General features: G+C 32.0%; 6 protein-coding genes across 12 annotated transcripts; 2 read left to right on the forward strand and 4 right to left on the reverse strand.

Annotated features, from left to right (window-relative positions):
- Positions 1-12,424: 12,424 nt before the first annotated feature.
- Positions 12,425-16,457, reverse strand: LOC121127663 (prolyl 4-hydroxylase subunit alpha-2). Of its 5 annotated transcripts, none has more exons than XR_011783130.1 (10): positions 16,410-16,427; positions 15,705-16,345; positions 15,133-15,599; positions 14,883-15,074; positions 14,692-14,816; positions 14,072-14,622; positions 13,174-13,285; positions 12,978-13,116; positions 12,772-12,928; positions 12,425-12,710 (listed from the first exon to the last, which is right to left on the reverse strand). XR_011783130.1 is itself a non-coding variant. In XM_040723089.2 (10 exons), the coding sequence occupies exons 3-10, from the start codon at positions 15,479-15,481 to the stop codon at positions 12,580-12,582; spliced, it is 1,746 nt and encodes a 581-aa protein (XP_040579023.1). In that variant the 5' UTR covers positions 15,482-15,599; positions 15,705-16,345; positions 16,410-16,427; the 3' UTR covers positions 12,425-12,579. The 5 variants fall into 5 exon arrangements, 3 of the variants coding, with proteins under 3 accessions (XP_040579023.1, XP_040579024.1, XP_071748809.1); XM_040723089.2 differs by having other exon boundaries at positions 12,772-12,918; XM_040723090.2 differs by having other exon boundaries at positions 12,772-12,918; positions 15,133-15,605.
- Positions 15,888-16,322, reverse strand: LOC121127664 (small ribosomal subunit protein eS12). The gene has a single exon (XM_071893110.1). The coding sequence runs from the start codon at positions 16,320-16,322 to the stop codon at positions 15,888-15,890; it is 435 nt and encodes a 144-aa protein (XP_071749211.1).
- Positions 16,458-30,814: 14,357 nt separating the features above from the next.
- On the forward strand, positions 30,815-34,719 carry LOC121127848 (uncharacterized). Of its 2 annotated transcripts, none has more exons than XM_071893008.1 (4): positions 30,815-31,231; positions 31,977-32,413; positions 32,474-32,809; positions 34,293-34,719. In XM_071893008.1, the coding sequence occupies exons 1-3, from the start codon at positions 30,922-30,924 to the stop codon at positions 32,762-32,764; spliced, it is 1,038 nt and encodes a 345-aa protein (XP_071749109.1). In that variant the 5' UTR covers positions 30,815-30,921; the 3' UTR covers positions 32,765-32,809; positions 34,293-34,719. The 2 variants fall into 2 exon arrangements, with proteins under 2 accessions (XP_071749109.1, XP_040579324.1); XM_040723390.2 differs by having other exon boundaries at positions 30,820-31,231; positions 32,474-32,659.
- On the reverse strand, positions 34,597-36,215 carry LOC121127847 (elongation factor Tu). Its single transcript, XM_040723389.2, has 3 exons — positions 35,867-36,215; positions 35,632-35,799; positions 34,597-35,500 (listed from the first exon to the last, which is right to left on the reverse strand). The coding sequence occupies exons 1-3, from the start codon at positions 36,078-36,080 to the stop codon at positions 34,680-34,682; spliced, it is 1,203 nt and encodes a 400-aa protein (XP_040579323.1). The 5' UTR covers positions 36,081-36,215; the 3' UTR covers positions 34,597-34,679.
- Positions 36,216-38,166: 1,951 nt separating this feature from the next.
- LOC121128633 (coiled-coil domain-containing protein 77) lies at positions 38,167-42,852 on the reverse strand. 2 transcript variants are annotated; one of them, XM_040724223.2, is made up of 8 exons: positions 41,727-42,852; positions 41,338-41,668; positions 41,127-41,276; positions 40,410-40,609; positions 40,112-40,358; positions 39,924-40,043; positions 39,627-39,798; positions 38,167-38,637 (listed from the first exon to the last, which is right to left on the reverse strand). In XM_040724223.2, the coding sequence occupies exons 1-8, from the start codon at positions 41,762-41,764 to the stop codon at positions 38,549-38,551; spliced, it is 1,347 nt and encodes a 448-aa protein (XP_040580157.1). In that variant the 5' UTR covers positions 41,765-42,852; the 3' UTR covers positions 38,167-38,548. The 2 variants fall into 2 exon arrangements, with proteins under 2 accessions (XP_040580157.1, XP_071749108.1); XM_071893007.1 differs by having other exon boundaries at positions 38,470-38,637; positions 39,627-39,859; positions 41,727-42,198.
- Positions 42,850-49,234, forward strand: Kdm5 (Lysine demethylase 5). The gene is made up of 9 exons (XM_040724222.2): positions 42,850-43,300; positions 43,850-44,236; positions 44,324-44,641; positions 44,787-45,803; positions 45,868-45,945; positions 46,005-46,973; positions 47,056-48,426; positions 48,501-48,623; positions 48,687-49,234. The coding sequence occupies exons 1-9, from the start codon at positions 43,112-43,114 to the stop codon at positions 48,708-48,710; spliced, it is 4,476 nt and encodes a 1,491-aa protein (XP_040580156.1). The 5' UTR covers positions 42,850-43,111; the 3' UTR covers positions 48,711-49,234.
- The last annotated feature ends 16,581 nt before the right edge of the window (positions 49,235-65,815 follow it).

Genomic DNA, 65,815 nt, shown 5'->3' on the forward strand with positions numbered 1-65,815 from the left:
AAAGTGAAAAACGGAAAGAATCTATCCGTCCATCCGTTGTATATCATATGTGATGTATTATAGAAAGTGGGGATCCAAAACTTGCAGCAGCATGACAAAATTATGGAAAACGTAATTTTTATGGAATCAAGAAAAGACTACTCAAAAGCAATTTGTTGGCAGACATTCTTCCCCAGGACACCCCAAACGCTAAAACAAAGATGGTTGAGGTCAGGGCAGAAGGAGGCCGCATGGGCCATAAGTCAGCCATATTGTTACTTTGGAAGTTTAGGTTCTTTTTGGCTGTGTAGGGCTGTAATGGAATTCTTGATATTGTAGGCCGTCAGGATGGAGATGCCAACTGTCCCTGAAGCCTTCTTGGCACTAACATCCACGCGGAGGTTAAAAATATGACTTGTTTACTATAGTATCAGCTATAATATGGTTGCATAATGAAAACCATAGAGTCCTTTTTGAACAATCGTTGTATAATACTAGTGTTGAGACTCGGTCCAGCACCGATTTTTTTTTTCGGTTCGTTCTTAAGTGATTTTTTTACATCGATTTAGACCGATATTTCGGTGTAAACTACGATCTCAGACCATGGACCGATTTTTTTTTCAGTCTCATTTTATAGACCGATTTTTTTCGGTTTTACCCTATGTACCGATTTTTTTCAGTCGCATATATTTTGAGATACTAAATTTCTTCTTTTTTTTTCTTGATCAACTGTCATTGATTTTTTTCAAAAAAATCTCAAAAGTACAGGATTTTTTGCAGAACAAATATTGCATTCAGAAATATAAATTTATTCATTCGATTATAACAGCAAATTAGTTGAGTAATACGTAATAAGTCGTCGTATAAGTAATAAGAATCCGTTTTCTCACACATCAGTTTGTTTTATTAATTTATTAGTAAGTGGACTTGTATTTTCTCCAAGTGTTAGGACCAAAGGAAGATAGAGAGAAATCAATGAACATAATTCTAACTTGATTATCCATCTCAAGAGTTGCTCGAATTCAGAATTCCATATTCCACGAGATACGACGTGATTAAAATTCATCCGAGCAGACTCTTTTCAAAATTCGTATGACATCATTGTTCTTGAAAATACATACGATGTCATGTTATAAATAATTTATTTATAAAATCTGTTTAGACTTAGTTGTTTTTTTAACCGATCTAGACCGAAATTTTCCTTTGGGCTGTTCTAGGCCGAATTTTTCTATAAGACCATTCCAGACCGAGATTTTTTGCTGGACCGAATTAGTTCGTTCAACAAAAAATATAACGGTCTCGGACCGGTCTAGGATTTCCAGACCGAACCCCAACACTAATTATTACCTCGGCTGTAACAAGTTCTAATATTTTTATCCATTTGATAAGGATAAATAGCTAAATAAATGAGGTTGATCCGACAATTATGTGTAACTAGCAATTTAACACAGTCTGGTAAAAATATGTCTGACCTGAATGTCTGTAAGTATTCAAAATAAATAATATTGTGGGCCTCATTGACTAAAAAACAGATTCCTACTTCTTTTTTTAAATATATACAGAGACAATCTCTGTAGATAAAAGTTTCATTTCATTTATTGTATTTAAAAGCTAACTGTGACGGGTTTTTTTTAAAGTAAATAAAGATCATTTTACATATACTTAAAAATATTTTTCCATTGTATAGTGGGCCTTATTTTCCTTGGTGGAGTTGTTTACTCAGATTGGTAAACCAGAATAGAGATCAAATTGTAACTAAGGCTTTATTTAAAAAAAACGAAACATGGTGTAATTCAAAAAAATATATTAAGTACGTACATGTATATGTAATATTAGGTAGGGTGGAGTCTAATTTTTGCGTTTGAAGGTTTTTTCCCAAAAATAAGGCAGGAGCATTTGGAAAAAAAATCAAATATTAAATTTTATGGAGAAACATATTAAAAATCCAAAGTTATTCACAAAAATATTAAATTTTTGGGGGGAAAATTCAATATCACTTAGGCAGCATTAATTTGTAATTATTAAAAAGCTAGACAATTTCAATTAATGAAAATGTCAAGTACAAGATTAAATGGATTTTATAAATGATTTCTAGAGTAGTAACCTCAAAAAGGTGCCCAGAACGTTCAGTGTCACTTGTGCCCATATGGCCACACCAAACATTTTGAAACCACTTATAAACTGTTCTAATTGAAGGTGTAGAGTCTGCATAAACTTTATCAAGCTTCTTTTGAGCCTCCTGAGGCCTTTTTTCTTTTATAAAGTAATATTTAATCAACCCACAAAATTATTTTTCGTTAATTTTTTGAAAATCACTCCACTTCCTCAATGCAAACACATGCCAAACAGACAGAAATAGAGCGATATGGCTGAAAGTTGGTATGTGTTCTTACAAAAGATACTACTAACTAAACATAACCTCTATATCCGCCAATAGTCTTGGACTTTACTCGGACTTATCAAACTACCCTCGTATTCAAATTGAAATCGGCTGTTAATACTCTCAAAACAAGATATGACTGTATGTAGTGTATATGTAAAGTTGAAATAGCGTTAAGATTAAATTGGCAAATCTTATATTTATTATATGTAATATAAGGGGAAAGCCATATAAAGCTAAACTATGTAAACACAATGTACTTTTGTGTATCTCAAAAAATAACTATTTACAATAGTTTGTAAGTATGTTCATGCATAAGTGAAAGCTCAGGCGTTATATCAGAAGATGACGTCAATTTAGGACAATAATCATACCTATACGATGTACAAACATACATCATATTGCAAATTCTTTGAACCCATGAAGAGTTCAGATTTGGAGATAATAATATGATCTGTCTATATACTAAAAAAAGAAAATTGGTCACCCTGGCAATTTGAAGAAGGATCCTCCTCGTAGCTACGAGTAGCAATGAAAAGAAGAAAATAAACATGTTTCGTTTGAAATCAAACAGGAAAAAGGTCAAAAAATATTCAGTTATTAGAGTAAAAAGAGGATTGAGTACGAGTATTGGAGGAAAACGAAGAAGAAAAAATAATTAATTCATTATGGCGCATGAATCATAAAAGGAAAACCAAGGTTAATAGAAATACAAGGTTATACCATCTAACGCGTGTACGACTGATGTTTGACTTCCACCACGCTTTTAAAAATAGACGTCATAGACCATGAGTGGTTACGTATTTTCTTAAAATCTGTCTATCTTGCCCAACAGTCGGTACAATACATCAAATTGAAAATTCTAGCAAGCACGAATGTCTAACCTTGTATTTCTATTAACATTGAGGAAAACTAACTTTTTTGGAAAAAAAATCCATAAGTTAAAAATATATAACAAAAATTCAAATATTAAATTTTTTGAAAAAAAATTTAAATGTAGAATTTGATAATTGAAAGGTTTTTAAAAATCCACAGCTATTCACAAAAAATGAAATTATTTCCTACAAATTTCAAAAATATATAACTGCTCCCAAAAAAATTAATCTTTTGGAAAAAGATAACAAAATTAAATTTTTAATTTAAAACTTTTTAACAACTTAACTTTATATATTAAATTTTTGGAGAAAAATTTCAAAAATTAATTTTTTGGACAAAAATTTCAAATATTAAATTTTCTAATAAAAAGCAAAAATTTCTTCATTTGGGGGATTACTATTATTTTTTTTTTTTTCAGAAAAGTAATAAATATGAATCGGAATAGCAAATTAAACAAAATTTTCCCGATTCCGATTCCTGAGAAAACACCAGATTCTCCGATTCCCAATTCCGATTGAATCTCCCATCAATATTTAACAAATCAACGTTCATAAGCCTTATAAGGGGCAAAACTTGTAGAAAAATCGACAGCTGACATATAAACAACATAAATTTCTTTGTTAGTGAGGTAAGAAGGTATATTTACAACAGATGTGCCTCATAGTGAGAGTTAAGCAAAAATAATAGCATTAAAAAAATCAAAAATATCATGATTCAGTGGTTTCTTTTTTGTTTTTTTCCCCACATCTTTTGACACCCGTCAGCATAAAAACAAGCTGGAATATTTTTTTCTCAAAATTGATTGTGGAATCTTGTAAATTTCTATCAATAGATTATTTATATGTATATTTTGGATGTGTTTTAAGTGCATTTAGAGTAGACAAAATTGATCATGACTATAAAAGAGATATAAATATAAGTCTATCTAAATGCATTCCATCCAACTTGAATACAAAGTCTTTAATCAGGGGCGTCGGAGGGGTTGGGGTTTTACTAAATTGGAAAAATAGGCTTAAAAATTTATTTTATTAAAAAAAGTCATTCGGAGCAAAAAATTTAACATTTGTAATTAATATTTAGTTTTTTCCCGAAAAGTTATTTTTTTATGAATAACTGTAAATTCTTGAATTTTTTTCCCGAAAAAATTTAATAATTGATATTTAATTTTTGAAGTTTTTAGCAAAAAATTTAATTTTTGAATTTTTTGGTTATAACTGTGAATTTTGGAAATTTTAATTGTAGTTTTTGAATTTTTTTTATAATATATGTGGATAACAGCAAATTTTTTTGGAAAAAAATAATATCAAAACTTTTTTTTCAAAATATCTAATATTTGAAATTTCATTTTTGAAATCTTTTTCTTAAAAATTTAATTTTCTTTAAATAGGTATGGATTTTTGAAGTATTTTTCCAAAAAAATTAATATTTGAAATTTAACTTCTTTTTTTTTTATAACTACGGATTTTTGATTTTTTTTTCGGAAACATTCTAAAACCGAAGCCTTTTCCAAAATATAATCTTTTAATAGCCCCTGTCGACTGCTTAGTTTTATTATATATCTGACTCTATAATCGATTAATATTTTTTTTCATAACAAATTTAGCCATTTTTAGGGATTTTTAGTACATATTACGTTTATTATTTTCAAATATCAGCATTGGCAACAAGTAGTATTTAATGCAATTGATAAGTTTATTATAATTTATATTTTATTGCACGAACATCAACTTTGAGCCCCCATATTCCTGTCTCCTACAATTATGATGCAATTTATAACGTCAGTGAGAATACTAAATAGACGCTTTTCACGTGACGCTCCAAACTGGAGGATATGTACTAAGTACTACATATATTGTACTTAGTACAATCAATTTGGTAGCGCAGGTTGACGGCCGTGAAAACGCTCTTTATAATATCAGAGGCCTTTGCAGGGGGTGGGATGGAGTGGCTGTAACCCCTCTCCTCGAATTAAGGATTTTTTTCACCCAGAAAATGTAATATTTGAAAAAATTTCCGAAAAATTTAATCTTTTGTGAATAGCTTTGAATTTCTGAAATTTTTTGTGAACAACTTGGGATTTTTGAAATTTTTTGTGAATAACTGTGGATTTTAGTAATTTTTTGTGAACAACTGTGGATCTTATAAATTTCTTTAAACAAATTAAAATTAAAAATTTTTTCAAAAATTATAATTTTTTGTGAATAACTTTTTATTTTTAAAATTTTTAGGAAAAATTTAATTATGAGTGAGGAGCTGTGGATTTTTTAAATTTTTTGTGAACAACTGTGGATTTTAGAAATTTCTTTTAAAAAAATAAGATTTAAATTTATTTCATAAATTTTAATTTTTTGTGGGTAGCTATGTATTTTTAAAACTTTTCGAAAAAAAATTAATTTTGAGTGAGCAGCTGTGGATTTTTGGAAGAAAAAAATTAATATTTGAAATTTTTAGCAATTGATTTTTTAAATTTTTTTCAAAAATTTTAATTTTTTCTTTTAAATTTAAAAAACCAAGCCCCTCGAAAAAAATTTTTATATATAATCCTGCAGTCGCCCCTGTTTTCACAATAAATAAATATTTTTAAATTGTAAAGCACTCATGGTATATAAGTCAAATTAGACAATACTATTAGAAAAATACTTGAGTTTATGGGTTGGAATCATGAATTGGATCCTGCATCTATGTATGACCTCTCTACGTATAAAGGGTGGGTGTGCAATCTATAATTATATACTATTTCTCAAAACATTTACATACCTTCTATATCAACATCATCAGTATTAATCTATTAAGCAGCTACAGCTATTAACCTTTGTTTCATGAACAAATACTTATTTCTAAAATTCATTTAAATACGAATTACATACTCTCTCAACTGTTAAGTGTATAAAGTAAAATTATATATATATACAGGGGTGGGTTGTAGGGGCCGTAACGTGAAAATAGAGGTTTTTTGTTTTTTTTTCAAAAATTTATTTTCTTAAAAAAGGTCATTCTCGCAAATTGTGCAGCAGAGTAAAAAATTTAGAATTTAGAATATTTTTTCCAAAAACTTTAATTTTATTTCGAATAACTGGATTTCTTATAAAAATTTCCGAAAAATTTAACTTTTTATCAATAGCTATGGATTTGGAAATTTTTTGGTAGAAATTAATACTAAAATTTTTTTTTCCAAGCTATAGATATTTATTTCATAAAAATTTAACTTTTTGTGAATAGCTGTGGATTTTTGATACTTTCTTAGAAAAAAATTGATTTTCTGTGTATGGCTATGTATTTTTTTTTTTTAAATTTAAAAAAATTTAATTTCTAAGAAATTTTTCAACAAAATTTAATTTTTTGTTAATAGCTTTGGATATATGACATTATTTTAGAAAAAATTTAAAATTTGAAATTTATTTTCTAAAATAATTAATCACCACTCAATAGCTATGGATTTTTGAAAAAAAAAATTCCAAAAAATTTAGTATTTGATTTTTTTTTTTTTTTTAAATTCCAAATTTTAATTCCAAAAACGCCCCTGATATATCAAATATATAACTACAGTTGTAGAACTAAGATTAATCAACATGCAAAAAAATACACCTCATAAATCTTTGGCATGATAGACACATACTTTTTTTTGTGATGAAACTACTCAAAATCTGGTTATAACTATTATCAGTTAACACAAAGAATTATATAACGAAACATCCCAATTTTATCAGTACAGAGCATAATATACTTTTAAATATTGTTTTGCTTGAGGAGTAATAAAATTGAAATGTATACAATTTACACACACAAACAAGTATTCTTGCTATCTGCAAAGACTAATTATATATATAAATAATTTACAGCACTTTTTAAAAAACAATGCTCTTAGTGCGTTTATTCCGAAATTCAAATGTATAATTATTAGCGCCATTATTGATGGTAAATTTAAAAATAATGCATACCCACATAAAAATCCAAGTATTTAAGTACATACAAACATCATACCGGGTGTGACTCTGAAATTTGAACGATAGGTTACAGCCAACTTGAGAAATTCTGATGATTTTTTCAGAAACGGAACAAAATAAAGTTAGAACTATAGGGGATCCCAAAAACTTAATTTTTGTTAACAACTTTTTTTTGAAAAGAAATTTCAAAAAATCTTATAGTTGAAATTTCGATCAAAAATTTTTATTTTTTGTGAATTGCTTAGATTTTTGAAATTTTTTTCCAAAAAATTTAGTATTTGAAATTTAATTTTTGAAATTTTTTTCAAAAATATTTTTAGCAGTTGAAATTTAATTTTTAAAATTTTTATCAAAAAATTTAGTATATAAATTTTTATTTTGAAATTTTTTGTGTATAGCTGTGGATTTTGAAAAAAAAAAACATGGAGCATTTCATAACACTGTTTAGAAATTTCATTTTTTTTTTTAAGTTATCAAGAAAATGGCATATGAACATGATCTGCCTGCTTCTTGATGCGGACATAAAATCTGGAGGCTCACATTCCACTTTTTCAGAAATTTCCCGCATGATAATCTGATCTTGCAAAAGGCCAGCACTCCTGCCCACACTGCCAAAGCTGCATAAAGATGATTAAGCAATAACACCAATTTCTAGCCAAAATTTATATGGCCCATTGTTCACCAGGTTTCACCCGTATACCCCTTAACCACAAAACAAAATTGCCATAAAGGCCACCGTTAACCAGCACTGGACCGGTAATTCCAAAGAATACATTACATAAGAAAGACGTACTAAGCCTTCATGAAGCGTTTCATGGCTATGGTGAGCCCCAGAGGAGCTACATCGAAAATTAGTCGATACAATATAGCGTTACAGCTGGTCTCAAAATATTTTTTGTACGTCTAGTAGCTACTGATATATATCTCGTTAAAATTAAAAGTATTAATTGCTCAAATTTTCCTGTGGCACACTGTAAGTAGTTTCAAAATAAATAGACGAGTGTTGAGGTTTGGTGAAATGAATTAAAGATCAATTATGATAAGTTCCGTTATATGTAGTTAAAACGAAAGGATTCTAGAGTCCTTTAGTTGAAACATATTTGATGATCATTTTTGAATATTAAATCAGGGCCATAAAATGTCAACATCCCTACTCAATCCACTTAGAGGGGAGAATTATCTTTTCACATTATACATATAAATGCAGTTTGTCTATGATTTATTTGGCTTGATTACCTCACCCACTCCCAAATTTGCCTAAGCCTTGGGTAAGATTTAAGATTGTGATTTGCGCCCCCTCCACTTTGCAGCAGGAAAGGAGGGGCTCAGAAATCAAGAATTTAATGACCTTCTTTTTTTAAAAAGACAATCATTTTCCTTTTTTGTAGATATATATAAGACATTTTACTTCAATATACACGCCCCTAGATGAAATACAAGTAATACTTAAAAAATATAAACTAACTTATGTTTAAATTACTTTGCTCTCTTTAACTCTAATGTGATCCCTTCCTCCCACAATATATAAACCCCTGCTTCTAAAGGAAAAAAGTAAAAAAAATAATCATAATTTACTGTCCCTTTAATTTACAGATCATTACAATTCTCTCATTTTAAGGTTAGATACCTTGCGATCCTTTGAGGAAATGAATATACAGGCTTGGAGATTGAACGGAGAGAGCACTTTTCATATTTTCTGCTCCTTTGTGAACACATGAACTATTGTTCTCAAATAATATTTTTTATCAAAGTACCAAAGCTAAAACCCAAGTGGCCACGTGATCATTTTTTAACTAAAAGTAATTGACCGCGTGAATACTTTTTTGTTCAATAAGGCGCGCTGAAAGCAGTATGAATTACTATATAACTAAGTACAATTTTCATGATTTAACAAGTTAAATTCTGCAGAGGTAAGGAAAAATGACATAACGTTACGATGGCGTATCTATGCTAACTCAGTCCTAAGTTACGTCTCGCGAGGGGAAACATTTTATCGGTGCCAATTAAATTTGTGGAAAAATTGATTAAATGCTCATCCTCTCATTTATTAAAAGAACATGAACGAATATAAAGTAACACATGAGTGTCTGGTTAGCAATTTTTCAGAAAAGAGCAAATAAACGGGAAAAGTTTGAATTGGTCCAAGCCTGTAAATACGAACCTCTGAGGAGCAAAAAAATCTTTTTCATAGTAGATCGAACAATAATCAGTTTTTATAAGTATTTCATTATTTGCCTCAAATTATTATTGAGGATTCGTGTCCCTTCAATCGCCCTCTGAGATTTTCACATATACACTAACTATTAGCTGATAAGCAAGCTTGTTACTCACTCGCCGGTGCCAAAATGTATTTGCAATAAAGTAGGAGGGGACAAATTACATAATAAGAGTGACGTCTTGAGGGATGTTGGACTTTTTAGGCACTTTCGAAAGAATATATTTTTTCTTTTAATATAAATGACAGAGTTGTTTTTTTAGAAATGTCTTTTCTGGGAGAGATTAAATATATAAGAATAACCAGACTTTCTTGGATTAGTTTCATAATTAAAACTTTTTCGAAGGGATCAAATATTAACGAATTACATTTTTTTTTAAAGTCTAAAGGAATTATAGTTATTTTTTCGAAAATTATGACATTTACAACTTTTAAAGAAATGAAATCTAATTTTTTTTAAAGATTATATTAAGAACAATAGCTAAACTATTATCCTATGTGAAACATACTTGTTTTTCTCATAGTTTTGTGATACTTATTATTTATTTGAACTAATCCAATATTAGGACCGGTCCTACCAGTCCTCAAGACTCAGTACTATAACTGATTAAAAAAGAAGAAATAAAGTTGAGTGACGTCATCAAGGACCGAATTTTATAAGTTATTAGGACTGAACTAGACATAAATGCAGTCGTCAGTCGCATTTAGGATTGACACAACACTAATTTCTCATATACATATAATTCAAAAATTAGAAATACACTCTAAAAATATTAACTTTACTATAATAATTGTAAAAAATTATGTCTTGTAAAGAGCGTTTTAACATTTGATACTTTTTTTTCAAAAACCGATAACAGGGACATACTTATAAAGTGATAGAAGATAAATCTGATTTTGATACATGAGAAAAACATATATCTTTCAAGTAGAATAATAGTTTGCTATTATTTATAATTTAGTCTACAAATTTGGACTTCTTGTCTATTAAAATTATAAATGTAGAAATATTTGGGGGAAAAAAATTCAAATTGTCTTTTAAAAATATTATTATCCTTATTTTGTATAGAGATTTTGAGTCTTTCAATTCAATAGTACGTATTAATTAAGGAATAGAAAGAATCAGGGTTGATATTATTTAATGGTACACATTTTATTATATTCAATCTGGAATAAAATTGATGCAAAGTCACGGAAGAAGACAAAAAACATCTTAATTCTGAACAGAGGAAGCTGAGACGGTACGAAAGAGCAAAGAAGATTGTAAATTTTCTCTGCTGGAAAACAAAAATTCGGGCAAAGTTTAAGTTTAATAATTACCGTTGATATCCCTATGAATAAGCAGAACAGTCGCTACATCAAAACCGAACATCCAAACAATGTCTCAGCTTCTGTGAGATATGTCATCAGAACAAAAAAAACCATGCTGGAACCATTATCTTGGGCGTTGTGGAGTCTGCCCTTCCATTTTTGAGTAGAAGAAATGCTCAATGCAGATACTTAAATCTAACTTCTGGATAAGAAAATGCTACCTGGGACCCTAGAAAAATTCGGGACAACTTTGTTTTCACTCAAGACGTCTCATTGTGCCACTAAGACCCAAGCCTTCTTCCTCTCCAGACGCGAATCCCTCTATCAAGAGTGTCCGGAGGGGAGGATGTGTGCTACTCCTCACAGGAGTGTCCATTCTTTAGAGCAGAGTTCGGCAACCCCTGGGCTATATTGGCCCGCGAATGAATTTTTTACGGTCCACCATCTTATTATGAACAATCATCTAAATATAGACATACTAATCTAAAATTAAAGTTTCTAACATTAAACGGGACTATGAAACTTGACATAACCATTATAAAAGTTTTGCTCCAGTCATTGATAAATATTTCACCTGATATAGAAAAAATATCAGACAATAAGCAGAAACAAGTGGGGGAAAAATAAATATTAAATAATTAGTATTTATCCTACTTACTTTTTTTTTTTTTTTTTTTTGTATAATATAGATTTTTCTTTTAAATTGTGTTTATATTTCTATTCTTTATTATAATCATTGTAATAAAAAATAAGGGTATTGTTTAAATAAAACTATATTTAATTCTTGTTTTCTCTAAACACCCAGAAAATCAATTATTTATTCGATAACATGGTTTTCCACCATAATTCTACAGCGATAGCTGTTTGACCACTACTAAAAGGTTGTCGACCCCTGCTCTAGAGGTTTATATCAAGAAGGAGTGGACCAAGCTCGAGTCTGACTTAATAGTCAAGATCTGCAAGGGATTTAGTGGTCGTATTGAGGCAATTATTAGAGCTGAGGGCTCACATATTTAATCAAAGTTGTGTGGATCACTATTTTCAGATGATTTTTTTTTAATAAATGTCCTCAAAAAACCTCTCGTTTAAATTTTACTCTTGAAAAATTGAAAAAATGATATGTGTACCAATAGATAAAATCAACCCAATATACATGTATAAAATATATACTTTATATCGTCAAGTGTTTTTTATATTTTTGATTCCATGTATTCATATTTTTTTAATTAAGATTGAAGTTGTTGACATGAAATAAATAATATTTAATTAATCAAAATCAGTTTCTATAGCAAAAGTTCCTACACACAATTCAAGAATATATTACGCATTTACTTTTTTTTTTGCTTTGGATACTATTGAATCAAGAATCAAAACATGTTTGGGAAAGGTGATATTAACTACTAGTGCATTTACTAAAAATAATATAACTAGTGGATTTTCACATGACTTTTCCATTTTCTATTTTTTAGATATTCCTTGGAATATCTAAATTTCATATACATAATATTTTATTGCTTTTAAAAATACTTATTTACATTTAAATTACAAATTTACATCGAAACAATAAAATTCATTTTTTTCATGGAATAACCAAAATCAATATTTATGAAGGACATGACTCGATTTAAACTTTTATGCAAAAAGGAATACAATTTTTTTTTCTAAGAAAGTATACATAAACTTAGATAGAACTCCAATTTAACGGAAACCAACAAAGCATTATCAAGGATTATGTATCTCTTTTATTTGAAAGGAAAGAATATCACAAAAAATAAGCAAAAAATAATATGAAATTGCTAATTCATAATTATTACAGTGTATATAATTTGAATCATATAATATACGAATGTAATTAATTGATAATTGAATATAAATCAAATAGAAACACTGTTCTCTACTTTTTTTCTTTTAAACTTTGGTAGAGGTCCGGAAAGTTTTGTTCCCATTTTGAGTGAGCAGGGTTTCTTGTAAATCTGAGGAGTATATCCGATCCATTTATTTCCAACTAAATAAATTTAAAAAATCATTAGCTCAAAGATCATTATTTTAAACAAATATAAAATTACTCCATTTCTGTCCAAATAAAACAGGACATGCTGCGTGTCGAGTGAGTTCATCAGGATAGCCATCGTCTTTCAAATTATACCATCCGATTCCAGTTCCCTTTTCTGGATATGAATAAGCACCAGTATATGGGAAAACAGTGGCTCCTCCTATGGACAACTAAAAATTAGTAATCATTGACGATCATATTCATTAGACATGAACATACCTGCAGAAGGAGATTGCAAAATTGTCATTACAGTACTGATTCGATTCACTTTTGAACCAGGGACTTTAAATTCTTCATGGCTATAAGCAGAAAAGTCTGGATGTGTTCCATAATGACCACCGATTCCATAATTTCCACACTTTAAAAATAAAGAGGCATAATGCAGAAGAAATTATATGAGTAATTATGTATTTACCATGAATTTATCAGATTCATTATTTTTACTATTCGCAAGTAAATCCATGACTGCCTCAACTCTTAAAGTCAACTTTTCCAAAACTTTGTTATCATCCTCAACTGGCCAAGTGCTGAAAATTATTAAGGTAATTATTAGTCATGAACAGAATTTAACAAAAGAGAAGAGGGTAATATCGCATTAGAGTAATATCATGATGGGAATGCTAGTATAAAAAGTAATTAATATTTGATTAAACTTTTGTGGAAAAAATTAATTTTGGGATCGTGCTTATAATAAATTAAACAAGCTTGGGTTCTTGTTTCTACGGCATAATATTCCAAACATATGTATAATATATACTAAAGGTCGACCAATATATCAGCAATCCAATTATAGGCATTTTCAGAATAAAAATAATGATTCTTTGATCAAAGTTACCGATTATATTAACGATATCGTTTCCCCTCAAAGTCAAGATTAAATAATTATTATAAAAAACGAAATCAACTATCGAAATCCATAGTAATTGAATAACTTGGCCCTTGACAACTCAAACGTGTCAGGAGCAGCCATTAAAAATATCCACAACCCAATAACAAAATATTTACAAGGATATGAGTAAATACAGCAATGGACAGTTCCAAGAATTACCAGGAGAAAAATTATACAACTAATTGCTAAAGTAATGACTGATGAGGAAAATTATAGAATAGCACAAGTGGCCATATTCAAAACCTTAACGTAACTGTTATTGTTGCATTTTCAAGGGTAATTTGAAGAGAAAAATCGGTTGGTTAATCGATAATTGGGTTTCTTCTATCACCAAAAAGTCAACATCAGTATCAGCCTTAAAAAATTCTTATCGGTCGAGCCCTTATAGTTTACACAAACAAAATTAATTCCCAATTTTTCTTACTTTTTCATTGTCCAGTCATTTTTAAGAGAGTTTGACTTCATTCTTCCTGGAGGGAAATCAAGTTTTGGACTTAAATATTCAGTAATATTATCACATTCCTCATCAAATAATAGTTCACGAAATGCAGCTACATATGGATCATAATTGAGAATTTCTGTTTTAATGGGTCCCAGTTTTAACCACGGATTGCCTGAATCAGCATAAAAACATCTCAGATCTGCATCCTCTTTCGGAGTCCGAAATTTAACTCCGGAACACAATAAATTTGTTTGAATGGGTGTCTTAACATATGTTTCTTCACTTTTTAAAGCATTTTCATATGTTTCTAGATCTTTGATTAGATTATCCATAATTGCAAAGCGGTTTTTGGAAATTTTCTTTTTAGATTTTTTTTTAGGTTTCTTTAATCCAACTGGATGATCATGAGTTCGATGGCTCGAAGAAATATTCCCCCGCTTTTTCAAAAACACATTATGCATTTCTATGACCTTCTTGAGAGATGAGCGTACGACATCCATCTCCAAGTGGGTTGCAGTGACATTAAAAACAACCTAATTACAGGTATATTGTTAATTATAAAAGAAGATACTTCGAGTTTAATTTGAAAAATATCAATTTACTTGATCGTTTGGAGGATTAATCTTTTCTTCCATTAGCTTCTTAAGTGCCAAATCTAACATGTCATATCCGGCGTTAAATAGTCGATTGGAAAATGCTTCAGCAGCAATAGAGTACACGTCCCAAGCTGTTAATTATATAATAATTAAATAATAGGTATATATATAATATATATTTTAAAATCATTTCTAACCATTGAGGGACACATGACTGGGCTCTGAGTAAATAGTTTGCCAGTCGCCAAGTTCTCCAACAACTCTTCCCTCACGAACAAGAGAAGTCGCATTTAATTCATATAGCGATATAAGACGTGCAATTCCAAAGGATGCGCCTTGAATGTCGTAATAATCAGGCAATTGCTTCTCTCCTCTCTCATGGAATTTATCTAAGTAAAAAAACAATTCCTTGCTGTTCGCAGAATTTGACAAATTCATTCTAATTACCAAATTTTTCTCGTACAATTTTTTCAACGTTAAGTACATTATCTACGATATCCCTCCAACCCATGCTCACATGTTTGATCAGATGATAAGAGTTGATAGGATGACCAAGGAAGCTAATGTTAACTTCTGAGTCGAGTCCATTCTTTTTGTGACTTTTTACATATTGTCTTAAATGCTTCGCCATACTCTCCAGATTCTGAGCGACGTCTTCAAAGTCTTGTACAACTTCTTGATCATTTATCCAAAGATCCTTGAGATTACTGAGAGAAGTGAAGAGATCATGACCACCAATGTTTGAGTATCCGGGTCGCGGAAATAACATAAATAATAACAGTAGTCCACAATGCATCTTCTTTACCACATGAAGTTACAATAAATCCCGTTTGGACCCCTTACTGTTGACTTATGACAAATGCTGAGTAAATCTACCATGGCAAAGAAGTTAAAACAACCATGTACCATAATACCTGTGACTTGGCAAGAAAGAGAAAATGGTACGTCAAGTGTATCAAATCTATTAATTCAGCCATTTGTACACCTTGACCAAGTAGCTTAACTTCAGTTAAGATTACCTATCAATTAATACATAAGCAAACTTGTGCATTAATGGCGCACTTAATGCATTCATTAGCATTTTAGTGGATAATTAATTGGACATGAATCATGATATGACAAAGAAAGAAAAGGAAATTTAAAAAAAGGAGACAACGATTGAAGTGTTAATGTAACGCGTTTTATTTATGAAATGATGGAAATTATTTTTTCATAGATTCGATGTAATCCTTAACGGCGTCAACGGCGGGGGATCCCTTACCCCAGTCCCTCACGACTACACTGGAGCAACGCGTGACCTTTCTTGGGTTTCCGTCGCTATCCAACTTGCAGAGACCAGCCCATTCTCCCAACTTCATGTTGGAGTCCACCTTGATGAGGGGAATTTGATGTTGAGCGCAGAGGGCTTGCACTAATTTAACATACATGGGCTCGTCGCAGTTTTCGGCAAGAACGCAGAAAAGAGCTTGACGTTTGTCAAGTGCCTTTGTGGTCTCGTGAAGTCCTCGAGAGAGTCCATTGTGGATAAGAGCCTCCTTCAACACTTCTTGGATAGCGATTTTCATGTCGGTAACCACGGGTGTAGAGATTGGGGCTACGACTTCGGTTTGCATATCATCTCCTTCTTGATCAGCCATGTTGATGAAATCCTCGATGATGTCTGCAATGGTATAAAGTAATACATGATAATCACAGATTTCTTAATTATATAATTATTTACACACCTTGTACGTACGATGGTTAAAAAAGAAAAGGAAGTTACACAGCTGAAAAAGAAAGAAAAAGGAAGGAAATAAAGGGTCACGGAACTCCTACTTTATTCTGATATCCATCAAATCAATTAATCATCTTGTTTTCAAAAATGGAAAATTAAAATTATAAAATGAATTGTTTATATTTGAATATTATCAATCATATATAAATATCCTGCACTTTTATGCCATAAAACTAAATGACTCAATAATGAGTACGTTCCTAGCCCCTTGTGTATTTAAATTTATTTCCATGTGCTATCTCTTGTCAAGGGAGGGAATTTTAAATGGCCGGTGGTATTTTATTATCAATGTAAATACAGAAACTATACTATAGTCTATAGGGCTCTGTGTAAATAGTTTGAGTTGATACTTTGTAGGATACTTTTATATCAATTTCACTGAATACAATTTGTATCTTGTGTAATTGATATGATAGGGATTTCGTATATGTTGGATAGGAGGCGCTGGAACTATGACGTAGAAATATTAAATTAATAAGATAAAAAAAATCACAAGTTTTTTTTTATAAATAATAATCTACTTATATAAAAATAGTACTCTAGCTCAATGTCCTACTGATCAATTAATAAGTTTACAATTATTTTGTATAAAAATCAAGAAATTTAATCAGTTATCCCTTTAATGAAAACATGAAAATTCAAATGATATCAAATAAATAAATACAATATAACTTGTTATAATAATTATTTATCGAGATTTTTACCATTAAAAAACATTTTAGTTAAAAAAGCCAAAATTCGCATTATTGGTACGGTTCAGACTATAAAGTACCTATTGTATAGCCTAAAAGGGTAGTCAAAGTTCATAAAGACTCGAGCTTAATTCAACGCTATGTATTCTCAGAATCGTAACTTTCTAGGTTTGAAATTAGTTTGCCGTGAGATTTTTAATGGTACAAGGTGACGTCATTACATAGTGTAATGAATGACATATGAGTCTATGACATGACTTGATTCAACTGTGCACTTAATTCTTTCAATACGTTCAAATAAATGAAGAATAGGATATATTTACACTCTTCAGGTTTAACATTAAACATCACCTGTGGTTTGTTTTGAGGTCTTTATGGAGTAAATGGGTAGCTTCGATTTGAAATATTGTAGTTCTAGAGATTAGTTTTTCTTCCAATCCGATGATCGGAATCCCTCTTAATCTTAAAAATGACGTTACATATTGATTATACGATAATAATAACGCAGCTTTTCATTGGTATTGTTTTTCAAATAATGAAAGAGAAGGGCAATTGTCCCATCTGTTCCAGTATATAATTGCATGTTTTTAAATGAATAATTGACACCAAAAATGAATCAACGAATTCCATTTTGTATTTATATTAATAAAGCAAAAGAGTGTCTGCTTTCATGTTCTTCGACGCACCAATTCTTCAAAACTATGGAACTATTGTTCTATGACTTTTTGGGAATTGTTCCCAGCATAAAAATAGATAACTCTAATTCAACCAATTAACATTCAGAGTACTCATTATAAGAAAAGAAGCAAAAACATACACAGCTGACAACAAATGCGCTGCATATTTTTGTGTTTTCGAAGTTAACACCGTTGTCTCCACTACTAGGGCTGGATCGGTCTAAAAAAACTAAAAAGACTGTATTCAGACCCATCAGTCCAAGAAGTAGTCTTTATCGGTCCTTTACAAAAACTACAACAGCTGAAATTACGAATTTACTACTAATTACGTCATCTGAGTCGCTGAATTTTCATCATAATGCATAACCTCTTTAAAAGTGACCAGAGCCCTTTGAAAGGGACAAGATACATGAAGTTACAACTATTATACGTTTCATTAATTATTTTCTTAGTTTTTTATATTGTTCAATCCTATCTAAGAGCGTAGAAAATAAAAACATAGCTAGGACCGTAGGAGTGAAAGACGGATGTTTCGGTCTTTAGGACAGTTGAATAGAAAAAAAAGATCGGACCGATAAAAAAAAAGAATGAAAAAAGGGGGAAATTGATTAGGAAATCAGTCCTAGGACCGATCAAACACACTCACACCTAATCTAATAAAATATCATGACTGGTAAACTGCTCGCTTCCCAAACATTTTTCAAAATTTCTAGATTACTAAATGCATTTTCGGTTTCTTTTATTTTTACATACAGCCACAACATTAATAAAGGTATATATTATTTTTTGTGTAATAGTTGAAGAAAAAGTTAAGAGCAATAAAATTTATTTGGGTGAGGATGAAAAAAAAATAATATTTGAAATATTTAAAAAAAAAAATTAATATATGAATTAATTTTTTTATGGATTGATATGAATTTTAGAATTTTTTTACGAAAAAATTTAATCCTTCAAGGTTATTTTTGAATTTTTTTTGTCAATAGCTGTGAATTTTAGAATTTTTTATAAAAATTTAATATTTAAATTTATTTTTGTGGATTGATATAAATTTGTTAATTTTTTTACCAAAAAATGTAATCCTTTAAATTAAATTTTTTAAATTTTTTTGTCAATAGCTGTGAATTTTAGAATTTTTTTTGTCAATAGCTGTGAATTTTAGAATTTTTTTTGTCAATAGCTGTGAATTTTAGAATTTTTTTATAAAAAATTTAATATTTAAATTTATTTTTTTGTGGATTGATATAAATTTGTTAATTTTTTTACCAAAAAATGTAATCCTTTAAATTAAATTTTTTAAATTTTTTTGTCAATAGCTGTGAATTTTAGAATTTTTTTTGTCAATAGCTGTGAATTTTAGAATTTTTTTTTTAAATTTAATATTTGAAACATTTTTTAAAAAATGTAATATTTCAATTTTTTTTTGGATCGATATGAATTTTTGAATTTTTTTGTCAATAGCTGTGAATTTTTTACAAAACTTTAATATTTGAAATTTTTTCAAAAAATTTAATTTTTATGAATAGCTATGGATTTTTGAGATTTTTTTCAAAAAAATTGCAAAAGGCCAGCGCCCATCCCCAAAAATAATAACAATAATAATCCTGTGGACGCCCTGACTAATATTTAATGAGGATATTCATACATTTGAAAGTCGATAATAAAAACACGTATTTATTATTTTATAAATTTATATTTACTTCCGAACTACTAAATTTAGGATTTCCATGGTTTTATCTCATAAAAAAAATTAATTGACATAAAAACTAAATCTTTAATATGTATTTTTTTAGTATTTAACCCCATCCAAAAAGCTAGAGTCGTTAAATTAATGCTTTTAAACGATACCCTTGGGGAGTAGTTATGTTATTTAAATTTGAAGTCAAATTAAATTTTTTAAACCAAACTTCATTATTTTGAATGAACAAGTTGAGGCTTCAAAGTAATTATCTACAGATTTCTTAGATTATATATGCAACGGCAAGCTTTTTTATTCACTCGCAACCTCGACCGACAAAAGGAAAAAGAAAAATATGATGAAAATAAACCTTTGGTATTTTACTTTTAGCCAACTGTTTATATTTATGTATATTGTTATTTGGATAATATTTATTATTTAAACACATTGAATTGATTATCTGATCAGACTATGAAATGACACAAATTCTAAACGAAGGTCCTTCATTTATACAAATCCACATAATATCATTTTTGAATTCATATTACATAGAGTCAACTACCTTAAATAGGGAAGGCTGCAATGGGGGGGGGGATTTTTTGAACATAATCTTTTTTCATCTCAATACACATTTTATTTTAAAACACAGATTTCTCATGTCCAAATTTTCAGATAATATGGGATGTACTGCACATTTGAAATGCCTACAATATCTACTAGCTCGTGCACTTTCATTCGACGATCCACCAGCACCCATTGCGGATTTTCTTCACAATTTCTGGAGTCGTCACCTCATTTGGTCACTACAGCGATGTTTATCTTGACAGCTCGTACGGAAACATTTAAACTCAGCTAGTCAAACTTTAAGTTTTGTAAACTAAGGAGCAGACTCAGCCAAAGAAAAGCTGAATACCTTCAAATAAAAGTATTGTATCCCATAACGATTTCTCCATTTTCACAAATTCACTAACAACGTTCACTTTTGATGACTGCCAAACAAATATTTAACAACTTGGCGTCTTCAAACTTGATATATATCCCTTAAAGATTGTGTGATTTATAATACAGTGTTTTTTCTAACAAGTACCCCATCTCTTAGCCAGGCCAGGTACTTCCAGGACCGCCCTCGTTATGGCACAGGCAGTTCGTCAGATCTGCCAATTCACTTATATGCTTTTCATGAAAAATATGATGAAGTGTTTAGGCAATTTCGACAGATATTGATCATGAGTTTTCTGGAGTCATCTTTAAATAATAATTATATTTTTGGCATTCAATGTGTATAATACAATTTTTCACTACAATGATCATCAAGGGCCTGGATTTGATTTGTATGTTCAATTAGAAACGCCCTTAGTACGAAGCAGTAAATGTATTTTTAATTCCACAATCTATACTAATAAATACCCTTCTTTGTTTCGGCCTATAAAACATGTTCAAGGCTATTTTTATTAATAAAACATAGCATGCTTAGGTTTTTAAATTCCCTTTAAGTTTTATATTTTATTTTATTCTAATGTTTTGTTTTAATTTGAAGCAATACAAGATGGTTTATAAATATACAATACATAGAACACATACAATGTAAACAGTTTTACCTTACCTTGAAGCCATAATTATTCATTTAACTCATAAAATAGTTTTCTCTAAGGGGAGAATGTAATTTATGAAGAGGTCTAAATGATTTACGATTAAAATTCACGAAACAGTCCTATCCTTGGATATTAAACTATACAATAGATACAGGGCCGACTAAAGAAACCTCGGGTCCCTCCTGGATTATCGAAATAATGATAATCTTCTTCTAATAATTGTGTATACAGTATTAGTATAAATAGACTTATCATTTCCAAAATAAAGAATAAGGCCTCTTGATACAAATGGTCGTCTAAAATGATGATGAAATTTGACAAATGTCATATACAGAAGTCGAATGAGTTTGGCTTCGTGTTGACTATTGTCAACTATGTTTTCCAAATTTGAATAAAAGTTTGAGGGATAAAATGTACCATGAGCAATGATGAAAATCCAGTGCAGATGGGCATGTTAAAAAAAGAAATCGAAAATCAACATGGTAACCCTGACAATTTAAAGAATGTTTAGGAGGAGACAAAAAATAATGGTCATAACGTTTCATTAGATCACCTACAATTAGCTGTGACAAGATAAGAAGGAGAAATGGATATAAAAAAGGACAATTGCTAAAATTTTTTGAAAATGTTGGATAAATAAACGTAATTTGGCATATTTAGAATTTTATACGAGTTTTCCATTTTCATAATGTCTTCAAATATATCCCAACGCATTGTATGATTATATCTTCTTTGATTATAATTGAATTACAAATTGATTACAGGCTGATTATAGATGCAATTTCAATCCCTATAAATACTTTTAGATAATTCGAATTGGTGTTCAATTCGTGATTTTTCCTAAAATGTTTTTGTTTTTTTTTGCTTTATGAATCATCTTTATTTAACCTATATAAAGAGACCAATTTGAGATCTTTACCTCAATATCTTCCAAAGTTATGGTAGATTATGTATATTTACCGTTTTGTGCTACCTTAACCGTTCAAAACTTAATGACTGCTTACTGTGACCGTATATAATCTTCGTACAAAGTTAGATCAAAATCAATCAGTAACTTTTGGTGTAACCCCGGTGACTAACTAACAAATAAAGGTAAAAATATAACTTCCCTTCAACTTCATTGGTGGAGGTAATAATTCAAACTCAGTCTGGGACGTATCTTTATAGTGGCGTACATTCATCAGCGAGGGTCATCTTAGCAACATTCATTTGAGCAAATATTCATGAAATATGAAAATGTCGCTGAAATGAACGACGCTGAATTAAAGCTTGCCCAAATGAATAATTGCTGGGTTGGAGAGGCTGGAGACCCCTGCCCCTACCCATCCAATATCTTTGTATAAAAAAAAGTTAATTTTTCAAATTTTTTAAGCAAAAAATTTATTTTTTCAAATTTTTCATTTTCTGTGTATGGATTTTTGAATTTTTTTTTCAATAAATTTTATATTTGATATCTTTTTCGAAAAAATTAATTATTTGAAGTTTTTATTTTTCATTTTTTTCCCCTAAAAGTATCATTTTTATAATAATTTTGAATTTTTGAAATTTTTTTCCAAAGAATTCCCTCTTTTGTGAGTAGCTATGGATTTTTGAATTTTTTTTTCAATAAATTTTATATTTGATATCTTTTTCGAAAAAATTAATTATTTGAAGTTTTTATTTTTCATTTTTTTCCCTAAAAGTATCATTTTTATGATAATTTTGAATTTTTGAAATTTTTTTCCAAAGAATTCCCTCTTTTGTGAGTAGCTATGGATTTTTGAAATTTTTTGTGAATAGCTATAGATTTTTGAATTTTTTTTCAAAAAATAATAATACTTTTTGGTTTTTTTTTCAAAAAATGATAATACTTTTTGGGTTTTTTTTCAAAAAAGTTCCAAAAACCAAGCCCCCTCTAAATATAATCCTATGGACGCCCTATAGAGTGTTATTTTGCCACTTTGGTTGCAGTAAATCTAGGTATCTGTATTCTAGAATAATTGAGGTATTTCCTCTTTTTAGTCTATTTTAAAGGGGTGTTTTCTTTATGACCTTCACCATTATCACTGACCTCTTAAACATGCATAATTTCATCTGAAGCCAACAATTGTCTGCAAGATCATCGAAGGATTAATTTTTATACGCATAATCTTCATAAATATAATTACCTTCAAATGAAGGATCAATGAATATGTCGCATTCATTAATTAACGTTTTTGTTTCATATATCAAGGATGTCATTCAAACAAAGCCCTTCTCTGTAACAGATTACAGAACATTTCACCATTGTTTACCAAAGCATTATATTTAATTTACCATTTTCTATTGATAATTTAAGGTTTTTAACATTTTAATTAAAACAATTTGGGTCATCCCTCAGAAATGGTATCTTTCGATCGTCTAACCCCTACTATTGGTATCAAGTACATTTATCTAGGGTTAACAAGTCTAATTCGAGTCTAAATTCTATGCTTATAAGTACAAGGGCTTTAATATTTTCATCGGATCCTGTTCAAGTCTTCAAAAATATAATAGTCAATGATGAAAATCCAATGTAGAATGGGTATGTTAAAAAAAAAGAAATTACACATGGTAACCCTGACAATTTGAAGAATGTTTAGGAGGAGAGAAAGAATAATGCTCATGACGTTTCATTAGATCAGCTACAATCAGACAAGATAAGAAGGAGAAAAGGATATAAAAAAGGACATATGCTAGAATTAATCAAAATTTCAATCCCCAATTCTACTCTGAGTCCAACAAGGACTTACATATATATGACTCTCCAACAAAATCATCATGGTTGCACTCTGTCTTTTATGAACACACACAAATTTTCAATTAGGTTTTGAACATCATTGAATCCATTTAGGAAAGGATGTTTACTACTCAGTACTCAGGAATTAAACAATAATGACAACTGCTAAGGAAAATATAATTCCTTCTTTATATTAAAAATTAACAGGCCAGCTAAAGAACACACCGGATTTACATCATTGTCCATTGATAATGATACTTTAAAGTGTATCCAATGAAGAAATTAGAAATAACCATCAAGTCCAAGTCGAGTCGTGAGTCTTAGCTTTCGAGTCTAAGCTAAAACGAGAGTCTTTGATTGTTTGGTCAAGTTGAATTTCAATTCTTCTAAGTATGGGCTCGAGTCCAACTCTCCACTTCAAAAGATAAGTGAATTGTTAATTGTTATTTGGAGTCTTGAGTAAATAACCAATTGGATAAAATTAGTAATGAAACCTAGAATTGACAGTACTTTTACGAAGACGACAATGTACTAATTAAAATACCATGAATGATGAAATTATGTCGATTTTTGATATTATACATTTAATTTTCTGATTACTTTTAGTAAATGTGTAGGTAAGGGATGCCCAACCGGTGGCCCGCGGATCGCATTTGGCCCACTTAATGTTTAAGAGCGGCCCATACTCATTCTCATCAAGTAGTAGTATTTATCAAAATTGTCATAATATCTGGACTATAGACTCTCCAAATAAAGGAATTTTGGAAAAATTATCACTTTGGGGAAAAAAATCATTGAGAAAACTGAGATAATTTTTTTAACAAAAACCAAGCCAAAAAAAAAATGATAATAATAAGGATAATTATATAATCCTTTGAACACCACTGAACAGGGTTGCCAGATTGCCTTTTTTAAGCAGTTTGTGGTAGAAAAATTAGATTTGGCCTAAATTTGAAAAATAAATAAATATATATTTAATAGCTTTGTTTTATGAAGCCATTTTTACTTAATTTAATTTGATAGATGATGTGGCCCATTAAAATATTTCAAGTACATCCCTCGTGTAGGAGATGGAGTGCAAGCCTAGCAATATTCGACTAATTAATTTAATTTAAATATTTTAAAAAGTCATAAATGAAATTAAGGAAATAAAAAAATCATTAAAAATGGTCTTTTCTAAATAAAAAAGCGTCATCATAGACTTTATTAGAAAAAGGTTATCAAAGAAACATCTTTTATAAAACACCAACAAATAAAATAAAAATTCTTATAGAAAAAATGTGTGTACCAAATTTGTATTGAGTTAGTTATTAATATTTGGGAAAAACTGATGCAGCCCTCTAAAAAATTATCATCTCCTATGCCTATCACTATTACAAGGTTGCTTAAAAGCACATATATTATTCCAGGAGTCATAGGAACTGATTCATAAATGTATCAGTTGTACAAAATGATATCACATATCAGGGGCGTCTGCAAGATTATAAATTTATTTTTTGGAGGTGGGGTATTTGGAATTTTTTGAAAAATTTCAAAAATTGATAGGTATTCACAGATAATTAAACTAAAAATTTAAAAAGTTAAATAAAATTTCAAATAATACATTTTTTGAAAAAAAAATAAGAAATTATATTAAGTTTCAAATATTAATTTTCTTTTTTAATTTCAAATATTAAATTTTTGAGTAAAAGAAAAAATTCCTTATTTTTTAAAGCTACAGCCCCTCCAGGTCAATCTATGCGGATGGCCCGTCATATTGGTTTTTTTTTAATTGAGAGGATGGACAATTGTCCGAAATGAAATGATTGTATATATTTATAATTGAGAACTGAAATTAAAGATCATTTAGCGGAATTTATAGTATAGTAATATCCCTAATAATCTAGGGGATTATTTTCACGGATTTACTGGGCTGTTGGAATCTGGAATGTTCTAGATGCAAGATGAATTAGCATATTGTTATTTTTATTGTGACACCTCGTTACTTTTGGTTGTACAACGTAACCTTTTCCTGCGAAAAGAAAGCGAAAACAGGCACAAAACCGTTTGGTAGTTAGACAATAACTCTTCTCAACAAAGGAATTATTATTCAATTATGGTTAAGAATGGTTTGCAGCTTAAAAGAGCTGGTTATAATTCAACCAATCAACTTTCATAACACTGATTAGGAGAAAAGAAGCAGAAACATTGACTACTGACAACAAAATAATATGTATATTTTTGTGTTAGCGAGGTAACACCGTGGTTAAAGATGGATTTTATTACTAAAATGACCTTAAAACGAAAATTGTACTATGGTTAAATTCATACTAAACGGGATATTGCTATAATTGTTTGCAAAAATTTGTAAATTGTTCAAAACCCCAAGTTGTATTAACACAACATATCAGGAGGGTCTCAAACTTTCTTTTGTGTCAGAGGAGGAAGAATAATAATTAGTCTAGAAACATTAGTAAAAAAGACATATTTAACAAATTAAGTTAACTTTTAATACAGAAAAGGGCATATTAATCAAAAGCTAATCTATATTTTGGCAAACCGATTAACTATTGGTCATTTGAGAATAATCACGCCACTTAATTCATTATTACGAATATTTCAATAGAAATTTATGAATAAAAAAGAATAAGAAACTTAATTTATTTGAAAATTATAAAATCAGCTTGCAAGTTGGGCCCTCCCCGAAAAAAAAATAACAATACAGGGTGTCGACAATAAATTGGAACTACTTTAAACTTCATCCAGATCCATAATGTGGATATTCGGGGTTAAATCATACTAATATAAAAGGTTGCGTGAACAATACGCTATAACTTCCACCACAATTGTTTCGACAACAAACAATAGTCATCATGGAACGAGCAAGGAGAAACGCCATCCTCGAATTGGCTCGCGCGGGACACAAGCCCTCTGCTATCTACAAGCTTCTTAACTACTCCAAGACCACGGTGTACCGGGTCTTCAATGGCTGGGAGGTTGAGGGGAAGGTCTGCCGCAAGGCCCACAACATGAGAAGTGACCGAATCCGCACTCCCCGCTTCCTTGAAGGACTCCGGAAGTCCATCAAGGCCTTGCCGGGGACTTCCTTCTCCAGGTTGGCAAAGAACCGTAGAGTGAGCAAGAAGCTGGTCTTCAAGGCTGTGAATGAGGACCTCGGGTACAGGTCATACCGAATGGTCAAACAACACATCTTCACGGCATCCATGAAGGCCACCAGGCTCACCAACGGTAAGCGTCTCCTCAATGACCTGAAGAGCCATAGAGGAAGAATCATCTTTTTCTCAGACGAGAAGAACTGGACTGTCGACAGAAGCTGCAACGTCCAGAATGACAGGTGGCTTGCCAAGGAGAGAGAAGAGGTCCCTGCGGTCTTCACCACAAAGTTTCCGGCCCTGGGTATCATCTGCAGCACCGGTGAGGTGATGCCTCCTTTCTTCTTCAATCCCAAGGAAAGGGTTAACGCGATAAAGTACTGCGAAGTCATGGAGGAGTTCGTCATCCCCTGGATGAAGGATAAGGTCGCTGGGAGGGAGTTCATATTCCAACAAGACTCCGCGCCCGCACAAATCGCCATGAGGATCACTAACCTCTTCAACTCCCACGACATCACTTTCTGGGATCGCAACACCTATTACGAGGGAGTGGAATGCTGTCGATTCTGTGGAAGTCATCAGGGCATGCAAATCCTTTAGGGGCATGATGGAGAAGATGGTGGGCACTGAGGGAGGACATGTTGAATAAATTGATTGTTTAATATCATGTCTAACTTTTTCATATTAACAAATACACTCCAAATTCCATTTTTATCAAGCAGGTTGAATTTTAAGATAGTTCCAATTTATCGTGGACACCCTGTATGTGTTGGTCCTTAAAGTTATGATGGATTTATGAACAAGGTTACCTCCTCACCTAAATTTCCTATCTAGTCCCCAGTTTCGACAGTCCTTACGATCAGCTTTTTGAAATAAACCAGGATCCAGTGTATTCTCCTTTCAGCTGTTTGCAATAGTTGTCTCTTGTATGATTTAAACAAATTACGTATTATAAATTCAAAAAGGGTATTACATAGGATTTGGATTTTTATATTGATATATACCCATCAAAGATTTCAATTCAAAAATAGCAATATCCTTAATAGTGTGGAAAATCAATTCCAAGAATTCACTGGGTCTCTTGGAATCCTGAAATAAAATGTCAATATTTTTACATTTGACATCCCATTACCTTTAGTATATCACGCAGCCTTTCCTTTGAGAAAAACCTTAAAAAAGGCCCGAAATTAGTTAGTTTTTAGCCAATTAATCCCAACTATGGAATAATTGGGATTAATTCTTAGATTTTATATCTATGGACTCGCAGTATTATTTTGAGATAAATATCTTAGAATATACATTTCTTTATATTCTTTCTTTTGAAAAGACGTTTCTTTGGATGACGTTTACTTTATTTTTAAATTTGAATACTTTCACTATGGGTCTGCGATTTGCAGACGTATATCTCCATCTCATTTTTTTTAGAGTTTACAATAGTTATTTAGCAGTAATAACAATGATTTTTTTTAAATTACAATGCTTGGCCAATTGGCTTCCAAAATGGTACTCGCAGCCTCATTCATTTCAACTATTTACCATGTATTTGGCGGATTATATTTTGGTTTATCTAAAATGGAGGGCATTTCTTACGTATACACAAGTGAAGTCCAAATTTTAAGAGGAGGGTGGTCTGCAGGTGGTAGGCTGGAGGTGCTGTAGCCCCCTTCCCCCTCCAATTAAGAAATTTTTGCTTTTAAAAAATTAAATCTTTGAAATTGTTTTCCAAAAAATTAAATTTTCCGTGAATAGCTATGGATTTTTGAATTTTTTTTCAAAATATTTAATCTTTGAAATTTAATTTTTAGAATTTTTTAGCAAGTTATGTATTTTTGAAATACAAATTCTGTGGGCCAGGGTGTATTATAGCATATCAATCGGGTTCCTTGGTGATTAGAAACGCAGCGGCGGTTGAGTTTAAACTACCTTAGTCCCAGCACTTCACCTTTACAACCTGATGGCCGGAGTGTATTTTTGGATTTTCGAAGGATTTGATGATTAGGGAAGCGCGGTGGATAAATTTCACTTGCCTTGGAGCCCAGCGGTTCACCTACAAACCTGTGGGACAGGGTGTATTATAGCATATTATCCTGGTATATTTATTCATCATTCAATAGTTTTATCTTCCGAATATAATATAAATTGCAACGAAATTGCAGACGATAATATTGTCTTGTAATGAAATTACTAACAATCATATTGCTTACAATGATGTTGCTTCAACATGATATTATCCACAACGATTTTCTGTCACATTGATAACTTACACAACGATTTTACCACGCAAAAATATTACCCCAAGTTTTTGTCTGCAACCTTTTTACTACAATCATTTTACCGGACACCTATTTTTTGATTCACTAAGGCAGGGATTATCAACCTTGTTTTAAATTTAAAAAATCCCAGCTATTCACAAAAGAATAATTTTTTTGTAAAAAAATTTCAAAAATCCATAGCTATTCTCAAAAAATTAAATTTTTTGGAAGAAAAAATCAAATATTAAATTTTCTATTAAAAAACAAAGATTCCTTAATTTGGGGGGGGGGGGTACAGCCCATCCAGTCCAACCCCTACGGACGCCCCTGAGTTACACACCACTTTTAAAATATTTTTAATATTCTTTCGAAATCTCAAGTACTCCTTAGAGGGCCTCCAATTACCCCAACCACTACCTTAAGTCACTGATTTAAAAATTTTAATAGACCATTTTCACTGACGTCATAAATTGCACCAAAATTGAAGGACGACATCTTGGGGGCACTTAGGTTGATATTTTTTAATACATAAAACTTACGAATTTCCAATAAATCTTGATTAAACTCCATCAAATGACTTTATGAATAGAAACAGACTCAATCCTTGAATTAAATACAACCTGATACATATGAGAAACACTGATATTTGAATTAAGTCAAAGTTATATGTACCTACTAAAAATAGATAGATTTCCATTATTATTTTTTTATGATTGATTACGGACGAGAAAAGTAGATTAATTAGAGCAAAATATCATATTTTTTCCATGGTAATAGTAAATTCTTTATCTACAACAAGATTTTATAACGATGTTATTACATATGTTAAATACATTTTAGGGTTTGAAATATAATAAGTAAATAAAAAAAGTTATTATTACTAATAACATAAGCCAATATAAGAATATAAGTTATATAAACAGTAATGTCCTTTTATTTGTTGGTTCCATTTTGACATCCGACTATTTCCTTAACGTTAATAAAAAAGGGGTTTAATTATTATAAAATTTGGTAGTTTAACCCCCCAAAATGATCGACATCATCAATCATGACTTCACCTAAAAAATACTCTAAAGGATAATTTCCTTATTTTTTCCAATTTGTGGTTTTATACAATAAATTTACATTTTTGTATCTTATTCTTTGATATATAATTTCCAGCCATCTTTAACTATTGCTGCCCTTAAAATATTAATCCCAAAATGGGCCATGGGCTCCATGACTCTCCCTGCCACTGATAATACATTTATATTTAGGTATGAAAACGGATTCTATATTCATGATTGAATTAAATTGGTGAATTAATTGTACACAATTAATTTGACATTGACTCAACAACGGTTGATCTCATTTGCATTCATTTTGAACAACCTCTATATCTATCACAATACGAAGGCCCGATCAAATCCTATACTAATCAATTAAAGTTCCATTTTCATTTACGCTTTCAAACACGGATAATTATAACATGACGTACTGACTACTAAATAGTGTAGAGCTGTTTTAAGCATCGAAAAAGCGGGGGAATGTCATTATTGCCAATGGTAGTGGATGATATTTTTTTACGCGTACACCATTCCTAGTTTTAAATACATATTGATACTTTTTTTAAAAGCAATTTTATTCCCTGTGAACAAATTCCCGTCAGTTCTAATTTTTGATTCATTCCCTCAACCACAAGGCTGAAAGAAAACCAACATATAGTGGGGACTCCATTTAAATATAAGGAGGGGGAAAGTTAAAATATGCGTAAGGTTCATGGATCTGCTATTTGTAGTGGAGCCAAATCCCCTGAATCTCAAGTAATAAAATATTGTGGTTCTGGATGTACGAGGCTTCGAAGATATTCTTATCCAATGAAGGCTACTGAGCCCGAGGATTATGTATATATTCCACCACTTAAAATGAATCCCTTCGTACAAGAGGATCAATACCAAAGGCATCTACCGCCTCCACCCCCACCCCCACCTCCTCCTCAAAATGTCGTGGTGAAGAAGTCCAGAGAGGTGACCTTTGATGATGAGGAGAATACTGCCCCTGTCTATGACAAACCAAGTAAGTACATCATTAATATTAATAGTAGAACCCTCTCATCTAATCTATACATAAATTGCAAATAATAATTAATTTGTTAAAGAACAAAGAATGTATCAGGAATGCATGTACAAATCCGATTTGTACTTCCGTTTAAAGAGACATCCACACCCCTAAATACATACTGAATCATTTGTTATTCCATTTTTGAATTTTAAATAATATTTGTGTTCGACATAAATTTACAAAGTATTTTTTTTATTTTTTAACAATTACCTACAAGCAGAAAAAGAAATATAAAAAAAAAACATATAATTAACATCCATAATGTCTTTTGTCATAAATCATGTCTTTTCAAAAGGTAGTCCATTGAAAGAAAATAAAGTTATTATTATAATCGTTATGTAATAAGTCATTAGAGTGATTATATACTAGTAGTTACTTTTTTTAAGAGTGAAGGGACTTTAACCATGTACTAACATAGTTGTTATCGAAACCTTGGAGTAGGACTTATCAAGATCACATACTATACACATACCACATTTATACGTATGACAAAATCTCCACTTTTCCTCTCTTGGAGTACATAATATGTAGTATAACTCTTTATTTGAATATTTTAGATCCCTAATGACCTCTTGATATTAAAAAAATAACCTTGCATAATCATTATCCATCTGCTCAAAAATAAAAATAAATGAATAAAAATTGCTAATAAAAAAGTAGATTGGTAGTAATTATAACAACTCTTAATTTCAATACACAGGTCCTCACGTCTATGCAGCAGCCAAGATTCCCTGCACAGAGACGGAGACTTGGAATCGAAGAGAAAGAGTGAGAAGAGAACTGAAGGAAGTGCTCTTTTCACGGAGCCTTTCAGCGGATAGTAACTACAAGAGACCAAATACTCGTCCAAGATCTGTAACACCCAATCCTCAACGGACCCGGTGTCCTAAAAATAACATGACGTATCATGAGGAAGCAGAGAATAAAATCAACTATGCCTGGTATCAAATGACTTCTGCACAAAGGGGTCTCAACTCCGTGAGGGAATGCATTAGAAATGCAAAGGAGAATCTACGAAATGTTCATGAGGGAATCATTGCTCTGAGAAAAGAGAAACGAACAAGATGTTCATCTTTGAATGAAGGAGACTCTTTCATGTCGCGTGAGGAAGAGTTGTTACCTATTCACTATGAGCAGGTAATATGGATATCCGTCTACTTGTGTACTTCAAGTCTCAAGTCATCTCTTATTTTGAAGGTTCATCACTGCCTACGTTGTCATCAACCTGTATATCCTATTGAAAAAGTAGAGCCAGATTTTGGGGATTTATATCATCGTAAATGCTTTCGCTGTAAAGCATGCGATTCACAACTTAATTTGATGAATTTTGTCAAAGATAAGGAGGAAGTGTATTGTAAGACCCATGCTCCTAAGCTGGATAAGGTAATGCTTTGCAAATTTACCACAAAGAGCACCTTTCCAGCTTTTAAACCACCTCACCCATCATGGCATCATAATAGTCCTCAATTCAGCAAGGCACTTTACTAATAAAATTAAACACACAAAATATTTAAAGTTAAAAACTGTTTCCGTGTAAGTAAAAGTAAATATGTATAATATTATATTATTAACATTCTATAATATTTTAAATACCTACATAATAAAATAGGAGTTTTCAGATATTATTATGCTGTAGGACCTAGATAATCAAAAAGGGCGTTGCTATTCATTGATTTCGCATGGTTTATTTATTTAAACATTGACTTTTAAAATCACATTTTCATGAAGAATAAGTATTCGGATTCAATGTAATTAAAGTTTGATTTCATATTACTTTAAGTATATATATATATATATTCGGTATTCATAATTTGAGCCCTTCGGTAGATTAAATAGGGAATAACTTCCTCCAAACGTATCATAAGGTCGTAACATAATTAATTTAATCATCATTCTTCTACGAAGCATAAAATTAGTTAAATGCATTTTCGTTCTTGCATTCATATAATTACTGTATAATAGACACAATTTATTAATTATGAGTTGTATATTTTATATACATGTGTTCTGTACAAGCTGTATATTATATAAACAGATTGTACAAGTTAAAATTATTATGACACAGAAGGCTTCAATTAATTACAAAATTATTATTTTTAATTACTGTCATATCAGTGGATATTTAAACATTTGCCATAGAATACATTCTATCAATGTGTAATTTTGAGACAAAAAGTCAAAAATTACATCACCAATACGGAATGACATGTCATTTTTTTGGTTGCAAATTGTACAATTTGCTCGTACATATTCAAACGCACGTCACCATTAAATGGACATTCAAAGAACATATCATATATTTCTATACAAATTAGCAATATTCATTTTGGATTTTAGTAACTGTAATTTTCATTTTTGAAGAAGTATTATTCCGAAAAATTGATTAGCTACTTTTTTAGCCAAATTATTCGCGATTTGCTGTTTATGACCAATTGAACGATTGTCTCATTGTTATATTTTACTTACAATTAGTTATGATGATTGAATAATGATAAGTACATATATTTCTTGAAACCACAAATTACCTATGTATAACTAAATAATCGTAAGATATCAATCATAAAACAAGGACATCCAGCATTTAAAATATAAAAACCCCGAGTTGGGTATCCGTTAGTAATTATTGTTAATGAAAGTCACGCAATGAGAATCGAATAATTATATATTTATTGTTATAGGCGTCACTCATACCTTATTCCAGTATTCATTCATTACAAAAATAAATAGCTAATTACATATTATATGTTGTATGTATTTTGTATATGGTAACATTGAGCAATAATTTATGAATTCATGCCTAAGTGTACGTACGTAGGTACTTTTTGTAAGCAACAAATGTAAAACGATTTCTAACATACAATATTAATATACACCCTCATCCATCACAATATCCATCTATAATAATATTAACCATGCAACTCTAGCACAGTAACCTAGAAAAATGTCTATGCCGCCACTATTATGCACACGTTACCTCTCTGAAATGTTAATAAAATGTGTTTTCGTTTTGTTTCAGTCTTTTAAGTTTGACATAGAAGCTATCCCTATTGCAAGAGCACTTGTATGTAGCAAAATGAGGGAACTTCCAAGAAGCTTCCCTTCCCCTCCTCCTCCGGAACAATTGGATCAATTTACTGAAAAGGATTTTAAATCACTACCATGAGAAGAATCATCTTTAAATACCAAGAAAATGAATAGACAGAAGAAAACGAAGAACTAGTAATACTTTATGGGGGGAAATAATTTGAATAAGATTTTTTTTTTTAAAACTACTAATACCTGCACAGTTGCTTGTATACTCTTGAATAAAATTAAATATATCAATACTAATATAGATTTATAGATAATAATAATTAATGTGTAATTTAACATATTTCTTGTAACATTAAAAAGAATGAAGTGTTCAATCCAATATATTCATAAATACACCATAGACATAAAAATTCGGTAATTTAATCAAAAAAGGATCGTCCTTCCTTGCGACTATAGGATAACTGAGTACTATTTTCGAACAAACACTTTTCTCTGGGGATAACTGAATTTCGTTTTCATCTATTCTACAGGATCCGTCATAAAGAGTTCTATGAATTAGTACGGTTGACTGTGATCCCTTTAAAACTTTATGCTGATCACAGCTGAGCTTTACTTCCCACCTTGACCCAATGCACATTTCCGAATCTCCTGTCTTATAAAGAACGCCTCCTTTTTTTAATTCAAGTGAGGACTCATGTTTTATCCGTATATATGCACCCCCGCGCTCCTGAGATAGCAAATATCCACAAGGTCTTTTAAATATTTCACAACTTCTAATAGTAACTGGAGATGAATTTCCTCTGTAAAATGCAGTTACTGTTTCTAGATCCTTAACAGAGCCCTGCATTAATCTTCCAGCAATAAATGTTCCTTTGGAAGGAATATTTCCCACGTTTTCTAATGGCCATAGAAGAGAACCACCGGTTTTTCTTTGTTTTGATTCGAAAATGTTGTCCATTAAATCGGGAATCTGATGAGGATCACTCAGAATGCGATTGCATTCATTCTTCGTCAGTATTTCCTTAAGATCCATTTTAATAAGTTCTAAATCTTCCGGATTAGGGTTGTTTGAAATAAAAGGAATTACGTTGAGATAGCTATTGTTTGAAGCCATGTGCTTTATTACTTTATATTGAGTTGTTGCATCCTGAAGAACTCCTTCATTTCCATCAATCACCCAAATTGCAGCGTCTAAAAATAATGAGTTGATAATTAGGAATGGCAAATCATAAAAATAATATACATTGACCCTCAGTAGTATGCAAATAAATAACGCTCAATAAAAAAAATATAAATGTATATATAACACGTTTATAATGAACCTATAATTGAGATGTGTGTTAGGAAATTTTTGACATACAAAGATGCTGTAGGAACATCCGTATGAGCGACCCTTATTTTTGACGTATCCCATTCTAAATGTGTAGCATTCTTCGACCCCCTATCCATGGATTTCTTTTTATCTAAATGAGCCTCCTTACGATCAATGTCTGTAAGTAAATTATTATGGTTATGAATACAAAAAAAAAAAAAAAAAAAGAGTAAAATGTGACCCACCATTTACTGACTTATAAGGTACACGTCCATATTTATCAGAGGATATCTGGGTGAGTTTAGAGTTCAATGTTGATTTTCCAGAGCCAGGAGATCCAAATGACAAGGCATTTACATGAATCATATCCCTACATACAGAGTCAAATGGTATTGAAGCCATTTTTCTAACATTTTGTCTTCGAATCCTTAGCTGCAGAGGAGTAAGTATCCTTGACATCGTGATTGTCGGTACAAGTAGAGTATGACTAATAATATTTAAAAATTAATATTAATAAATTATAGTCACAAAGTTTTTGACAAGTGGTGCATCACGTGTTAACATATTATTGTTTATTTTGATCTTTGCTTTAGTGCATTTCTAGCTATTTACATTGTACAATCAGCTATTAAAATAATAAGCAACGGGGACGGACAATCGGTAGAGCGTAAACTTCTGCCTAAAATCATTTCACTGATTATGTTCGATTATGCGTTTTTGTGACTTTGACCTCGCAAAATTTAACGGCATCTAACTCTTTTTATATTTTATTTAACTACAAGTTTTATCAAAATCGGTCCATAACCTTTACTGTAATCCCGCTTACAAACAAACTGAGGCAAAAAATATAACTTCCGTTCAACTTCTTTGGAGGAGGTAATAATTCATATTGATTAATTGCTAATTAATTAATATAATGTAGCAAAGTTACATAAAATATAAATAACTTAAATCAAGATTAATTTATGTTTACGTATGATATTAATACTAAAAGTAGGACTCGACCGATTTATTGGTGTACCGATTTTTGTCTTTTTAAAAGTAATTGGTAATCGGCAATCTATTGTTGATTTACTCTAAATTTAAGATTTTAAGAAAAGTGTTTAAACATATATGACAATTAATTTTTTGTAATATTCCCTGACAAATTGACTCCTGAGCAGGAACGTTGCTAGTTTTCATCAAATTAGGGGAGGGAGGTAGCCTAAACTTATCAACACCCTTCTTTGATTAATTATGAATATAAGAGATTTTTTTGAGGGGGAGCTTGAGCCCCCCTAAAAAAAGCTACCGACGCCACTGCTCTAGATTATAAATCGAGAGGAAATAAGATTCTTAACTTTGGTACTACGATAATATGTACTTATACTAATTTTATTTATTTTTTAATCTTAGCCTATGAGTACTTTTTATAAATAATTCATAGTTTTTTAAATTGTTCAATGTTAATTACTATAATCGATTTCTTTATAAGTTAGAAATCCTAAGCTAAACTCCCTCCGTTACCAACACTCAATTATATGTTAAATTAAAATTGATTAATGGTTAAACAATCCGTGTCAAGCTTGACACTTTAATTCTATTCTTATTTCGCACTCATCCTTACCATGCCCATACTGTAAACTACAACTTCCTGTCGCAAACATGAATTTATGTCTACTTAATAGACCTTAATATAATAAAGAACTAAATGTATCATATAATAAGAGTATCAAGGTAATTGCTAAATCATTCATCATCATACGAGACTTAAGCATAATTGAAGTTAATGTTTTTATTTTCCGTATGTTCAAATATTAACCTGCATAGCTCATTCCAGTGACGATAGTAATGTGATGACATTAAACATATAAAACAAGAAATATAAAATCACTTATCTATTGATAAAAGATTAAACAAATATCTGGAGTGAAATAATTTCCCCCTAACTGACTGCTATAGCTAGGGCTTATATTAATAGATAGATAAAAGCATGTTATATATTAATATATGTAATTAACCTCGAAATCCTATATTCCCCATTAGGATCCTGGAATTTTCTAATTTTTTGAAATTAGAATTATTGTCAATTTCTGAGAACAAAAGTATGTTTTTTTTTAATAATCAGTTACATCCGAATATTTTTGATTAAAAATTGAGATTTTTTTATTTATTCACAGTAACTGACTAATTGTTCTTGCTAATGTTGATTAAAAAATAAATGAGTTTCTCTATAAACACCTCCAGATGAGTTAGTTAGAAAAAACCATAATGTTATTACCTTTTCGATGGTTTTTTTTTAACAATAGAAAGTTAAAAGTACAAAATTTGCATTTTTTCTGTTTTATGCTCCATTTATTTTATATTTGCAATTGCCTCCATTAAGTTTTTAAGCTAAAAAATTGTCAAGGGATCAAATAAAACATACCTAAACTCAGATATTAAATATAATACATGTGACCTTATAGGAGAAGACTCAAATCCTCACTTTAATCCCCCAAAAAATCTCACCAGGTTTGTGAAAACATTATAACTGAGACATTGTTGGATTTATAAATAATTTTACTTTTATATTTAATTAGCTTAAATATTATATATTTTTCACTAGAATTGAAATCTACTATTATTTTTTATTAGAACTCATATTAATATAAGCTTATACTAGTCCAAAATACGTTCAGAGTAAATTAAAAAAGGTTTTTAAAATATTTCTAAACATAAAATTGCAATAATAATTAACTAATTTATTAATATAATAATTTTCCTGAGTTGATAAATATTTTTAATATTTGGAAGTAAATGTTTTACTTCATTTAAAACAATATAAAAAATTTATAAAAATGAAATGAAAGTTTTGATAGAGACTTCATTTGTAACAATTAATTATTTAATATAAATAAATGCATTATAGGAAAATGATATATGGAGAGAAAAAATCGCTGAAAGCATCATCTCCAGTCTGGATTTTTCTTCAAGAATTTATTCAATTTTTCAATTTCTTCTTCTTGTTGTCGAATGGTTTGAAGATAATTATGCTCTATAAAAAATAGTAAAGAATTATAAAATTAAAAAAAAAAAAAACTAGAGTAGGTTTGCCCAGGCGTTGACCGGGACATTAAGAAATTAAAATTAAATAAGAACTCTTCTGCTTAATATATATATAAATAAATACACCAAATGTTTAAAAATTATTCTAATGTTGGTTTTATGAGTATGAGTATACTTTTATATAGGCACTCTTCTTTCACGTGATGATTAAGTAGTTGCTTTATTCTGGGTCAGACTCCGAACTCGCAGTTGCTTCCCTGAGTATCAAAGAAACTTCATAATATCCTAAAATATACTTGGTGGGCTCCAGCCATGTTAAATTTCTCCGCCTCCTTCCGTGCCCATCAAGGAACCCTTATAATACACCCTAGCCCACAAATTGTGCAGATGAACTGCTGGACCCCAGGCAAGTTAAGTTTATCTGCCACTCCTTCATAAGCATCAAGGAACCCTTCTTATATCCCAAAATACACCACGGTTCTCAAGTTGTGCAGGTGAAGTACTGGGCCTCAAGGCAGTTTAAACTGCACCGCCACCGCATTTCTAAGCACCAAGACCCCCTTCTAATATGCTAGAATACACCCTCGCCCACAGGTTGTGTATATGAGCTGCTGGTCCCTGAGGCAGATTAAATTATTCAACCGCTGCTTCCCTGAGCATAAAAACTCCTTCTAATATCCAAAATACACAGCGGCCATTAGGTTTGTACAGGTGAAGTGCTAACAAATGCTATTTAAAGAACGCCATGGCCTTGAAGGCCAATTTTTTTTTACCAAAACCGTTTCTGGAGTCTTAAGAACCTATATGAAAAATTTCAGGAAAATCCATCTATTGGTTTGCCCGTGATTGAAGGACAAACACACATACATTCACATTTAATTTAAAATATAAAAAAAACATGACGAAGGGGATAGAAAATGATGGTCCAATAACCCGAAAGACTAAGTAGTAAACAGTATTAATCAAATTAATATTCACCTTTACTTTTCCCAACGGTTGCAGCAACTAATTTCCTTTGAACGGCTCGTAATTTTTCAGTGAGTATCCGTACATCAGATTGGTAGCCTTCCATTTCCAATTTCCTTCTGGATTCCAAATCTTCAAAGCGATTCTTATGTACGTCAATTCGTGACTTTAATTTAAGCAACAACTATCAAGAAAACAAACCAACACATTTAAAAACTATGTAAATGAGATATTTTCTGAAAAGACTAATTTCCATCATAATCATATAAGCTACAACACCATAATATACTTATGTAGTGATCATCTTACCTCATTCGCTTCTTCTTTCTGTGAAGCATTTTTATCTCTGAGATGGTCCAACTCAGACTCCATAGTAAGGATTTTACTTCTATATGAATCACATGAAACCTTCAGATCCTTTAATTCTCTCTATACTCAAACATAAAAAGAACTCAAAAATATACAAATTCATATAAAATGGATCATATTGAACTTACATTTACGTCATGAAGAGCTTTGTTATTATTGGACATTTTTCTGTCTACAACACGCTTGGAAGTATAGAAAGCACCGGCATCCACATTCATACCAGGAACATTAGTTCCATATTGTTCCAAAAATTGAACCTTGCGAATCCATTTCTCTTTTTCCTTCTCCCAAGTCGACTCACATTGGTGAAACTTTTCTTTTTCTTGCACAAAGTCTTTGGCCAAGTCTTTGTGCACTCTTTCTAAGTTTATCAAACTAAATTTAAAATTATGGTATAAATATAGTTTCAAATATATATGAATTTACCTTCTTGAGCAGTCCTCTAATCTTGTTTCATAGTGCTTAACAATACAATCATTCTTTTTCTTCAGTGATCTTATTTCATTTTTCAGATTTGAAATTTGTTCTAAATGTAATTTTTCTTGATCCACTAACTGTTTTGAAGCAACAGATAACTCTAAGACTAAGGCATCTTTGGTAGGAATTCGAGGAGAGGGTTTAGGGTTCTAAAAATAAATATATCGATTTCATTTTGTACCATATTGTATGTTCATTAGGGATTACCATAGAAACAAAAAGCAAGATGTCACGGATCAAGGCATCTCAGGAACGGCCAATTGACAAAACATGAACTTTTAATACAAATGGATGCAGCTATACGCTTTATGGCTTTATGAAGTAAAAAAAAAATCCCACATGAAGTAAAGTAGAAAAAATACAAACAGTAATGGATTTTTTTACATATTTTATTTACAAAGGTCTCTTAAGCTGTGCAATAAGACATTGATATAAGATTCCCGAATAAAAACGAATAATTTTACAGGAATATAAATGAATATGATGCATTGAATAAAAAGTATTTATGAATGGATTATTATAAATTTCCTACTTCTCTTTCTGCCTATAGCCCCCGACACATCCATTTGCATTGAGTTCTTATTTTGTTGATTAGCAAAATACTCAATAGCTAGACTCATACTATTTCATTTGTTCGTATTCCCATAATATCTATATAGTTAATACCTCATCAATATATCTTTGAAGTTCAGAAGGGATAGGAATCATATCTAACGATAGTTCTTGTGTATCTAAAACTTTGGCTATGTCCCCCTGACTTTTACCCGCAATGTGAACTAAAGCTTGAATCTTTCGACGATTTTCTAATTCGCGAGCCTAAAGAAAACGTGTAATTTAGCGTAAGAAATTAGGCATAAAACATTAATCAATTACTTACGGCATATCCATGATTTTGTGCGTATAACTTTCGCGTCAATGTCCGCTCTTGATGGAGTGCATCTTTTAAATCCTCAACGGTGGATAAAGCATCCCTACGTTTAGACGTTTCTGAATCTAATTTCGCCTGAACTCCTTTATAGGATCCGTAGTAGAATCCCGACTCCTTCCACTTATCCAGGAGAAGACGTTCTCTTTCACGAGATGTGGATAATTTACTTTTGTAAAACTCGAGAAGCTCTTTGGAGGGAGGCAAATTCTTGAGGAGTCCTTCTGTTACTCCCACATCCCTCATTTTCAATTTATTCAAACTCAACACTCTGTCTTGTAACCTATTTATTATAAGAGATATTATATTTGAAATTTATAAATTATTTATTTATTATTGACGTTTCTCTGTTTATATAGCATCGCGGGTTTGTTGACATTCCATGAGCGACATCTACCTTCTCAATTCAAAACTATTATCTACGTACTCTCCCCCACCCATCCAGCTTCCATTTTCTTCGGAGGATATGTAGTGATGCTTAAAATATGTCTTGCCGGCATGTAAAAATAAACGACACTGAAAAACCCTGACAATTTAAAGAATATTTGGAGATGAGAGCAGCTGAGCTATCATTATTTTTTATTAATTAACTCCATGAGATTAAAGTAATTAAGACACAATGTCCCACTCAATACCCAGTAATGATATCGGCAGGAATGACTCCGATGTCGATCCTCAATTATATTCCGAGTCCTAGAAGGACATAACATTTTACAGTTACAAACTCTGCAGCAAATCTGGAGTGTTATAAACCGTCTTTTACGCACTAGTGATTATTTTATACTATATCATGTTTTCTCCTCAATTAAGAATAAAATAATAATGAACAGCTTTGCAAAAATACAGATGTCTATTTAAATAGTAACTTCAAAAAGCTGCTCCCTCCTCTATTATCATATTATTTTCATCCATGTTGTACTTACCCTATTTAAATCAAATAGTAATTAATATTTGATTAGATAAGTTCTGTATATATTATATAAGGAACGAGTCTTATAAGTTATATTTTATAATATGAACGTAAGCGTACTGAATGAGTCGAGGTGCATTTTTAAAGCCTTTGAAAAGGATGAGAAAGCTTTTGATTAGTCTTTATGATTTATAGACTACAGTATGAAAATGGGATGTACCTGTCATTTTTCTTTGTTCTCATTTTTTGACGTCACCGGATTGCTCTCTTTACACACCTAACATTTTAAATTGCATAATTGGAACTCTTAACTAATGGTGCAAATCCATTTTGTAACTTGGAAATACTCAAATGATATGGTTTTATACTTAAAAAGTGGCATGGAATATGAAAATTTGTAGGAAAAATGATTTTGTAGCAAATTAATGGTCTAATGTATACATGATTCTATAAAAGAAGGGGAAGGGCCAAGACTCAAGCCCATCCATTGACGTCATGAATGTGTATTTGAAAAATCCACTAGATCACGCTCCTGCGCCTGCTGTATACTAAACAGTAGTAGTGTGTTTTAGATCGAATGTGTGTTTGTCTACCTTTCTGTTTTTTGCTCATCTTTCTTCCCTTGTTTCTCTCTTACTGTTTCTCTGCGCGTCTGTTTGATTGTTTTGCTCTATGTGTGTGTGAGTCTCTTTCTTATCCCATCTCTTTGAAATAAACTGTCCATTTAAACTCATAGCTCCACTCCAGTTCTGAAAATAAATATATAAATTAAAATATACGATATATATTCTAAAGTGATTGTGATTTCTGTGAAGCATGACAATGGAGGAGGATAGTGGTGGTGGTGGGGGAGGAGGAGGAGATGTATCCAATGACTTTGCTCCTCCTCCGGAATGTGTGGTTTTCGAGCCCACAATGGAAGAATGGAAGGATGCCATGGCATACATCGACAAAATTAGACCCACTGCTGAGAAAACGGGGATCTGCAAAATAAGGCCACCTGAGGTAAGGAGTCCTCTTGAAATCCACATCATTATTATTCTTATTAATTATTGCGTTGCTTTTTATTTCTTCATAATTCATTTCACGATTTTTTTCAAGGATTATTAAATGAAATTAAAAATTGTGAAATGCTTTGAATTTCCCTAAAATATTGAATTATTTGCTATTGAAAATCTTTGACGGAGTTAGGAAATGAATCCTATTGATTGAGAGTGGAGTGAGTTAAAGTTAGAGGGGAGGAAGCATCGAGCGTGAGTTCAGTTCTAACTTGTAGGTCTTCTTTCTCTCCTCTTCGCTTGAGTCTGAATTTCTATGTCTCTCCCTCTTTCCTTCTTCCCTCTTCCCTCTTCCCTCCCTCTCTTCACTCTTTTATACTCTACTTCTTTAGACCTTACGCAGAACGCAAACTCTACTTTGACTGCTTTGATGTTGAATTAGAGAATAGAATATCTCATCCGAACCCCCACCCATTTTAAAAATACTCATACTTTTCTTATGAATGAATGATTACATAGGTACTAACTCCATGTCCCTTCTTTTCATGATTTCCAGGAATGGCAACCTCCTTTTGCCGTAGATGTTGATAAACTAAAGTTTACTCCACGTATTCAAAGACTGAATGAATTAGAGGCTCACACGCGTATCAAATTAAATTTCTTAGATCAAGTAGCCAAATTTTGGGAATTGCAAGGTTCTACTCTTAAAATACCTCTTGTAGAAAAAAGAGCCCTGGATTTGTATACTCTTAAGAAATATGTTGTTAAAGAAGGAGGGTTTGAAACCACATGCCAAAATAAAAAATGGTCTACTGTGGCATCTGAGATGGGCTATACAAGTAAAGTCGTTCCCAATTTACTCAAGGCCCATTACGAGAGGATCCTCTTTCCCCTTGAGATCTTCGAAAGGGAAGAACAGAAAAAGGCTGTCAAAGATGAAATTGTGAGTACTACACAGATTTAAAGGATGCATCCATCCACCACATTAGTTTTCAATTATTCACTTAAACAATTTTTATTATTATTTTAGAAAACAGAGGATGACAAAGAAGATGAAAAAGAGTACAAACCCCACAACATTCCTAAGAGAATGGATATGAAGGTCCCAAATGATAAAGGGGGGCGCAGAAGTAAAAGATATGGAGAAAATGGTAAAACAGATTCTCCAGATGTAACTCCTACAAAAGAAAACAAGTCTGAAGAAAGCAAACCCTCTCCAAATTCATTTTCCAAAGAATTAGCACGCTTACAATTCTTTGGACCAGGACCTAAAATGGCTGGATTGCCTTCTGACAAATCACAGAAGGAAAAGACAAGAGGAATGAAGCTCAGTTTCGATTATGATCCAGTAAGTTAATGTCTAATTGTCATAAATAAACATGTGTTGTATATCCTTACATCATGGTTATTGGCAATAATCATAAGTGTAAAGTAATGACTTTAGTTATTGGAATATTAATATTAATTTGCATTTAAAAAATTTATTATCCTAGCTGGCCAAGTACATGTGTCAGAATTGTGGGAAAGGGGATGCAGAAGAGCAAATGCTTTTGTGTGATGGGTGTGACGATTCTTATCATACTTTTTGTCTCATGCCTCCCTTATCAGAAATACCTAAAGGAGAATGGCGATGTCCTAAATGTGTATCAGCTGAAGTATCCAAACCTATGGAGGCTTTTGGATTTGAGCAAGCTCAAAAACAATATACTCTACAATCATTTGGGGAAATGGCAGATCAGTTCAAGTCTGATTATTTCAATATGCCTGTACATCTTATTCCTGTTTTACTCGTGGAGAAAGAATATTGGCGAATTCTTGAAAATATCGACGAAGATGTTATGGTGGAGTATGGTGCTGATCTTCATACCATGGATCATGGTTCAGGGTTTCCTACAGTTAGTTCTAAGAACTTATCTAAAGAAGATGAAGTGTACGCCAAATCGGATTGGAATTTGAATAAGCTTCCAGTTGTACCCAATTCTATTTTAAAATACATGGATATGGATATATCCGGAATGAAAGTTCCTTGGCTGTATGTTGGAATGTGTTTTTCAACATTTTGTTGGCACACAGAAGATCACTGGACACCCTCTATAAATTATTTACATTGGGGAGAGCCAAAGATATGGTATGGAATCCCCGGGACATTTGCCGAAAAAGCAGAGACAGTGATGAGAGAATCAGCAAAGGAATTATTCACAGGGCAACCAGACTTATTACATCATATAGTGACAACAGTGAATCCTAATATCCTACAAGCACGTGGAATTCCAATTTATAGAGCCGAACAACATGCTGGGGAATTCATTATTACTTTTCCTCGTTCTTATCATGCCGGTTTTAATACTGGATATAACTTGGCAGAAGCAGTCAACTTTGCACCTCCGGATTGGCTTTCCCTCGGTCGGAAATGTGTTGAGCATTATAGTCTTATGGGGAGATTCTGCGTCTTTAGTCACGATGAACTGTTATGTAAAATGTCAACGACTGCTAATAAATTGACATTACCTGTAAGTTGAATATAACTCATCGATTGATTGATTCATTTAACTTTGTAATTTTTGATTTATGTAGGTTGCTGCAGCTGCATACAAAGATATGGTCAAAATGGTGGAACAAGAAAAAGTCACGAGGAGACAGCTTTTAGAGGCAGTAAGTTAAAAGACTATTAAGTAAGAAAATAAATATAATCCAAATGCATTTCTTTTTAGGGTGTAACAGAGGCTGAACGCGAGGCCTTCGAACTCTTGCCTGATGACGAGCGTCAATGTGCTATTTGTAAAACGACTTGCTTTCTATCTGTTTTAACTTCTTCTGACTTAAAGGAAAAGGAAATTGTATGCCTCCGTCACTTTAAAGTAATGGAATGTGAACCAGACAAATTAATTCTTCGATATAGATATACGTTGGACGAACTTGCTATTTTACTCAAAGGTCTCAAGGAAAGAGCAGAGTCTTATGACAGCTGGGTTGTTAAAGTAAAAAATGCTCTCGAAGCAAAACAAGAGGATCGTCTTGAGTTTGAAGAACTGAAAAATATTTTAGATGAAGCATTGGAGAATAAATACCCTGAGTCAGAGCTTCTAGAGGCCTTAACACTCACAGTTGAAGAAGCAGAAAAATGCCAAACTGTGGCTAATCAGCTTGGAAACAAAAAAATTCGAACTCGCACAAGGGGTGTTTTAGTTGATGCAAAATATCGACTCACAATTGATGAGTTAGAACTATTTGCTCGTCAACTTGCTACACTTCCTGCGATTGTTAATGGTTACGAATCAGTCAAAGAACTACTTCAAAATGTTGAAACCTTTCGTAAAGATGTGAATGATTTCCTATCACCGAAAGAAAAGAAGAAAAACAAAAAGAAACCCAAAAAAATGGATGAAGATGAAATCAAAGATGATGAAGACATTGTTTCCTCTGAGGAAATTCAAACTCTATTAGACAGAGGCCTTAGTTTTGATGTTGACCTTCCCGAATTATCTGTTTTAAAAGCTAGACTCAAAGAAACCGAATGGTTAGAAGAAGTAAAGGAAATTCTTGAAGAAACTGAAGAAGAGTCCTTTAATGTTGGCTCCAATATTGAAATGTTGAAAAGGCTTTTAGAAACGGGGAATGAACTACCTCCTCAGCCTAGTATTGAGAAGGCTCTTGGAGACCTTGCTGGAATGTTAAAACAGGTGAATAAGAATCGCACGTATTATTTGTTTAACTGATAGTGAATGTTCTTAATTACTTAATGTAATAAATTATTTCTTGCAGATTGAATTTTGGGAAGAGAAAGGAAAAGCTGCCATGAACGCTAAGCCTCGATTGTCTCTGGAGGAGATTGAAGCAATTGTGAAGGAGGGAGATGAAATAGGTGGTAATCTTCCATCTCTGGCAACCTTAAGAGACGCTGCTAAAAAAGCTAGAGAACTCACGTCGAAAGCTCAAGTTCTTAAAGAGCCAGACAATTATCCCTATTTAGATTGCCTTGAATTATTGGTAGCTAAAGGACGGCCACTTCCAGTTCGATTAGACTTTTTATCGACATTGGAGACTCAAGTGGCTTCAGCTAGAGCATGGAGAGAACGTACTGCTCGTGTTTTTCTAAAAAAAAATTCATCGTTGTCCCTCTTAGATATACTGGCTCCTCGATATGACCACATTAGTGTGGAGGGTGTAGGATCTGTATGTAACAAAAAGAAGAAAAGAAAGAATATCAATCCTACATCCAATACAACTAATGGCTTATTCGGAGAAGATGGAACTTGTTCTATTCTTCATCCAATCTATAATAATCTCTCACCAAAAGACTTATCAGATGCTCAGATCATAGTTCAAGCTTATAAAAAAGCTGAAGTAGGCGAACTAGAGGGGATGAAATCACTAAGAGATAAAAATTCTTCAGCACCTAAGGCTGAGTCTCCGGGCAAAGTCCTACTTGAATGTGAGTTGTGTTTGGATAATTTTCACCCATCTTTAGCATCGGGAATCAACGGTGTAAAGAAAGAAAATGATCCAAAATCATTAAAGGAAGTGAAGTTTTTGTGTCCTAATTGCCTGAGATCACGTCGACCTCGTTTAGAAACAATATTATCTCTACTCGTGTCTCTTCAGAAACTTACTGTACGTTTACCAGAAGGAGAAGCACTTCAATGCCTTACAGAGCGTGCCATGTCATGGCAAGATCGTGCTAGAACAGCCCTTGCGAATCCTGAAGTTGCAAATGCCCTATCTTTATTATCTGAGGGGCCAGATGATCCTATCCCTAATATTGAACTCTCGTCTAAGTCATTTAACTCATTAGAATCTCTCATGATCGAAGGGGATCTTTTAGAAGTCTCTTTGGATGAAACCCAGCATATATGGCGCATTCTCCAATCACTTGAACCTCGAAGATCGAAGAATCTACCTGATTTAGATGATTTGGAAACTGAGTTAGAAAATGCCCGAGAAGCCAAATGTAGAGCCAAGAAAAAGCGAAAAATTACTGAAGAAGAAAATGGAAATGGCATTGACTCATCCATAAAGAAAGGGAAAAAGGACAAAATAAAATCAGAATCCGACGACGAGAATGATGACGACGACGAGGAAGAAGAAGAAGATTGTTCTGCAAAACCTAGATGCCTAAAACCTACTGGAAAAGAAGTAAGTTGAGCTAGCCATCCATTATGGTTTTTTAATATTGTATAATACGTATCTAATTTGAATTTCTATTAAAGGTTCATTGGGTTCAATGTGACGGATGTGAAAAGTGGTTTCATTTACATTGCATCGGCCTTAAACCAGAGCAAGTTAAGGAAGATGAAGAATTCATTTGTAAAGATTGTAAGCCTAAAAATAAGGTAGGAGACACTCATTTTATTATAATTAAGTACCACATTTTATAACATTATTTATGTTTGTAGAAACAAAGGATATCGGAGCATTAATGATCCTTTCTCAATGATCAGCAAAATAAGAAAACACAAACGTAACGAACGATTCCTTCCCAGCACAGAATACAAATCTCTATTTAATAATATTATCTTTTGTTCATTTTTTCTGTTACAATTTCTTTGTTTGTTTCCCCACATATTTTGTATACTCTTTCGTCTAAACCAAAATCCTCGTTATAACTATAATTATTATTATTATATTATGTTTTTAGACCGTTTGTTTATTTATCTCTTAGTTCCTTTTTAAGAGAATTACTTTTTTAAAAGTTATATTTATCTCCCAGGCCTTCGTTATGTCGACGTAAGTGATTAATATACAGATGACAACCATCATTTTCATACCCAACAGTATTCTTTTTTTTTTTTTTTTTTTCCCCTGTTTTTTTGTTTAACCTCTCCCAATAATATTTTCACACTTTTTTGAAATTTTTAACAAGTAGGATTGTTTAAAAATTTAACTGCTATGTATGTGTTTATAGAACCATTATTATTTTTAAATATAAAAATATTTTCTTCTACATACAAGGGAGGTCACGTCATTGAATGTAACATAAATTTCCTTTGAATTTGATTGTCATCCAGTGTTAATATTTACATCAGTGGTCAGAGAAATGGGGTAATATAGAAAATTTTTGGGGTAATGGGGGTACTACTTCCTAGTGATAAATGAAATAAGTAAAATGCAACTACAGGAAGGCCCGCAGGTGATGAGCTGGAGAGTGTTGTGTCTTGACGAGGTTGAGGAGACACAATTATTTATACCAAGGAATCCAGGATGACCGAGAGAAATGAGAAGGAAAGGCGTGCAGAATACACCAGATTTTCATTACTGGTTATGAGGATGCATTAAAAGTTGGTTCAAACCGCTATTAGAAAAAAAATCCTAACAACTCTCAAATAATTATTTTGGAAAGATAAAAAAGTGAAGAGAAGAAGTCAATGAATCAATTAATGATTGAGATCTAATGGGCAATATATTAGTAGAACTGATCGATTATTATATCAAATGTGAGGTTCCTCAAAGCTTCCGAGTTGAAACCGGTATTCTCAACAGTATATTTAATAAAATACGTCTCCCAGCCATTTCAGTTACTTTTTTTGTCCCGGAACTTCATCATGCTGGGAAAATCAAAAATTTATTGAATTTTGGTCCAATTTGAACTCTAAATTTCAAAGTTATTCATCCAGCCCCTCCAACATCTCCAAAATCATCCAGGTGATACAGATTATACATAATCAAATTTTTCTCTTGACATCCCGCCTTACTTTTCTGGCTCAAATAACGCCCAATCCCTCGTTGCGACATACCTAATGCCCCTAACTCTAAGGTTGTTTATTCTCTATGCTACAGTAGTTATTATTTTACTTTTGAAGAGTGAACATCTAAGTATAAAGTAATCACTAGTGCTTGTGTTCATGAACAACGGAGACCTAGGATCTGTTCCTCGGGGTTTGTAAGTGTAAGTCCTTGTAGGACTCGGAGCAAAATTGAGGATCGACATCGGGGTAATTCCAGCCTATAGATATGTTTTTGCTTTTTAAGGAGTTGGATTTTTGTATATTTCCTTCCCCACACAGCTGCTTGCAGCTGATCTAATAAAACGTCATGACAGCTAAGCTACTCTCCTCCCAAATATTCTTCAAATTGTCGGGATTACCATGTTCATTTTAGGTTTATTTTATTTTATATAAAGATCATACCGATTATATGTATCACTCAGTGATAAAAATCCCGTTTATTTTTTTAGCTGGCCCGTTTTTTGGAATAGGTAGTCTGAAGAATGAATTTTCTTTTCCTTCTGCAGTTGTCATTATTATTTAATTTCTGAGTGTGAGTAGAAAACATCCATTCCTAATTAGATTCAATTATATTCCAACCCGGATTGAAAATTCGTGTGTGCTCATAAAAGACGGAAGGCAACCCTGAGGATTTCTTGTGGAGTTATAATTGTAAGTCCTTGTTGGACTCAGGAGTAGAATTGGGGATGTTCATCGAAGTAATTCTAGTAAATGTCCTTGTTTATATCCTTTTCTCCTTCCTCCCTTGTCACAACTGAGTGTAGCTGATCTAATTAAACGTCATGAGCATTATTCTTTCCCTCCGAAACAATCTTCAAATTGTCAGGGTTACCATCTTGATTTTCTGGTTTTTTTTTAAGAGGCCCGTTCTACACTTTATTTTCATCATTGGGTAACACTGGATACATATATAGTGATGGAAATGGTTTTTATTTGGAGCATATTTTGAAAACCAAAATTCAACATGGTAACCCTGGCAATTTGAATAATGTTTTGGAGGAGAAAAAAAATAATACGTTTCATTAGATTCAAAGTTACTATCCGTCTTTTATAAGTACACACAAATATTCAATTAGGTTTGGAATATAATTGAATCTATAGGGAAGGGAGTTCACCACACAGGAGTTAAATAATAATGACAACAGCTGCTGAGGAGTAGAAAATGTATTCATCAGATTACCAATTCAAACAAACAGGTCAGCTAAAAAAATACAGGATTTATATCATTATATTTCCTACTTACAGGTGTTCCAGAGCCCTCCCCAAATATAATTCTAATAAATGTTTCCGCTCTTTATTTTTTCAAAATCATTGTCTAAAAACAGTGCTTCTCATACTGTGGGATGGCCTTTATAATGGGGCGTGATGCAATTCAATTTTTTTAAATGATTATTTTTTATCGTCCATTAGGTCTCTGACCGTTATTAAAAATATAACAATATACGTAAAAATAAGCTTACTACATGCAGAACTTAATTACAAAAATTATGTTAATGTGGGATCACACAATTCTGAAAAAAACAACAAAAAAAACACAATGCTAAGGTAAAACAGAGTAATTTTTTTACAGTTTTTTACAACTTTTATTTAATAAGATTGTAATAATAATTTATTCCATAAGATTATAAAATTTATCTATACGACAATGGTACCTAACCTTTGTATCCCAGTTGCATAAGTTTAGAATCTCAATTGAGCACTCCACCCCTACTATTGTCAATATTTTATTATGACTGAGAATAATTTATTTTTCTCTTACAAGGGATACGTGGTTCACGATATCAGTCTTGAGACCAAAATTGGATGGTTTCGTCCCAGGTCAGGTGGTCTTAATCCAAACACTACACTTCAGTGTCGGTTTTAGTATGAACAGACTTTACACCCCCACAGTTGTATTGGGGTATGAAGGGTGCTTGAACTTGAACTCTTTTTTCTTCTCTAAATCTAATAATATCAGTTTAAAAAAGTGTGCAAAGATTATAGGTTGGGGAAAAAGTAATTTCGAATTTTTTGGTTTATTTTAATGCTTTATAAGAGGTGTTAAAATCATACGATTTATCAAAGAAGTGTGCAACCTTGTGTTGTCTTGATGATGTATCTTTGTCTCATATACACCAATACTGGCTGCGTCTGTTCGTTCACCAGCTTCAAAAGGTTGAGTTATTCACAGCAGAGGACAAAATTGAGCAAAAAAAAAAAAAAAAATAGCTCAAACTACTCTTGTGTAACACAAACCCATACGAGTATAGGCCTCGTATCGTCACAAATTTTCTTGATCTTTTTGTAAATTGTACATGGATTTTTTTTCTATAATATAAGCTATTATATTCCATATCACTATATATTATGAATAAGTTATACGGGTCTATAGAAGAGTGTCGATATTTTTTTCATTTTTCAGCCAAAAATGGAAATATATCGAGTTCAGAACTAGATACAGAAACAATAAAAACACTTTTTAATTATAGAAAACATTTTTACATAAGTTTTATTAATCCTATCTTTAACTTTGTGATTATTTAAAGGGTAAAAAATGACTCTGAACGGTAATAGTTCCGAATCACTATGATCCCAGATATTTCATAATTCAGATGACTAAGAGAAAAATGGAGATCAGTTTTGGATTCTACACTCAAAGATGAATTCATTTTTTGGCTTGAATTCATTTGTACAAAATGAGTATTCCCCTGTGTAATTAATCCTTTCTTTATTTTATTATACCCCCATTTCCTTGAACTAGCAGAAGGCAAATCAACAAATATGTAAATATCAGTCTTATCTACAGTTTGTATTCGTTCATAATTAAATTCGAAGATATGAAACACATGTACATACTATCTACATATTATATATCCTACATTGTGTTGCCAATTCGTTTTTCAGCTAATACTTACGATTCATTATGAAATTATTTTTAATCAAGAAGGAAAAGGCAAAACAAAAATACGTTTTGGTAAGTGACGTCCAAACCAATGTTCAGTATGAATATTGTTGTGGAAAATAAGAGAAGCCGGTATGCTAAAAAGAAACCAAAAATCAATATGGTGAGCATTAGAGTGTTTGCTATTTCTTAAAGTTGACCAAATTCAAAATTATCATGACCCATGAGATGTATTTAGGTGTTGGTAATGACCTCCTAATTTTTTTTTTCTGTGCCATCAAAAACCGGTCAAAGTTCCAGTGTTCTGGAAGTAATTCAAAATGAGGACAAATTAAAAAAAGAAAAAAATCGTATTATAATTAAGGCATCAGAAAAGAAAAGCCTATTTTATATTTTTTTTGACTTTGTTATTAGTCAGGTTTTTAAGTTAAAACTCATGAACTAACTATTGACGACAAAAAAATTTACTAAAAAAACGAATCTGTGGATTTTTGAAATTTTTTTATTTAAAAGTTAATATTTGAAATTAAATTTTTCAAATTTTTTCCCAAATTTTTTTTATTTTTTTTTCAAAAAAATTCCCCCTCCCCCAAATATCATCAAGAATTACTCTGATCTCGATCCTCAATTCTACTTTGAGTCCAACAAGGACTTTAAAAAGGAAGTTTTTCAGAAATTTAATAATAAAGATAGCAGCTTAGGAAAAGAAAATTCACTCTTCAGCTTGCCAACTTTACAATAACGGGCGAGCTAAAAAATACAACCGATTAGTATCACTCGTCATAGATTACACAAGGGTAGGATAGGGAGAAGATAAAAAAAATTTCTGCGTGCTCTACATTAGCCGTTATAACATTCCCTTCTTATTTGCTATAACTTAATATACCATGAATGGATAAGTTAATAGAGTATTATCCATGACGTCATGAATTTCATTATCATGATTGAAGACGCCATCTTTGGAGCTAATAAATCATATTTTACTACAGAAAATGAACAAATTTCCAATAATTCTACTAAAACATTATCAATTAGCTTTAAGAATAAAAAAGACTCATCAATTGCATTAAATACTACTTAATGCCAATGATAAACACTGATATCTGAGTTAAATCAAGTTAATATGTACAAAAAATGTATAATTAATTCGTACTTTTTGATCGTTTATGTACGAAAAAAGTAGGATAATTATATTAAAATATCTTACTCTTTACATAATGATAGTAAATTTTTATCTACTATAGACAAATAAGAGTGTATAACGATGTAATAACATATTTTAAATACATTTTCCCTCTGACGAGGGAGGGGTGGAAGGGGAAGAAGGAAATAAACAAGGCCAAAGGCAAGAAGTACACCGATGTCTGATGTCGTTCCTCAATTCTATTCTGCGTTCAACAAGGACTTACAATTATAACTCTGCAACCAATCATCTGGTTGCTCTCTGTCTTTTATGAGCACATTCAAATGTTTAATCCGGTTTTGAATATGGTAATGATAGCTTGTATGTAGCAGAAAATGAAGTTAATTTGGCAGGAATCTAATAATAATGAGGACAGCTTCGTAAAAGAAAATTCACTTTTTTTTACCAACTCCAAAAAACGGCTCGAGATAAAAATGCAACCTATTAGCATCACTGGGTATAAGACGAGTACCGGTTTTAAGGGACCGGTATCACGGACACTTTATCAAGGCCCCATGCTCCCCCCACTCACCCAGCCATTTCTTCATGTTGGGGTACAAATAATAGTCCGAGGGAGCCAAGTCTTGAGAATAGAGTGAATTTGGAACGACTTGAAACCCATTTTCCATTAGTTTTGCGACTACAGTTACTGAGGTGTGAGCTGGTGCATTGTCGTGATGGAAAATGACTTTTTTGTGGGCCAATCGGTAGCGTTTTTCTTGTAGCTCGGTTTTCAAACAGTCCAATAACGATGAATAATATGGACCTGTTATAGTTTTCCATCTGCCATCCATCACCATATGATGGATTTTATCAATGATTGCTGTAGTCGTAACCTCAACAGGCCGTCCAGAACGTTCGGCGTAGCTTGTGCCCATATGGCCACTCCCAAAATTTTGAAACCACTTATAAACTGTTTTAATCGAAGGTGCAGAGTCCCAAAATGTTTATGAAGCTTCTTTTTAGTCACCTGAGGCGTTTTGTATTTCATAAAGTAATGTTTAATCAAGACACGAAATTCTTTTTCCTCCATTTTTGAAAATCCTTCCACTTCCTCGATTCAAACGAATGCCATACAGAAAGAAATGGACCGATCTGGATGAAAGTTCATGTGTGTTCTTTCCAAAGATGCTACTAATTAAACATAACCTCAATACGTTCCAATAGTGCCCATTTCTTCGACTTTGCACGGACTTTTCAAACTATCCTCGTAATAACATTTTACATTAGGACTATAAATTTTTTTTATATGGAATAAAAAATTACATATAAGCTGAATTTTCTCCTCTCCATAAGTGATTTTTATCTTTTTTGTTATTTTCTTACTAAATACAGGAATGTGAAATGTTTATCATGCTCTATAAGTAACAGATTTGACTTTAATAAATTTTTACATGAAATACAAGGTAAAGGTAAAGTTTAAAAAAATAATAACTAAGAAAAAAAAATACTTCCTACATTTTTTGGGGGTAAAGTTCCCAGGGAAAATTCATTTAACTACAATATTATATATATTTACAAGTGGCAACTTTTGATATGCCTAAATCCATGATAGCCCATTCATTGATACCTCTTACTGTGTAACCTCTAAACATTCATCGATATTCCTCAAAATTAGTTCCGATATTTGATACTTTTTCGACCCAAAAAATCAAACAATTTTACTCTTGTTTTATTTATAAAGAACAATTTTTTTTTATAGCGGTTATATTATTGGGATCACTATTTTTATGGCGTAATGGTTCATCAAATACCGGTTCCAATATCAACCAAGTGTACAACCTTTTTAAATGCGTGAGTACTCCAGTACAACTATAGTAACGAAATACTGAAGAACACTCCATTATATTGTGATTTTCATAATCATTTAAACAATTGTTCGATTCATGTTAGTCAGTTTATAACTTTCTTTTAAGCAATTAGTATAAACGAATAGTTTAATTATTTTCCATTCGTAAAATGTATGGATGTACTTTGAGTATCTTTAATTGAAAAATTCACCTTAATCACGTTAATTATTTATGGTATAATAAAATGTTTTTTATCTTGTGTAGGTTTTAGATCATTTATATTAATTATTCATAAATCAATTATTTCTATAAAGGATATCGTAATAACATTTTTATCATTAATTGACAATCTGTTTATAGAAGATGTGTTTCATTCGTAATGAAGCTAATTTTTTCGAGTGTATTTGAAAGATTTTTGGGACTTTCATGGACTTTCTCTAGGTTCAAAAAGGGAAATTAATGTTGATATTTTTTAAAATCAATTCAATGAAAATTCGAGCTGCTATGAGAGGAAGGTAATAAACAAAAATTCCACTCCGTATCTTGTAGAAATAAACTCGATAACTCGTTCATTTTGCAAATACTCCCAAAATTATAAAGGGTGATTCAAAACGAGTGGTTTTTGGATTGTAGAAATAAAACACATAAAATATTATATTAAGGTCAAAACTTTATTATGGACCGAAAAAAAAATCCTTTAAATTATTTCTTGAAAATAATCCCCTTCATATGTTGGCTGCAACTGGCCTTTAAATCGTCCATTCTTTTGCGCCAATTTTCGATGACGCGTTCGAGCACTGTGACCGGAATATCACTTATAACTCGCTCAATATTTGCTTTCAATGCTTCAATCGTCGCTGGTTTATCCACATAGACTCTTGCTTTTACGTAGCCCCAAAGAAAAAAAGTCCAAAGGTGTGATATCACACGATCTTGGTGGCCAATTCACCGGGCCAAAACGTGAAATTAATTGCTCACCAAAATGATGTCCCAATAAGTCATTGTTACGCGCTGTGTGGCAAGTGGCACCGTCTTGTTGGAACCAAATATCGTGGAGACCATGTGCTTCAATTTGAAGTACCAAAAAGTATGTTACCAGTTGTTGAGAGTGGTGGCGAATCGATTATTCACGATCTTCGGCTACACTCTCGGCTACGGCCGCAATATTTTCTACGCTGCAATCCGTACGTGGCCTACCAGACAACGGGACATCCCAGCAAGTTGCTGCCCCTTCAAATTTTTCGATTATTCTGCGAATTGTGGATTATGAAGGTCGATTATGTGGACCATAAGTTGGGCGTAATTTGCGAAAAACTTCTTTCATAGAACACTGATTTTCATAGTACAATTGAACAATTTGTACACGTTGTTGTGGCGTATATCTTTCCATGAAGAATTGTAAAACAATACTGAGTAAAAATGACGCATGAGTTTGACAGAACTCACGCGCGCCTGTCAAAAAATCTCTACTGGAAAAAATCGCTTGTTTTGAATCACCATATACAATATAATGTTTGGAAAATTGAAAATACTTTATTGTCTAATGTTAGAGTCAAAAAGGTCATGTACAAAATTCATGGTCTTGTGGCATTTCATTTAAACAATTGAAAATTAAGGTTTGCTAAAAAAAGAGAGAAAAAATGAAAAAAAAATTGACTAAAAGAAAGTGACCCATACTTTAGTTAAACATCAATTTTTATGTTTCTTATATATATGCAGGCGAATCTCCTGACAAATTTTTACGAACTTTATTTAATCTATGAATCCAATATTTCATGGAAAATCCATTTTTCGCACTCGAAAAAAAAGAAACTCCAATTTTAACCTATTTTTTTTTTTTTTTCCCATACTTTTTTTTATTTTGAATAAATTTAGAAAATGCCCTTATCCGTACAGATCTTTTTTTTTTTTGAGACGTCAGTCCCTTATTGATTTATAACTCAAACCATGGTCTAGCCTCCTTGACCTTCATTTTTTCTGGGGAGATAATAAGTCCCCCTTTTATGATCCCCAAATTGGCACCCCTGTTTTATCCCAACCAGGTTCAAAAGAGGCACCCATGCAGAATTTAAGGCTCCTAGGTCATAAGGCACCTATAAAGGACACACAGATAGACAAAACCTCAATTATACATGTATACAGATATTAATGAAAAGATATAAGCATTAATGCATATCTCAATAAACCATCGACATTTTGATGACAAATCTAGGGACCGATATGACAGGTCCTAGAACTGAACTGGACCGAATAAATTTTAATTTTATAAATTCGTAGTCAACTGCTTTAAATTAGAAAAAGCTATTTGACGAAAACAGTGGGAGAGAGTATACGTAGAGATGCCATTTTTGTAAGGTTGCTAGGAAAAGGCGGGAGTGGGACTGCAAGCAATATACTGTATTACTGTAAATACAGTACTGTATAATAGAATTAAGACTTCTACCAAAGAGCATTATTGTGGGAAAAATATCATAATTATATTTAAACTCATATATATAAAATTTATTAAGCATTTTTAAAACAATTTACACCAAAGGTCGGGGAGAATGCTTACTTCAGAGGGAGAAGTTAACACCATGACGACTGATCAAATAATGAACAAGAAAGAGCACACGCAACAACTGTTTTTCCTTTTCTAATTTCTAGACTGATTTTTTTTGTACAAAAATGACATCCTTATACGTCATGATTGTTTTTTATCCCCCCAAAAAAAAAAAACAACAACAACAAACGAATCGTGCTATTCATAAAGAATGTCGTTACCTTCATTACATCTCGCAACCTTTCTTCCAAAAATAAACATAATAAAAGATTCAAAATAGTTAATAATCCTTTTATTTTTTTTATAATCCTTCTCAAAATGAAGAGGTTCAATAAACACAAGCTATATTTGTAATTTCCAACATATTTTTTTAGGGGGAGACGGCTTAGAGTACTTTGTGGCCTTGTTCCGGCCCTATGGTTCCAGTTTTTCAAATTAACTTGATTGTTTCTTTAAAAAAGTAGCTGAAATGACCGTAAAAGTATTTTGAAAAGATTTTATTTACGTCTATTGAATGAAACAAATCCCCATTGCTCTAATTTTGCACAATATCAGTGGCGTGGGTTCCATACCAAATAGCTGGTTATTGTTGTATATACATACTATAAAGGAAATCAATTTTTTTTCTTTTTACAGATAAAATGAAATATAAATAGAGACAAATATTGTTAAATGTATACTTGATTGTTGAGAGCATCAGGGAGTTTTTATTATACCTAGTTCCAAAAATTAAGAAATCTTTCTTATTAAATAACTTATTATATCAATCTATAGAGTTGAAAATTCTTAGGATCTTAGGGGAAAAAAAATAAATGAAAGAACCTTTTATTTGGTCATGTGGACAATTATAAGGATGTTTGAAAGAAGATCAGCTTAGCTGTCATGGTGTTTCATTAGATTATCCAACACTTATAATCCTCAAACAAATCCTGATTATTAAATCTCCGTCATTCTTGATCACATATAGTCGTAGTTACACTTGATAGTTATGTAGATGTATTCTCCGTCACGAGTAAAACCGAACTCGATTTTTGTGAAGTGATCCAAAAATTTGGGTTGTGGGAATAAAAGCGGTTTATTACTCAGAGCCCCCCAACAATAACTCGAGACTAAATCTCTTCTCCACACTTGTCTTTTTTTCCCCCACACGTCCAAGATGAGCCAAGAGTTCATCAGGACCAATGATTGCAATCCATTGGATTAATTCTTCTAGGAAAGTTGGAGAGGGAGGTCTGCTCAGTGCTCACGGCAACAGTGTGGACAGCCTGAAGTGGGCGATGATCTCGGCTGCAGATGTGGAGAATACCTGCAAGAGCTTCAAAGGCAGCATTGAGAAAGTGATTGCCGCTGAGGGTAGTCACTTTGAATAAATAATACATAAATGTCAAAAAAATAATTGTTGTTTTATTGCTTACATCTCTATCCGGTCTACAATTTTAGAAAGACAATTTTTGTCCGGATTTATCTCGGGACCCCTGTATGAGGATCGAAAACGGCGTAAATCCAGCCTATATCCCTGTTGAATACGGAGTAGGGTTTGTGTTCATTTCTATTATCTCATGAAACGTTTAATCAAGCTGTTCTCCCCTCAAACATTTTTCAAATTGTGAGGGTTACCAATCTTTGTTTTTTTCTATTCGTACTAACAATACTTATGATTTACAATCTTATAAATAAGTCCAACCATATATAAAGAAGAAAAAAGAGTTGATATATTAATATTTAGTTTACACAGTACTCTACTGCGATCCTAATAAAAAAGAGAACATATTTTTGACATTAAACACGTAGGACTATCATCTAGATTAATGGTAATATTTGGATGATTTCAATTATGTTAAATGGGTTGTTATATTTTCTCTCTCATAAATAAATCCAAAATTTGATGGTCATTAAATTAGGATAATGAGTTAAGAGAAGTAGGGGTATGTATACGAGAGATGGATACAGCAGAACCGATAACTCGATTCCGTTTCCACAGTGTATAACAAGGAAAGCTAGTACTTTGGTCATTTTTTTAAAACTGGCGCCACAAAAATATATCTAACTCCATGTAACCTCCGTTGTTCTCAATATATGTCTCGATTCGGGTTCTGAATTGTGTACGGGCCCTGGAAACTAAAGCCCGATTTAATTTATTCCATTCCAGGACGATGGGATCGATCAGGGACTTCTTGGTAGTTTGAGGAGCTCTGTTGATCTTTGACTCAAGGTAAATCCAGACAAAAATAATAACATCGGATTCTGGTCGGAGTGGAGGAGCTAGGAAGCCTTGGGGCGTCCGAAGGATTATATACATTTTTGGGGGTAGGGGTTGTTTTTGGATTTAAAAAAAAAGAAAAAAGAATCCGGTATTGAACTGTTAAAGTGTCAAAAATCCGCAGCTGTTCACAAAAAATTTCAAAAATCCCCACTATAATTTTTTTTTTTTGAAAAGAAAAAATCCAAAACGTATATCTCTTCACTAAAAGAAACATTTTTTCGTATAGAATTTAAAATATTTTATTTTTTGGAAAAAAAAATCAAAAATCCATAGCCATTATGAAAATTTTTTTTTTTTTTTTTTTTTTGATTTAAAAATAAAAAATCCACAGCTGTTCACAAAAAGTTTCTAATATTAATTTTTATGTAAAAAAATTTGAAATATCCACGACTAATGAAAAAAATTCAAAAATCTGTAGATTTTCACAAAAATTTATTTTTTTTCGAAAAAAGTTTACATATTATATTTCTAGGAAAAACATTCAAAAATCCATTGCAATTCTCAAAAAATTAATTTAAAAAAATTTTTTTTTTTCAAAAATCCACAGTTGTTCATAAAAAAATAAAATGGTTTGCGAATTATATTTCAAATATGAAATTTTCTAGTAAAAAACCAAAGTTTCTTAATTGGGGGGGGGGCTACAGCCTCCGCCAGCCACCCCATGTGGATGTCCCTATCTTGGAGCCAATCACATGGGTCTCCATCAGGCCCTTTCTTAACTCAGTAAGCCTTCTCTTATCAATCCCTGTCATATTTTTTTTTTCATATGTCAGCATTGCTAATATCATCATCACCTGGGTTCTGGAAATAATCGAGAATAATTATAGAATTTTTCTAGGTTCTGGTCCAGAGAACTGAAAATTTATGCAAATTACCCACAACAAAAATTTCAAAAGAAAACGAAACTAATCGGATCTAAAATTAGTTTTCAAAATCCCTAATTATATAAAATACAACCACAAGTTTAGTACTAGTTTAGTAACAATAATAATGTAGAATCAAATTTTTAATACATTTTAGGGTCAGATACCAGGTATACCTATGAAATGAGACTTTAAAAAGAAAATCAATGTTTATTGGGAACAAATGGATGCAGATTTAATTTTCAAAGCCACATATTTTCCCCATCTTTCAGGCAATTTATGGATGCCTTTCCAAAAAAATTGTTCGTCTTTGGCTGCAAACCAGCCACTGATCCATTTTTTGGCTTCAACGTGAGAATCAAAGCGTAAATCATTGAGTGCATGGCCCGTCGATGCAAACAAGTGATAATCGGAAGGTGCCAGTATTTGATATTTGACTATTTTAAAGTGTGAGGATTCCAAAAATGAAGTCAAAAATAAAATATTTCAATGTCTGATGACAAATTTCCTTAGAAAAGTATAAAAACTTTGAAATCCCACCCTGAGGGTTATGATAAAAAAGCCAAGCTAATTTTTAGCACAATGATACCCCTACATATGTAAAACACATTGCCAAAGTTTCATTATCGTAAGACTTGGGCAATTTTGTTTTTATTCTTGATCAAGCACTTGCCAGTATATTTCAATTTTTCATTTTTTTTTATTAAAATCAAAATTAAGGTAATCAGACATTTAAGTATTATATTTTTGAGTTCCTTTTTGGAATTCTCACTATACCAAATTTCAAGAGGTAATCTCTTTTGGATAAGAAAATATACTAGAAACAGTAGTGTCCCGTAAAAAAACATGAAAGCGACGGTCAAAATTTTGGTCCAAAAAGAGACTTGGACGAGTATCTATATCTCATGAACACCTTGGAATTATGTGCTGAAATTTGGCACACTTTGTCAACACATGCATTTGAGCTTGTGTGCCAAAATTATACAAATCTGAGAGGGTCAAGTGTCATGTCCTCGTCGATTTGACATGGAATGACCCTTCCATCACTAATGTATGCAGTCCTTCTTTTCATTATAATTGGTGGAGAGTATATTGTTAGATCGTATGTAAATCAGTCAAAAGTCAACATATATTTATATATATGTATGTACGTAGATCTACTCAAGGATGAATCTTGAATGATTTGTGTAAAAGGCCTCAGGAATTATACGCATTTAAAGACATCACACACCCATAATTAAATAATGATGATTCAAAAATTATGTCGTTTAATAATAAAATTATCCAAAAGAAAAATAGGAAAAAAATCAACCAATCAAACGTGAGAAGACTGATGAGGGAAAAAGAAGGTGAAAAATGCAATTTAGTACTTTTTATTTTGGTGCAGTGATTTTTTACCTGGATTCAGTAAGTCAGTCTTAGGAGTTCCGTGGAGATCAAGACACACATCCAACTCATATGATTTGTGATGACACGTTCCGCTTGTAAAATTAAGAATGGTGCTGTGAATCTTCATATGAAACCCATGGGACTCAGTACCTCCAACAAGATTAAGAACCACTTTTTTAGGGGCCTTATACAAAGTAGGTTGGAGAGGTTTTCAAATTCCTAATACAAGCTATAAGTACGTACTTTATAAGGAAAGGGCCCTTCATAAATGTGTACATAATATTAAACAAACCCAAAAACTAGATGTACATTGTACATGAACCCTTAGTGAACCAAAGAATTTAAAATAAAGGGTGCAGGTCCCAAATTTCCCAGTTGATTTAATTGCACTTTTGAGTAAGTTGTTGTGTAATTATTTTTGATCATATGATTGCATCACAAATAAGCTTTGTTTTAATACAGTTGTTGTTTTGAATCAACCACCAAATAAGTGAACAGGAGACAAAATACATTTTATATTCGAATTGCTCAACCCACTTAAAGCCCAAAAATACATCGTGCCATCGCCGGGGTCAATGTGAGGACCATCTGGAATATCCATCATGACAAGAACGTTGGTAAAGGGACACCAGGAAAGGGAGTCACTCACTCTAAACTTTTGGATTTCTGGCCCAAGGACATATGGCCTCTGTCATTCCCCAAACGAATATCCATGATTACTTTTGGTGTGGTGCAATCGAAGGCATATAAAATGTAGCCCCACCCGGAAATATGAATGACTTGAAGTCCTCTATCTCCAAGTTCTGGCCCAACTTCACTGAAGAAAAAAAATATCCAAGCCTGTTATAGCTTCAGGCACCGTACGCGGCTGTCATTGCTTCTAATGGAGGCCATATGGAATTATATGCAGCCTCTGTGAGAAGTGCCTATAATTTTTGTAAATACATTTTTTTCAAATCAGTCAATATAATTTTGAGTTTGTGAAGCAAAAAGTTTTGTTTTTGCTGACTGGAAAATTTGGCTCCTCACTCTGTATAATACATATGTCACGATGTTGACTTTGTTGTATCTTAAAATATTTCGTCCTAAATTTACTAAGCACGTTGGTAGGTAGCCATGGTATTAGGAAAAAATCCCTAAAAAGTAAACAAAAACTATGTATATGAATTATGTTCAGGATTCACGTAACCTCGATAAAAAAAATATAGAATATAAATACCATTCGCAGATGATAAGGTTTATGTATTTTTGTTTAAAAAAAAGTTTTATTATTTTTTTAGAGCATAATTATGATTCAGATACTATGAACTATGGTTTTAATTAATAGTTTATGTTTTTGGTGTATTCTAAGGAAAAATACATAACCCTGTCCAAAATGTTGACTTGTATTGCATTATATTTGATGAATCTTAGTCAAAAGAAGCGATAACAATTAACTGCACAAGAGAGGAAAATAGTGCATATACATAATTTTAAACAAATGAAAGATAAGAAAAAACATTCTTAATTGATATACTAGGTCGTGCGAAATGGATATACCACTAATCAACGTGAGCAAACTTTTGTTCCTCCCGAGTCTCAATTAAGTCAGACATGATGGATTACTTAAATACACTTATGAAGCACACAATGGTATTATTTATGAATTTCACCTCCATTGCTCTCAATGATGGCCTTCAAGCGGCCACGGAAGGTGGAACACACTCTGGTAATGTAGTCCCTTCTTATAAGCTTTCATTCTTTCTCCACAGAGGACTTCAGGTCGGTTTCATTGCTGCATTGTGATCTGCAGGCCTTGGAATCGACTTACCGCCAGATAGAGTTATCCAAAGGATTAATATCGGGGCTCTGGGGAGGCCAGAAGTTCTTAGACAAAAACTCCATGTTCTCTTCAATCCAGGATACCCCATCCTGCTAAAAGACGTAGGACACCTTGTCTGACTTCTTGGTGATCTTGAGGACCTACAGGAGTACTTTGGTCTCCATGATCTCGAAGTAGTCGGCCGCCGTCAGCCTGTAACTACTCTTGAGCCAAATCGGTGGCATTTTGTCTCCAGTTGAAGCCACAACCACAAACATCATCATAAAGGCCGGATGCTTTGTCTCGGACACGTGACGGAGGTATTCAGAAGTGTCTTCCAAGCAAACTATCCCATTATTCTGTAGTTGAAGACGGGGTCGACAGTGTGTATGTCTTTTCATCTCAGAAGAAGATCACACGGTTACTATGATGCTTCAGGTAGTTTAGGAGTAGTTTGGCCCGCTCCATACATACATCTTGTTGCTGTCGAGTCATTAATGGTCCTTCCACGTACCTCTTGGACTTTCCTCCGGCGGCCTTGATCGCCCTGGACACGGTGGAGAGAGCCACTGACTTCTTTTTGGCAAATTGGTGGGCTGGGTCTCAAACGCCTTCTTGGCCACTTCTGGGATCAGTTTGGCTGGCCTTCCATTTCTGGGCTCGATTTTAGGGCTTTCCCCCCCTTCATTACCTTTAAAACCCTGTATGCGGTGTGGCTTTCGATCCCAAAAACCTTGACAATTTCACGTGTGCAGTAGCCTGCGCAAATCAAAGCAGAAATCTGATGTATTTTTGCTCACATTTTTGTTTAGAGAAATGATATAGGTGATTGCAATAGCTTATTCGAAAGCTTAAAAAGGCATCTGTCACGTGAAACAGCGGAAATTTGCAAATTAGAATGACTATACCTCGAAAAATTAATCTATAGTAGTGGCACATCCAATTCGCACGACCTGGTACATGAGGCCTCTTTCCCTTATGGTATCTTTAGTAGGAACGATATACTTCATCAAATACTAGTGGTAATAACCGGCATAACTCATAGTACAAATTTTACTTTAATGATATAGAATATAACCCCCAACAAG

The sequence above is a fragment of the Lepeophtheirus salmonis genome, chromosome 13, assembly GCF_016086655.4.
Source record: "Lepeophtheirus salmonis chromosome 13, UVic_Lsal_1.4, whole genome shotgun sequence".
In the NCBI taxonomy this organism is placed as follows: domain Eukaryota; kingdom Metazoa; phylum Arthropoda; class Copepoda; order Siphonostomatoida; family Caligidae; genus Lepeophtheirus; species Lepeophtheirus salmonis.

Coding starts and splice junctions, on each gene's coding strand:
- LOC121127663 (XM_071892708.1), bottom strand. CDS start 15,481: ATGCATTGTGGACTACTGTTATTATTTATGTTATTTCCGCGACCCGGA. Junction 15,075..15,132: donor AATTGTACGAGAAAAATTTG/GTAATTAGAATG, acceptor TTTTTTACTTAG/ATAAATTCCATGAGAGAGGA. Junction 12,919..12,977: donor TTTGCAATCTCCTTCTGCAG/GTATGTTCATGT, acceptor AGTTGTCCATAG/GAGGAGCCACTGTTTTCCCA.
- Kdm5 (XM_040724222.2), top strand. CDS start 43,112: ATGACAATGGAGGAGGATAGTGGTGGTGGTGGGGGAGGAGGAGGAGAT. Junction 45,804..45,867: donor CTAATAAATTGACATTACCT/GTAAGTTGAATA, acceptor TGATTTATGTAG/GTTGCTGCAGCTGCATACAA. Junction 48,427..48,500: donor TAAAACCTACTGGAAAAGAA/GTAAGTTGAGCT, acceptor TTTCTATTAAAG/GTTCATTGGGTTCAATGTGA.
- LOC121128633 (XM_040724223.2), bottom strand. CDS start 41,764: ATGTCAACAAACCCGCGATGCTATATAAACAGAGAAAC. Junction 41,669..41,726: donor TGCTATATAAACAGAGAAAC/GTCAATAATAAA, acceptor TATAATAAATAG/GTTACAAGACAGAGTGTTGA. Junction 41,277..41,337: donor CACAAAATCATGGATATGCC/GTAAGTAATTGA, acceptor CGTTTTCTTTAG/GCTCGCGAATTAGAAAATCG.
- LOC121127848 (XM_040723390.2), top strand. CDS start 30,922: ATGCGTAAGGTTCATGGATCTGCTATTTGTAGTGGAGCCAAATCCCCT. Junction 31,232..31,976: donor CCCTGTCTATGACAAACCAA/GTAAGTACATCA, acceptor TTCAATACACAG/GTCCTCACGTCTATGCAGCA. Junction 32,660..34,292: donor ATGCTCCTAAGCTGGATAAG/GTAATGCTTTGC, acceptor GTTTTGTTTCAG/TCTTTTAAGTTTGACATAGA.
- LOC121127664 (XM_071893110.1), bottom strand. CDS start 16,322: ATGGCTGATCAAGAAGGAGATGATATGCAAACCGAAGTCGTAGCCCCA.
- LOC121127847 (XM_040723389.2), bottom strand. CDS start 36,080: ATGTCAAGGATACTTACTCCTCTGCAGCTAAGGATTCGAAGACAAAAT. Junction 35,800..35,866: donor ACCTTATAAGTCAGTAAATG/GTGGGTCACATT, acceptor ATTTACTTACAG/ACATTGATCGTAAGGAGGCT. Junction 35,501..35,631: donor AACACACATCTCAATTATAG/GTTCATTATAAA, acceptor CATTATTTTTAG/ACGCTGCAATTTGGGTGATT.